Raw genomic sequence first — 71628 nt, 5'->3', positions numbered from 1 at the left:
GGCAACATTTCTTCAACTGTTTCATGCTCAAATAGTCCTCATGTGAGTGCTCTATCATTCTCTTTTCTTGCATACACACATACACACACACATTCACATAAGCGTGCACACGAATAAACAAAAATGCACACTAAACAATACAAACACACTATGTACGATGCACACACATTTTTCAATTCAAACCAATATTTTTTTTTTAAATATAACTTTTCTTATTTTATAAATTTTATTAATTAAAAATCATCATTTAATAAGAAAGATAACGGTAGAAATTAAGAAATTATGTTGTTTTTTAAAATTATGACTTGTCGTAGGTGTTGTAAATATAAATTAGAAACTTTATAGTGTTAAGTTCTAAGTACCTTTGATTAAATTTATTTGTTTTTCAAATCATCAATCAGTGTTGTTATGTCCATCACTTATGACAGAGGAACGTTATATTGTCTATTAAACGTAGTTGCTTGCTTTGGGCTTTTTGTATAATTAGGGCTAGCCCCTTAAAGCTAACCGTTTAGGTAATAAGTCGTTTCACTGCTAAAAACTGGTTCATATTTAGTTCGTTCAAGGCTATCTTCTTAGATATTCAGTTGCTTAGCCAAGCCCTCTTAGTCCTATCCGCGGCTCAGGTAGCTTTGTTATTTAGCCACTTAGCCACTTAGGGCTAGTGGTTTAGGTCAAATCGGTATTCAGATGGCTTATTAGGGCTTGCCACTTAAATCTAGCCACTTAGGTATTCAGTCACTTAGTTTCTCTTGACTAATCTGTATTTAGGCCGTTTAAGGCTAGACACTTAGGGCTAGCCGCTTAGTGTTAGCCGCCTCCAACCGTTTAGGGCGAGCCAATCGCTTAGGTATTCAATTGCTTAGCTGCATCGCTTAGTCCTACCTCCTTCTTTATTTAACCACTTAGGACTAGTCGCATAGGGCTACTTGGTATTCACACCGCTTATTTAGGGTTAGCCGCTTAGGGACAGCTGCTTAGGTATTTTGTCTCTTAACCGCCTCGCTTAGGTCCACCGGCTTTGTTATTTAGCCGTTTTGCCGCCTAACTAAGGCTAGTTGCTTAGGGGAAATCATTATTTAGATCGCTTAAGACTTATCGCTTACAGCTTGCCGCTTAGGTTAACGATCTCTTTGCCAAAATGTTTAGGCCTACCCTCTTTGTTACTTAGATAGGTCTAGTTGCTTATGTGTTTGGCCGTACAAAGACACTTAAGGTTTAGTTGCTAGGATACGGCTATGTTTTGACTGTTTAGGGTAAAAAAGATACAAACGGACTTCAAAAACAGCTTGCATACTTAAGAAAATGCAAATGGACTTCGACAAACAAAGTAAAATAATGCAAACAAACTTTAATAATGAAAATGCACTTCCAAAACAGCTTGTGTACTTCAAAAATGCAAATGTACTTTTAACAACAAAGTAAAATAATGTAAACAGACTTTAAAAACGCAAATGGATTCAAAAAATGCAAATGATGTTGCGGTATGTTAAGGATCGGTCCATTTAAGTAATCCATGATAGATGCACAGCTATGGCGGGTGGAGCCTTAGTATAGCCATGGAGAGAGAGGAGAGTTAACGAGAGCAAAGAGAGAGAGATGAACTCGACACTGTAATAAAAAGGCACAACACTATTGTATTGTTTGTAAAGCCTTACATATAAAGTTAAAAGTTTCCATGCACACTTCTAAAAGAAGTGTAGTTTATGTGCATGCTCTAAGGGGGTTTCCCATGGGTTGATACCAAAATTGAACGAGGGCTTGAAACCTAACAATCCCCCCCTCAAGCTCGAACTAGACAGACCCTCTCATGATACCTCGCGTTTTTGGTGTACTCGTCACCCATGAGTTTTAGGTTCTCTCATAACCAAAGACTTTTGGTGTATCCATAATGTAGTGATATAATAGTAAACCTCCCCTTGAACAGATAGAGTGTAGGGCAAAAAATTAGCTACCAATAAATGGAGTTTTTGGTTCACTGTCAAACTTTGGGTTTAAGGTGTACCCAGTAACCTCATGAGAAGCAAGACAAAAATGGGATGAGAACAAAAACTGGTATTTTTGGGAGGTCTAACTAGTTATAACCACTATACCCATCCATAAAGCTATACATCTCATATCTTGCAATTTCATCAAGTAACATATCTGTGAAGGGTAATGGAAATGGGTCCTTGATGGTTTGAGCATTCAATTTCCTATAATCTATACATACTCTCAGCTTCCCATTCTTCTTAGGCACAACCATAATAGGAAACAACCAATCACTACTGGCTACTTCAGTAATGAGCCCAGCTTTTTAGAAGGTTGTCAATCTCTTCCTTGATCTTTTTAGCATAATTCAGATTCATTCAATAGCGCTGCAGTTGTACTCGCCTGGCATCGGGTTTCAGTGGTATTCGATGTTGACAGACCTCTGGATCCACTCCTTTGAGATCAGTATGTTCCCATGCGAACACATCTTTATAGTGATGGAACATATATCATGCCTTCTTCTTCATCGTAGGATTCCAATGTTTATTAACCTTAATCAATCTAGGGTTTTCTTCAGATCCTAAATTCCATTCCTCTATCTCTTGATCATCTGGAAGCAACCAGCTAGGCCCTCCACCCTTTCTCTTGGTTGACTCCTTAGCATAATCCTAGGACGATTCTCTGAGCTCTGAATTACCATTTTGATTTCCAGTAGCTCCTCCAGAGTATGCCGGTTCTACTGGTTTGCTGAACTCCACTGGTTCTTTCGGCCTTCCAGTTAACCGAACTGGACGTTCTCCTAAATTCAGTCCAGTGAGCTGGTCTGGAAATTGTTTCTTTTGTTTTTCAGCTTTGTTTATTAAAACTGCATTGAGATCTATCTCTGTTAATAGAAAAATATTCATAGTTGCTAACATTCTCCAATCGTCTTCACCTTGTACTTCTGGCAAAGCTCTTTGGGTCTCAGTTCTTTTCTCCAAGTTCTGGTGTTATTCGTCTGAATTTGGATTCTGCTTCTACCGGTCCCTTGTATTGTCAAAGTCTGATTAGCATAGTCGTGAATAGCCTGTGCCGTTTGCAGCCATGGGCGTCCCAGTAGCATCCCATACGCTCCTTGCACATCCAGTACTAGGAAACTGGCTTTGAAATTTTCTTTGCCTACTCGTATCTGCATATTCTCTACCATTCCAATTGCCTGCACCACTCGATGATCTGCCATTCGTACTTTGAAACGTGCTGGTTTCAGATTAGTAATTCCCATCCTTTGCTGAAGATGTACTCCCAAAATGTTTACCCCTGCTCCTCCATCTAGTATGACGTTTGAGAGTGGTTCCCACTGTTTTCGAACTTTGTAGTCCACCTGAATCATCGGCACTTCATCATCTCTGACAGCTGTCAAGTCGACTTATCTAGCCTCCGCCTCAGCCTTCATTTGCTGCCTGAAGAATTTCGCTGCTTCAGGTAAAGTTCTTCTAATGTCCTCTAATTCCACAGTGAGTTTCTGAATTCTGTCACAAATGTTGACATGAATTTCCTCTTTCTCATGATCAGAGTTGTCGTCAGAACTTGAAGAACTGGTAGTCTCTTTACAATACCATTCCTTCAGTGCAGTGCTTTCAGCTCCTTTAGCAGTTCCGAACTTTTCCATCAACCCTTGTATTGCAACCAACATGGTCTCAGGCATCCCAGCCTTCGACTGATTTGGTTGTGCTGTCTCAGACAACTGGGTAGGTATCTTATGAATGACTCGGGCATCAGAACTCTCTGGCTGCTCTGGCAGCTTCTTGGCTAAATCCTTAGTGATTTTCGTCGCTAGTTCTCTTTGCTCCTGGCATTCATCAACCACCTTTTCTTTACCCTTGGCCTTCCATACCTCTCTCTGCTGAGCCCATTTGCTACTTTCAGGAATGACTGGTTTCGCTAGACTTTCTAGAACTTTCTCAATCACCACTCCTTTACTTCGTGTAACTGCTCATACAGGAACTGGTTCTGGAACCTTCACCTCTATATTCGCAACCCCAAGTATTTCTGGGCACTAATCCGCGAAATGCCCATACTTACCACATGTATATCAATTCAAGCTTCGATTTTGAAAATTACCACGACCTCGCCCCTGGCTGGTATCCGCTTGGTATCTACCGCGCCCTGCACCAGTACCACTTACACCTGGTTTCTCTTCTTGAGAAGCACTGGTAGTTTCCACTCTTACTGGTTCAGCATTGGTGAATGCCACCACTGACAAATCTTTTCCCTTCTTAAAATGATGAATTCTAATACCACAGTTGTTCCATAGATGTTCCATAGATGGCCATAAGCTTTGCAATAAGTGCACTGTGGGCATTCGTTTGAAACATGGTCTTTAGATTTACACTTTGAACACAAGGTTTCCATTCTTCTTACCAGCTGTCTAGTCTAGCTAATTTCAGCTATTTGTCGCGCCATCTCTTCAATATTCCTAGACCAAGATCCTTTCTTAATCTTGTCTTTGGTTCTTTCATCTAAGCTACTTCCAGAACTACTGGAGGCTCCACTGGACTCCGAATCTTCAGTATAAGTACTGCTACTATTGGACCTCCTCTTCTTATGACTCCTTTCCTTCGTAGCTTGCTATTCTAGCTTCAGGGCTCGCTTCACCAAATCATTGAATTTCTTGGTTGGTGCCGGCACCTCCTGTTCCCTAAGCTTCTTACTATGAAAACCATTCAAAAACCATGCTCCCAGCCGCTTTTCGGATGGTGGTTCCTGCAGTTGTCTAGTTAGTTCCTTGATTTTCTCATTATAGCTTCTAACTGACAATTTTCTCTGCCTTACTTTATCCATCTCACAGAGTATATCCTCATGCCCTCTGTTGTTTGAATATTCCAAGAAAAAAAAATCACTGAAGATGTGTAATCATGTCTATCAACCTTATTTCTTCCTCTTCTCACCTTGGGAGCCTGACTCCGTTTGAAAGCTTTCTTATAATGGTTTGTGTCTGCATCCCGATTAATTTTTGCTTCCATCTCAGTTGTTGTTTCCTCCCTGGCTTTTCTAATGGAACTATGATGACTTCCTTTACTTCCTTTGGCTTCTTTGTCTCCCTGTGTGGTCCGAGAACTTTTGGCCTTGCATTCCTCCCTTTCAGCCCTGCATCTTCTGGACTGACTAGAATGCTGAGAGTCCTGTGCCTCATCAGCATGATTGTGCTCTTCCTGAGCCTCAGTGTCAGTTACTTGTTCATCCTTGGGATCAGAGTCTCTTTCTGACTCCTCAGGGATAGGGTCAACGCGGTAGGATGGTTTCCGGCCACGACTGGGTTTGGGTGCCATTACTGCAGCTAAAAACTCAAACTGGGAGAGGAGTCTGCTGGTCAACGAGCGACAGCTCTAACCACCGTCGCCAAAATGGAATTGGAGCTGATCTCTTTAGATAGCTTATTCTAGTGTTAGAGTTTACAGCTACTGGTGATTCATTAGTTCAATCAGTAGAGCTAGATAAAAGGATAGAAACTGAACTAAAATAGTTACATGAACTGGAATACATCTGCTAAGAAAGAGACAAGCTGAATGACTGGTGTTAGTGTTTAGATTCAGTTCAGATTCAGATTTAGATTCAGAAGGAATGGATACAAAGTATATATGGCTGAAGTATACTCGACTACTATATTAGGAATTACAGAGTAAGGGTACAAGTGAGAATAATGTAGCTTGGGAACAGCTTCAGGACTACAATCACACACTAAGAGTAAGAAGTCAAAAGATAAAACAACCCAAAAGTACAGCCAGCCCGATTACAATGTAATGGGTCCTAATTACATCCTCTTGAGTTATTGTGGTAACTGTCATAGTAATTACTGACTGGTCCGCTGCCCGGCTTTCTAGGAGTTGGTTCCCACCTGGTGAAACTGCCTCCGTCATCTACACATATCATGCAATAAAAGAGATATACACGAACATTTACGAAGCATCCAAACACATCTACACACACATACATGTAGAAAACGATACAGAAAACAATGCAGATTTAAATATCATAAACCACCTTTCTCACAAACAACAATTCTAAAACCACTGGATGACAGAATCGACAATGACACTGCAAACACAACAAAAATCATTGAATACATACAAAAAATGACCTAGCTGAATATGACATGGAGTTCAGTACTTTTCTCCAAGAAATGAACATGACAGAAAAAACTTACAAGAGATCAATTTCTAGTACTTTGAAACGTCCTACAATTTTTCTCAAAAGACAAATCTCAGATATACGCACAAATGCATTTGCAAAAAACCTTGTCAACATTTGAGAAGCAAACATAGATTCACAATTTATACTTGAACCGTATGCAGCTGCAACATATTGCACATCTTATTTGACAAAAATGGACAATACAGTCACCAAGACATACCAACACTTACTTATGTAGCTTCTCGAATAAAACAACTAGGTCCCACATTGCTCAACACACAACAAATATCTGTACAACGGGAAATATATTTTATACTGTCACTTTCTCTCTTTCATTCATCAAGGCCATTCCAATTTGTGAACACGGCTCCTACACATGAACGTGCTATCATTCTCAAACTCCGACATCAACTGCAAGATCTGCTTGATGACTCCACAGATATCGCACAAGAATCAATCATAGACAAATATAAAGAGTGTCCAATAAGCTTAAAAATACAAACCTTAGCCGACATTGGAACAAAGTATAACTACAACAAAGACTTCACTCGAAGGAAAAAACCAAGAATCTTAAGAAGTATACGTTACAACAAACAAAAGGACAACGAGAATCATTATAGAGAAATGCTTCTGCTACATGCTTGTTTTCGGCAAGAAGAAACTGAATTCATTAAAGACCATGCAACCTGGAAGGAAGCATATTTGTCTAGGCAAGACTCCATACTTGAGAACTACGAAAAATATAATTATAGCAAACCAATAGCAAATAGAAAGGAATGACACGAATTAAAAAATATACCATTATAAGAATATGAAGAACACACATACGAACAAACCATGGACCACATCAATATTACCAACACACGAACATAGAGAGCTATGATCTCAACCTTGATTTTAAAAATCCACATAGAGAAACAAAGAACTTACAAAAAATTCAATTACTTTCTACACAAAAAATACAGCTCCACACACAAGATCATTTCAAAAACATTAGGAACTTCAATCCCAAACAGCGCTGCATATTTGATGACATCATGTTCAAAATCACATATATATGAAACCAAACAACAAATATGTGCTTTTATCACAGGAGGATCCAGCACCCAGAAAACAACACTATTGAAAACATTGGTCGATCACTTAACAAAACTCTACAATACAGTCCACAAAAGTGATCCACTTAAAATCAAAGTTCTCAAACTAACATTCACAAGAAAAGCGGCATACAACTTAGAAGGAACAATGATACACTCCAAATTACATATACCCATCGATCAAAACGTGCTCACCCAAGTGCCCGACGAACAATTGGATACTTTGACAAAAGATTATAGCGAGCTAAAAGTAGTCGTTATCAACGAGATCTCACTGGTAGATGCACAATGTTGACACATATCAATAAAAGGCTACAGACAATCCAACACACACATCATTTTCCGTTTGGAGAGCTACATGTCATATGTTTTGGTGCCTGATACCAACTTCCACCTATGAAAGACAAATGGATTTTCAAAGACATTACACCAATGCACACACATTTATAGCGAGAAAAAATCAAAAAGTACGAACTCACACAAGTCATGCGCCAAAGAGACCCCACTTTTGAAAACATTTTGAATAAAAACACTCATGATATCCAAGACATTGAGTACATGAACAACATTTGCCTTGCAAAAGAAACATACAATATTCACATGCCACACCTGTTTTACACGCAGCAAAAAACACAAGTACATAATAATTTAGTGTTCCAGGAAATTGAAGGCCAAACATATACCCTAATAGCAATAGACTCCCCTCCAACATTGCCTTCAGGAATTGCGCAAGATGTTAACAAAACAACAGGCCTTCAAAAGAGTCTCAAGCTTAAACCAACAATGCTCGTTGAGCTTTTCTCAGGAAATTATGACATAGCAGATGGCCTTGTCAATGGTGTCAATGGACATTTTCAAACAATATCAACCTACAAGAACCAAACAATTATCTAAATACAATTACTAAATACAAAGGTTGGCCATCAAACACGCCAAAAATACCACATCTTTATACTGATAACATAAAATCTACATGGACATGTATTTTCCCAATCACAAAAGAAAACAAACACAACCAAACTATTTAGAACACAATTTTCCATTCAACAAGCATCAGGAAGAACTATCTATCGATCCCAAGGGTTATCTCTAGATACCATGGCTTTCTCACCTGACAAAGCACACATACATGAGTTAGTCTACACAGCATTATCTAGAGTTAGAACCAAAGAACAACTATTTCTTTTACAACCGTTACAAGCTAGAAATTCTTCCCTGGATCAACATATACAAAATGAAGATCACAGACTGTCCACATAAGGGAAATGGTAATTCTCAATAGACCCGTTTCTCTTAAACAGAGATCAAACAACCATCATAAGTACTCTGAACAATGATCACTACCTAAGTATTTTGAGGACTTAAAGGCACACCCACTTTATAGATATAGTGACATCATTTGTCTCCAAGAAGCAAAAGACACCAACTCCATCATCAAATAAGTTAACATTATACAATGCAATTTCTCACCCTCTACTAAATAGCACAATCACAATGTACAATAAAAACTACACACTATCAACCTCATCAATACACAAGCATCCAAACCACGAAATCGTTGAAACATTGCTTTTGGCAGATACTAACCAAGCAATCAATATTGTTAACTTATATCGTTCACCGACCAACAAAGACACACACACATTCTTTGAAACTCTGAGCACCACCTTGTAACGCACAATCCAACCAATGAAAACTTTTGTGTTGGACGATTTCAACATTGACTACCTTCGACAATCGAAAGACCGAGATACTCTTATCACCATAAAGACCAACAACAGTCTACAAATCTCAACTAGATCATATATGGACAAACTTTATAGACTACCAAATCATATCAAAACATTACCCAGCATATTGGACAGACCACGATGTGATATACATATCCCTCAAAAACAACAACAACAACTACTACGTTCCTTGGACAACACCACTGACTACAGGTAAACCTCTTCTAATGCACTTTGCATACATGTGCCTTACTGGGATCAAATCCATACTTATGAAAGAATCTCCCATGCAGTACTATGACATTTTGAAAGCTGCTCGCCAGCACAACATAGTGGCGTCCACTGCAAAGCACCAGCTCATACACACAATCCCATTGTGAGCTTCTTATACGTTCGAATCAAGGACATATGTTATCGCATCAGGTAATCAACTACTCGATGCATGTCCCACAAACCTCGCCAGTCTTAAGTGCTTTAGACAAACATTTTCACCAATTTGTGTCTACAAATAATGACTATTTGATTTTGAGAGCCCACAATACGTTCATAAATCGTACTCCAAATATTATCTAACGATGGACAACCAATATTTCCATGACGAGTTGCATAATGTCTCGAGAGATGTTTACAGAATAAACGAGAAATCGCCTGGGAATTTTGATAAAATTAAAGGGCATTTTGGTAAGTTTTAGCCAAATAAGATAAGGGTATTTTAGGAAAGGGGTATTATGGGAATTTTGACAAATTTCAGGGGCATTTCGGTAATTTTCCCGACCATAAAATCTCTTTGATTGTCTATCCCTAGCCATGCCTTTACAGACGCTTACATTTTCATCAAAAGTAAGACAAATTCTGCCATGGAAAGGGGTTGGTGGACATGTGCCTGGATGTACATGCAAGGACGAAGCATTGACTAGAACTTTCAAAGGATCAAAGCTAAAGACAACACTCTGAGCAGAAAATTTATGGTTTAAGGAGCAATAGTTTCAAGAAAGCTTAAGCAAACAAAGAAGATGAGAAAGATATCTTACCTGCTGGCAACTCAACTGACAAGTAGGAACCAGAATCTGATTGCAGGGCACCAGAACTGAAGTCATCTTCAAAAGGAACCAGAGAGAAACCAGTCAGGGGGGAGAGGAGCTAGGTTGTCCTTTGCTATCTGTGCCGCATCCTCAGCACGCAGACCCACAGGGCTGGCAGGTACATCCATGACAGGGATTGCAAAGGATTCATCCCCCACAACAGACGTCAGCTGCTCATGCCCTAGTTTCTTTGGCTGATACAACATCACCACCGTTATTGTTAACAGGTGTGTTACAGATAAAGTTCAAAGTTTCAAAATCTGAATATTGCCGCACTTGTGCATCTGGAAGCGAACTAGAGAGGGCTAAGCTGCTGTCTGCAGACTCATGCCGTTGCACTGAATGGAGCTCCACTTTCAGGCCAGGCAAACTACTTTGCTAGTGTGTTGCTAGGGCTTTCGATTCCACAGCTAAGCTTACACTCTGGAAAGCTATCACAGACAGTGTTTGGACTTGAAAAGCACAAATCCAAAATAATCCCACCGTGAGGTTCTACACATCTACGCTTACACAATGGTTGCATCACTGTAACATCAGAGAAATCAATGGCAGAAGACTTCTTGCCTGAAGACTCGTTTCTTTTGCGCATTCCTGTATCATGGAGCGTGGAACCCACAGCCTTTTCCAAGCCAGAAAAATCTTCGCTTAGCACAGCAGGCAACACATGTGACTTCAGACTCATCATTTCTGCTACATTCACTACTGAGCAGCTCCAATTCAATAAATTAAACCCAATATTGTCGCTTGCTCACGCAGGCTTCCACCTTGTCGTCATCGTCAATGGTAACACCAATAGATGAAAGGGATTCACATGTGTCCTTGACCTTTAGAACATGATCATTCAATGACAGGCATTATTAGACAGTAACACCATACTACCATGATCTGAAGTATCCCCTAGACCGCTGTTAATTGGATCGCAAACCTCGATATAAGAGAACACTCTACTAGAGTAACCCATGCTTGTCGAACAAGTGATAAAATCACGAGGCCTGCCTATATTATGCAAAAACATATCTACTAACATGTTTAATTTTAGATATAAGCAAAAACAAATTCAACCAAAAAAAAAAAAAACGCATGATCTAAATTCATACAAGGGTAGGACAAAAGTTGCTATAGCAAATCATAAGCAATCATTTACATTGTGAGATTGTAAGGTCTAGCTTACACTTGGGGCTCTGCGCAATACGTTGTCAAGTGAATCTATATTATATTGTATGATGCCTTAACAAATAAGCTACAAAGTAAGTCTATCTTATATTGTGTGATGCCATGACAACAGTTTGAATGTTCTATCATACTTGAGCAAAAAAGAGATTGAGAATCCTATCAGCACAAAGAGCTCTAAGCTATGCATGTTTGAAGGGAGGCATGCACATTGTCCTTTTATCAATGTCTAAAAATCCTTCTATGAGTACAATTTTGCAAAAGAATTAGGACCTTTCCATTGCACAAAATTGAAGCGATGCTTGCAACAATCATGCTACATCAAGGAAAATAATCTCTCTTTTTGACATTGCAATGATCTCTTCTTGTGTTGAATTGATCTCCCTTGGAAACATGTTATAATCTTCATAAAATATGTATGGAGCTTCACTAGGTGGCATTGAGAGCAGTATGGACAACCTTGGATAGTGACCTATTGCACCAATATGGTTCCAAGAGGAACAAATATTCCAATATTAATTCATTGTATTATTTTTTTAATGTCGAATCCTACTAGATAAGCCACTAAAATGAATTGATCAAGAATATGCCTTATTTCATGCAAGCGCTCTCCTTTATATGAAAAAATAGCTTCATTGAATTGCTAAAACACTATTTTTTAGTAGCGGGGCTATGGTTACACTCTTTTGAAGTTGGAGATTCTCACCAATAGATATTTCATAGCTCAAACATCACAAGAGGCAGATCGTAAACAACATAACAAGAGTGACTGACTGATAGGTGTGGATCTATCCCAAAGGTGTTATCGGTAGCTTTATCACAGTAGCCAAGTGAAGACGAAGTGCAATCAAGAGAATCTGGATTCTACCTTCGGTTAAATGTATACCACTCAAAAATACTTGAAAAATACACCATGCTTTATACTCCCTCAGAGGATGTATGATGAGATGAGTGCGTTGATGATTAGTCTCGGTGCATTAACTTTCTATATCAGATTGGTGATTTTGCGCATCGATTTTTACCCTCACTAGAGGCTACTTAGAGCGCACATGCCAAAGCACCCTTAAGTCGAGGCACTAAATTGTGTGTGTGTGTGTGTGTGTGTGTGTGAGTGAGAGAGAAGCTGCTCTTGAAGCACCAAATAAACAACAAACACAGAGACAGAGAGAGAGAGAGAGAGAGAGAATCTATTATACCTACGTCACAGAATGACTAAATCTTCATTATTATGTGCTTGACCTCTCGATCAGCTTAATACTCTCTCTCTCTCTCTCTCTCTCCCTCTCTCTCTCTCTCTCACACACACACACATGCACGCACACACTCATAAGCCTATGCAAGCAAGCATCCATGCTAACCTGTCCACTTCATAACTCTCTCGATCTCTTGATCTCTCTCTACATAGACGAGGATTTCACTGCAATACCCAGATCCATCTTGATACAAAGACCGTCAATGACCAGCCTTTACAACAAAGTCATCACATCAGCAAATGCAAGGCATTGATGATCATGCGCAATAGCAGCAACAGCAAGGCCGCTTGATCAGCCAATAGCAGCAAGACGCATATTTAACTCATCAAGCTAGCGGCACATTCAAGTTTAGCAAATATGGCGAAGATCCTCTCTAATTCCTCCCCATGAGCTATTTGTGAAGGCGTAGAATTAGTACTTGAGAAGAAGTAGCAGGGTGCCCTACATCAGTTATGTTCAACTTCTAGAATTAGTACTTGTGCAATAGCAGTAGTAAGGTGTTGCATCTTACACGAACCCCCATAGTAGCTATTATGTTCAGCTACAATCTCAAAGCTCCCATGTTGATGAGCATGAGATGGTACAGATGCATGAGCATATGGGAATCAAACCTAGCCCCAATCTTGGTGGATACACAAAATAGTAACAACAACAGCAGCTTGTGAGCATAGGGAATGCTACTAGCTATTAATTTGTTGAGCGGAATATGGAGGCAAAGTCTAAATAGTACAATGATATTGAACCAAGGAAAATGTAAGAATATGAGGGGAGCATGCAGAGAACCTAAAACAAGAGATGGGCGATCAGCAGGATGGATCATTGTAAGAGGAGCGTGAAGCAGTGGGTGAGGTCCATGCAAGCTGTCTGTCCACCAAGCTACATTGAAGGGACAATCCAAAACTAAGCTCGTCTGGGGGCAATGCAAGTCAATGCAAGTCAGAAGGACCCTGCTCCCAACATCATAGCCGCTCCTCCTTCTACCTCCCTTGCAACATTTCGTGTTGCTTGCATACAATCATAGCCTAGAGTTGTTGGCACATTTCTTGTGATTGTTGTGGGCTCCGATTACCATACATATGTCGAAGAGCTTGAGGGTTTTGACAGCAAGCCTCAAAAGCTCGCAGTTGAAAGAGTAGAGTGGGTCGAATCGGCTCCAGAAGCAAATGCACCAACGTGTTGATAATGTTAGTGGCTATAGCAGGATCATTGACGAGAAATGGGTACGGCTGCACCCCTGACAAATCTGCCCTCACATGGCCTAGCCATGATATGCTATTTAGAGTAGATTCTACTTCCTTACTTGCCCCATACGCGCATCCGTGCAGAGCCCAAAACAGATGAGCCTGCAGCTCTATTCTTGGTTCCTGAGCCTAGAACCCTGGCAAACTTACAGCCACTACCTGCTTCGGCCAGACATCCTGTGACTTAAGATACCCACATGTCAAGGATATCCCTTGTTGATTATGATACATATAGCTGATTGGATCCTTGTTCTATCCCTCAATGAATGGTGGCCAAATGTTGCGCTTGTAATCTCCAAAGAGTTTTGTGTATGCAAAATCCAGAATGTCAAGCTGATCTGCCTCAAAATAGCCCACATTCATTGCTACCCTAAACACTTCCTCATGCAAGCACCTGAGCACGTTCTCTTGAACAGCGGCCTTGCCAGATGGTCTGCTCTCACTCTGTGAAGGACGGGGTGGAGGAAGGCAGACAGAATGACGATGCAAGAATCCAACAAGATGAGCCCGTAGAAAACACAAAGTGCATAGGAAAGAATTTAATGGTATTCTCTCTAGATCCGTTGACAGAGAGGGCTTGGCTGGGGGGGAGGATAAAGCGGGCAATTGAGGAGATGAGGCCAGCAGAGGCCAAGATTGAAGTCAGGGCTTGGCCTAAGGCGTTTGGCCGAAGGCGTCCAAACGTTTGGCTTTGATGTAATGTGTGTCCTTGAAGGCAAGCCCTTCAGGGTGAGGGCTCTCACAAAACAGAGTAACAGCTTGAAGTAATAGGATAGGGCCAAGCTTGAAGTAATGGCTTCCTAATTTTCTTGGGAATATACTCTTTTGAAGGAGAACACCTTACAAGGATTTTTTTTTTTTTTTTGAGAAAACATGAAATTGGATTAAAAAAGGGGTGGAGCTTTAAAACAGTGCCTCACAGGAGGGAAGAAAGGCATCCCGACTTCTTTACAAAGATAAGGCCAAACAAATCATCCTAAGTCTATCTGAGGAGTAATATGAGAGCAATACATCCCGCCAACACTGCCACCTTAGGCACTTTTGAAGAGAGTTAAGAGGCTGACTGTACACTTTTATCATCTGTTTGGAGGATTTAACAGTTATTCTTTTAAGCTCCATGGAGAAAACACAAGAGTTGTCTTTGAACTGAGATTGGAATAATGCTTCATTCCTTTGGGTCCAGCAGGCCCATAAATACTCCATTCTCCATAGATTCCACAGGGGGATGTCGAGTCTATTACATTCTCCAAGGAGGATTTCATTAATTGTAAGAGGTTGAGGGTGTAGGGTCGAGCAACAGTAATGAATCATCTGCAGCTTTCTCTTGTTATCTTTGCAGCCAAAAAAGATGTGTGATAAGTCTTCTTCTGCCTGACATCTTTTGCATTTTCCATCTCCAAATTTAGCTTTAAGTGCTCTGGCTCCAGTCCATACACCTTGATGCATAATGGACCAGGCAAGATAGCTATGCTTAATGGGGTAAGCAAAACTCCAAATACATTTAAATCTGTAGCTCCATTGCCTTGAGTTCCATTGCAAGTTCCATTTCTTATTCAGATTCTTCCTTAGTGTTTCATCAAAATTTGGAACCATGTTGTAGCTAGAGATGGTTTTCCAGGCCCATTCTTTGACATTTCCATGCTTAGTCCTAGCTGTCTCTTCAGTTTGGAGCAGGTCTTTAAGCTCAGTAATCCTGTTCAAGAGTTCAGAACAACAGCCAGGAGATAGATTAGTGTTAGAAAGCATTTCAGGTGAGACCCAATCACCATTTCTATACAGGTCTGCCCATTTGTGGAAGCCTGCTTTGAAGCATTTATGAGCCTTGATATTAAGTTTTCTTCCTGTTTTCTGAGGGATGAAACCAATACATATAGAGTCCTGCATCAGAAAGTCATGAGACAAGGCCTTTTTCAAGGAGATATGCATGCTTTTCCTAATCTCAAACCAAGACTTCCAAAGAGCAACAGTTAGGGTGTTGCCTGCAGGTGTCAGCTTGACAGTGGAAGTGATAGTATCCCACAAGGAGAGATTTTTCCAAGCTTTATAAGACTGTACTGAGAATTTGCTAATATTTCTTTTGATGAGACAAGCCCATAAATCATCAGAAGACACAGATCTAGCTATCCACTTACCTGCCATCTTGTGGGCTAGCTTTTCTAAATTCAGAATGCCCAGACCTCCTCTTATTTTGGGCATACAACAAGTGTTCCAAGAAACTTTTGCAACCTTATGAATTTCATCTGTGCCCCCCCACAGAAATCTTCTGGCAAGGGTTATGACCTGGTTCAGCTGTTGGTGGGTTTCCAGCAAGATAGGTAATAAATTATGGATGGCAAGATATAGTGATTGAGCACAAAGGATCTGGGAGCCAGATTAGGCTGCATGTTTTGCCACATCAAAACCTTCTTCCTGAATCTGTCCATGACCCAGTCCCACCTTTGGGCCATTGTCACCTTAAAGCCCATAAGTATGCCAAGTAATCTGAAAATGTGTCCATCACAGGAAGAATCTGGCAACCAGCATCAATCATTGATTGTGGGACTGAACCTTTTGAAGCTTTAACTCCTGTTTTCTGATGGTTAATCTGAGAGCTACTGGCTATATAGAAAGTGTTTAAACAGTTCAAAAATGCATTAGCAAACCCCTGATCAAGTTTACACAGCGCATTAGTGTCATTTGCCAACATCTGAAGGCATAAATCAACATCTGAGCCTGCAATTTGAATACCCTTGAGAAAGCCTTTTTGCATCTGATCCTTTACCAACCATCCCAATGCATTTGAAACTATAGCAAAAAGAAGAGGTGCTATGGGACACCCTTTCCTTATGGATCTTTTGAGATTAATGAGGTCAGTTAAATCACCATTTATGGCTACTTTAGCATAAGCATTTCCAAGAAGAACATGCACAAACTTTATGAACCTTTTACCAAAACCAATATCATGCAGAGCTTGCAGAATGAAGTCCCACTCAATTCTATCATAGGCTTTATCAAAGTCAACTTTGAAGAACAGAAAGTCTTGTTCAATTTTATAGACATATTCCATGCCCTCCCAAAGAGAAATAATTGCATCCAGAATGAATCTTCCTTTAATAAACCCTTTTTGCTCTTTGAGGATGATTGTGTCCATCAAGGGGCTAAGTCTTCTGGCCAGGGCTAGAGCAAAAATTTTGTAGATAGAAGTCAGACAGGTGATCATGGGTCTCCAGTTATTCAACTCCTCCTTGCTACCTTGTTTATGAAGGAGTCTGACCACCCCAGTATTTATACAGGCTGGAAGAGATCCTTTTTTAACAGCTTCTTGCCACACTAGAATCAGGTAAGGGGTCACAAAGTCTTTGTACATTTTAAAAAATTCATTTGGTACTCCATCCAGCCCTCGAGATTTACCAGCTTTCAATTTATCAATGCATTCTCTGAGCTCCCCTTCAAAGATAGGTGCTTCCAGGGGGCTGGCCATTGAACTAGGCACAGTCTTCCCTCTAAGAAAGGCAATTTTTGCCCTTTCTTCTTGAGTCTTTTGGTCTCTTATGGGAGCTTCAGAGAATACTTTGGTAAAGTGTTCATAAGCAATGGTTAAATTCTCCTTTTGGGTCTGGGCCAAGAGACCTCCCTGTCCCCTGAGAGGGGGTATGAAATCCTTCGCCTTTTTCTTTTTAAGAAGTTGAAACATGTTTTTGGTAGGCCTGTCAATCTTGCCAGCCCAGTATTCCCTAGTGAAAGCAAGGGCATTGTTGGCTTCAAGGATCTCTTCCAGCCTGAGTTCATTTCTAAGCTCAGTGAGTCTCTTAGAGGGGTGGTCAGAACTGGCTGAGCTTTTCTCCAGCATGGAGAGCTCCCCATGTATCATCACTCTTCTTTTTTCTCTAAGGTCTTTGGCCATTTTTTCATATAAAGTCAGAGAATGCTGTATATGGTGCAGGGCTACTTCCCAAGCTTTGCCTGGGGAATTATTAGAACAGAATGCACAGTGAAAAATGCTTTTAATCTTTTCTTTTATGAAGTTTATACCAAGAAAATATTGATCTAAGTGAGGCCAAACAGCCTTATAATCAGTATCAGATCTCAACAGATCAATGAAGACAGGATTATGGTCAGATAAGGTCAAAGAAGCATCAGATTTACACTTAACCAACCAATGTTTCTGCAGCACATTAACCGACATATCGACTCTGTCCAATCTAGCAGCCCTGAAGCATTCACCAACTTGGTTGTTGCTCCAAGTAAATCCATAGTCTTCTGATACATCTATAATATTCAAGGCATCCAACAAGTCTAACCAGCATACTTTTTCTGTCCCTGCTAGAGTTTGACCAAGTGACCTTGACCTATCAGAGATATGTTTTACCATATTGAAATCACGTGCAATCAAGATTTTTTTGGGCAACCCAGCCAACTCTTTCCAGCATAGAGACCTTTCAGAAATAGCATTGGGGGCATAGACACTTACTATAGTGTAGTTGATTGGATCAGATAAAGTGACTGCAGTCCAAGTGCCTCTAGTGGACGACTTGGAGCTAGCAATTACCTTGGACCATTTGGAAGCAATTCCTACTGCACAGCCTCCTTTTCCACCACTGTGGTTAGTGAAAAACCAATTATACCTTGAGCTGATTCTATTAAGATTCATTTCCAGATTCTTTCCTGTTGTTTTGAGTTCCTACAAGCATAAAAAGTTAGGTTGCATAGACAAATCAGCAAGCCACTTTTTGATTACCATTGGCCTGGCTGCATCTGTAAGCCCTTTACAATTCAGGGTAAGGCCTTTGAGGTTAGGGCTTTTCATTTTTTAGAGTTTTGGTTTGGTTTAATCAATGATACAGAAGCCCTGTTAGGGTCAGTAGACTTCTCGACTTTTCTCTTGTGCTTAGGACCCTTGATGTTAGGTAAACTCTCTTTCTCTGCCTGGGACATCAAGATGTCTACAGAAGGTATGGGAGAGTTGTCTAGTTCCATCTTTTTTTTTTTATCTTCTAAGTCGAGTTCCCTGGTAAATTTGAGCATTTTTGCTGAAGCATCTTGCTGTATGCCTTGAGTACTCTGGACATACTCACTTTCACTTTCTGCTTCGGATGAGCCACCTGAGTTGGTATGCGGGCTAGAGAGGGGAATTTGCTTCTCATTAGCTGGGCCAGTGGGGAATTGATTGTCAGGGTCCAGGGGAAATTTAGGTGCCCCATTGGTCTCATTTGGAGGTTCAGCCCGAGGACGGACTGAGGGACCAGCAAATGATTCAAATACCTCCTCCAGGAGGACGTCAAAATAATTACTGTTAGCAGTAGACAGGGATTTTTTTCTTTGCCATTCTAGGCACAGGATTTTTGAAAGCTTGTTGGTTGACCTTGGGCAATTGAACTTTAGGGTCTTTATCCGATTGATGAGCGGCTTTTTCTTTGATTAGGGAAGGGCATTCCCTTATAAGATGACCTTGTTGAAAGAAGTGGAAGCACGAGTTAGGTAGGTTGTGGTTCAGAATTTTCTGCTCATGCAACAGAGTCCCAGTACAGTCCCTGATTGGGATTTTGGATTGAGGGATTTTACTAATGTCAACTTCAATGAGAAGTTGTGGATCCCATTTAGGGTTTATTCCACCCCTAGCCTTTTGCCCCAATACCTTTCCAATAGAATTACCCAAATTTCTCAGTCAAGGATAATATTCAACTGGAAAATCTGGGAAATCGACCCAGACAGGTACCTTTGTTGGCTTCTCTCCTTTAGGGTTGAAGCCCTTGTACCATTTGTAGAAAGAGATAGGGGTGTTTTTGATAAGCCATTGCCCTTCAGAGATTACTTGTAAGGCGCTGGTAGCATCTTCAAAAAAGAAGAGATAGTAGTTGTTCGGTAGATACTGAATATGCTAAGGGTAGAGGTTTCTGCTTTCCCAGTTGGAGGCTACCCATGTTTTCAGAGTATCCAAAGAAGGTCTTGGTCCATGACAGAGCCCTATAACTACTCTGTCAGGCAGTTGGGAGAACCAAGCTTGAAGGTCTTATTTTTTAATAACAATGCCCTCTAATGATTCAGAGGAGGTACCTGATTCTGTATTACCTTGAGGACTACCAGGAGGGGCATTTATGTTCTGAGTGTCTAAATTAACACCATCTGAGTCTGTACCTTTGCTTTGGCCCTGCCACTGAAGCCCATGTGGCAATAGAGGAACAAAAGGGATATTATGTGCATTGAGAGAATCAATGTCATCCATAGGGAAACCTTCATGTATATTCCAAGTAGGGCTATGGAACTTAGAAGGGTTAGGTAACATACCTGCTATCCCATGTTGAAGCACATTTGTAAAAGTTCTATCTTGCTGTCCTCTGATAGCCTCAGCATACATTTGAACAGGAGACCTTTTTAGCGCTTGAACAGGAGTCCTTTGTATTGGTTGAAGGTTGCTTGTACCCGCTGCGGGTTTGAAGCTACCCGGCATACCACCAGGGGTATCTCCTAGTTGAGTGAGTTGGGGTTGGCCCTTTGGGCTTCCGACCCTCTGAGTGTTTGAAAGGGGGCGATTGAGGCGAACATGGGAGGAAGGGCTGGTAAGATCCATGAAGTTTGAGGGGAGATGGGGCGTGAGCCCGTTTAACAGGGCGTCATGAAGAGCCATGCTTCAACCCCCCTTCGGGGGGAGAGTGTGTGCCAGGCAGGTGCAGCGCGATGGAGCTGGGGAGGAAGATGGTAAGGGAAGCAGGGGTAAGAAACGTGCGGTAGTACGGAAACATGCAAGCTTGACAAAACTCTCTCTCAGAATCTCAAGCATGTATCAGCAGTCTCCTTACAAAGATCTTAGAAGACACCTTTGCATTGAGAAAGTGATCCAAATCAGGACTGTTGGAACTTGGGCCTAACCTGTGTCCTATACTTTAATGTCTCTTGAGACGAGCATTGAGCATGGTGGCAAGTACCCAAAACACTCTTTTCAATATTAACTTGGAATCGTGCAACATTTGATGGATGGAGAGAGAGAGAGAGAGAGAGAGAGAGAGAGTGAGTGAGTGAGAGCAAGTCACATCAACCAAATGTATTGCATCCACTCATAACACAAATAGGAGAGTTTCTTCAAAGAGAATAAACCATTTATTTATTTTTATGTGAACTCTCTCTACTTAGACATCAATATTACCATTGAGAAAAAGGTAAAAGCTTAGTTAGAACTCCAACATTTCACACTTTGAGAGGCACCCAAAATCTTTTTCATCATTGCTTTTACACGCTCTTCATTTCATGAATGTCCGCTATCATATTCAACCAATCAAATTTTTTCTTTACAAAAATTAAAAACCGAAATTGTCTTTAATTTTTTTTGTATTTTCCAACAGCAAAAAGGAAACCCATCTCTATAGCCTTTGCCTTTGGCAGGCCAAAAAGAGAGTGTTTTAAGTTTAGTGACTTCAATCTGATACTATGACATTCTTGGGCTAGAATAATGCTCGAAACAAGGCTGGCACTAATTTGCCAACGACGGCACTGCCTGAGAGAGAGAGAGAGAGAGAGAGAGAGAGAGAGAGAGAGAGAGAGAGAGAGAGAGAGAGGGAGATTTGGTTACACTAAGTCATAGAAACATAGGGAAATGGTCTCACTTGTTGCACTGGAGTGTAGAGAGATACGGGGACACAGAAGATGGAAAGAGAGGGAGTGAGAGAGAGCTAGAGGGAGGCAATGTCAAAATTGAAATGTTAATATGAAAGCATGCAGTGTTGATATTTTAACATACACTAGTATGGCCGGTAGCCTTCGGCTCTCTTTCTCTCTCCCTCTTTATTGCGTGCATAGGGGCTTCTTTCAGTTTTGGAGTTTAGCCTTCATGTCGTAGATTTTGACACGTGTAAAGGACACGTGATAGATGTATTGCACAAGGCCCCTTTGCTATGGGTCAAGGGAAGTAGGCCAATTAAAGATTTCACAGAGCTGATATTTGCCACTTGGACTCCCTCCACGTTGTTGCTTGGACGCTTGGAGTGCTAATATTGCAAATGTGGATGGCAGGAGGCCAACAACAGAGCTACTGCACCATACACATTTGCTATGGGTCAAGGGAAGTAGGTCATAAGTAGGCCAATCAAAGATTGCATCAAGATAATATCTGCCACTTGGACTCCCTCCACGTTGCTGCTTGGACACTTGGGTTGTTCACAATTCATCTTCGTTGACTATAGTTCAGATCTCGACCAATCGTTCAACTCAAGGTTCTAACGTTCTGGAGCTTTCGACTCTTCAATTACTTGCTCGGGCTTGAAAGTGAGCACTTGAGGAGCAGGATTCAAAGCTCGTGATGGGAAGTAAAAAAGACGGAGCATATTGGAAGCTTTGAGATCTAGCGTGCTCTATCTGCAGGTCAAGTGGCGAGCCACATGAGACTCTGCATAGCATTCGTAGCTCTAATTGGGCATATGAGTAGGCCATGCTTTTTTACATGGGAAGCAATGCTCATGTATCCCACTTTGAAGTGTACATTTCCAGGTTGCAAATAAAATGTCCCGATTGCAATTTCATTGGACCTCATTTTAAAGGTCAAAACTTTTTAAGCATTTTTATTGTAGTCAATAATTTTTGGAGATTTTTTTATATGTTGAAGTTTACCTATAATAAACACGGCCAACAAAATGGTGCTTTTAGAGCACTGACATTAAGAAGGAATAATGAGAAGCCCCCCCCCCCTTTTTAGTGTTGGGGGAAAATGTGTCTCAGTTTTTTTTTTTTTTTTTTGGCAAAACCCACAATTGTGAGTGAATTATATTGATCATCTCAACAAATTACAAGAACTTGTTATGCTCATGTCGAGCTATCTGGGGAGCCACCCCTAACGACCTGCCCCCATGCTCTTGATACACCAGGTTCATTAACATGTTCTTCACTAATCTTCTGGTTTCATGATTTTGCCCTTACCTAAGCATTCCGCCGACAACAAGGCACAAGTAACCCTAGACCAATCATCCGAGTTTTGCTTGCAGCCGAGTGTCCATATTAGCACTCTGCTTTCTTGCATAATTTCTGTGAAGCTTGCCACCTCAGGAACTCCAACCCACGGCGGTTCCTTGTTTGCCATACATTATGTAAAAAGCAAAACCTGATAATTTGAGTGTAGATGAGGATGGCATGGCTACCCAAGTTCTTACCTCCAAGGAGTAAATCAGTCTTGAAAAAATCAAATTTTCATGTTCTTTGGACCCACTTGCAAATTTTTCCCGTTTCAGCCTATTATCGTGCCCTTTTCCAATTTCAAAATTGTCCAATTTCAAAAATGCCAATCGAGAGCAACGGGAAAAGGAGAAATGACACCCCAAAATAGAGAAAAACAATGCAAAAATTCAAAAAAACTTATTATCTAACATTTCCTATTTCAAGGAAATGATTTTTCCTGAACACTATGAGTCACCCCAATAAAAAGGCATGTGTTGAGGCATTCTCAATAATTTGAGATATACTATACTTTGAGCAATGACGACTGGGTAGACCCTGTTTTCTAAGGGTGAAAGACTCAAGCAAAGCTGCACCTGGCATTTGGGGTTCAGAGCGAGCGGGGAGGAAACCTTTTTTTGGGCCACCGACCACAACTCAATCGGCCCCTTCAGAAGGGTCCGTTGTGTGTGTGTGTGTGTGTGTGTGTGTGTGTGTGTGTGTGTGTGTGTGTGTGTGTGAGAGAGAGAGAGAGAGAGAGAGAGAGAGAGGGCATGAGAGGAAGGGCTTTTGTCACCACCTAGAGCAACTGAAGGGTGAGAGAGAGAGAGAGAGAGAGAGGGAGGGGGGGCGGACATACATGATTGTTGTCGACTTGGCTAAGCAGCACCACCACTGTCCGCAATGTTGAAAGGGAGCTTGTCAAGGCATAGGCGGAACTGAAGGCATGGGAGGCTGCCGATTATAGAGCAGAGATCTCAATCGGACCCACCTAGAGCTTTTCAAGCTTGCTCGTCCTTTCAAGAAAGCTTTTCAAGCTTGCCATGTGACGGAGTGGGAGAGATGGTCGACGTCCTAGCGACAGAGTTGCCAACAGCGATCACCAGAGGAGGACAGAGCAGCGAATAACGTATGGAGAAGAGGGCATGGGGCTACTTTAAATCAGTCCTAGCCCGCAGTTTGAGGGAACTACATTGCGAAGCTGAGAGGAGAGAGAAAGTGCGTGCCCACAACCCAAGGGTGTTGCCAAGCTAGAGAGAGAGAGAGAGAGAGGGGGGCTGCAGCTCGAGGCTGCTGTAAATTGACGCCACAATATTGAGCGCCGCAATGGTTCCGCAGCTTGAGGTTACTGTATTGCTAGCGCCACTTTCTTGGCACTCCTCCATGACCCTTGCATAGATGTTGAGGTGTCGACTGAGCTCCCATTTGACCTACTCCCACGAAACCACGTTGCCAGCTAGCATGGAGATGATGGAGATAAAAAGGAGTGAGCCCTTGGCTGCATGGATTTGCAACCACGTGGAGCTCACTCCTCTCTTTTTAATATACATATAGATATAGACTAGCTTAATGTCAATGAGTTGTTTTGGTAATGAATTTTCTGTATTCTGAAAGTTTGAAGTCTCTGGAGATTTTTGGTTTGGTTGTTGAAAACAATGGAGCGATGATGTTTGATTTGATGTAGTGTGCTCTATGTAAGAGGAAATATGGAGTGTCCTCGACGTCCGCACAAGCCTTAGCGTTGTAGAGTCGAAATGCAGCATCTACGTTGCAGTGCAAGTGTGTACGTCCTTGCTCTAGTCGAATTTTATTTGTGGGGAGGACATTTGCAGAGCCTTCGCAACGTCCATGTGAATACTAAACTTTAAAGTAATCCATCATAAAAGTGCAAACAACTCTTGGGCATTGATCAAGTGAGTAGCTATTGGTCTCTCAAACCAATAGGCTTTGTCTTCTGGTACACCCACTTTTGTTTATAGGCTTTGTCTTCTGGTACACCCACTTTTGTTTCTTTGGGGGAGGTGAGTGAAAGGGAAGGGGCATTTTGTTACTTTTGTTTGAACTTAAGGAACATTCTGAGCAGTTGATAATGTTCCATTCTATCTTTTTTATGCATATGCCCTATCAACTGCCTTATTATTGTGTTAACTTTTCCTGTTTAATGCTTCACTAGTATAGCCTATGGCTTCGCCATCTCTCTCTCTCTCTCTCTCTCTCTCTCTCTCTCTCTCTCTCTCTCTCTCTCTGTCATTGTGCTTCCGGACACTGCAGGCCACACTCGCCGGTTGAAGGAGGATCTGACGCGTGGCAGGGGGGCAACCGGAATTCCCTCCCCCTTTATCTATTAGTATAGATTGTGGATGACTCTGCCATGCATCTAGAGTTATGACAAAATCTCAGTACGCAGATCTGTGTGTTGATGTGTGCATGTGCGCGCTTGTGTGTTGTGATCATACATTGGTACATAGTTCTACATCCACTATTGGGCGTTGACGACGTTAGTGGGGGATGCCACAGTTTTAGTCAATACACGAGGAGTCTATACCTTGCACTTTCCTCTAAAGGTGATTTTGAGCTTAACCGGGATGCATCTAGGTGTATATAAATGGAGTGACCCATTGGTTTTGATTGTAGGTGATTGTGATGAAAGTTTTCCTTAGTACCTACTTATGGCTAGCCGGCTTGACTATTTCAGATTTGTGTGAGAATAGTGCTTGGACAATGCCCTTGCTCTACCAAGAGGACGTAATTGCAACATAGTTACAGGAATGGCCATTTTGAGGTGTCCGTTCCCATTCCTAGTTGCCGTTCCGAATCCCCATTCCGTGTTTCAAACGTGAGTATCCGTAACAAGGAATGGCATTTCATGTCCATTGTCGTTCCCCATTTCCTGTTCCGATTTCCAGTTCCGGGTAACTATGAATTGCGAGCACAAGAGCATCCAATGTGGACGGTGGAGGGTACAGTGGCAATGGGGACAACCTTTGGGATCTTAGCTCTTGTGTGTGGAGCAACATGGCTGGTATCTCAAAAGTTAGAACTCAGGTTTTGAAAAAGATAGTTGAAATTATTTTGTTCTTATTTTGTGGCTTGAAGTTCTTTTTAGGAAAAATCACAAAAATATGTCCGAAATTTGTGGAAATTCCAAAATAGCCCTCAATTTCAAAAATTCTCAAAATACCACTCATATTTTACACAAAATTTCCAAAATTCTTTAAGTTTTTCCAAAATTTTAAAAGTACTTTAGTTAATCTCTCAAACATCTCAAAAGACTCTTTTCTTTGCAACTCTTCATAGGAACTAGGATTCTCTTTCAAATGAAGATAATAGAAGTAGGATTACACAAGGCATTTTGGGACCGAAATGGTTCAGTATTGGTGGACACAAATGCCTCCATTTGTGATTTAGTGTGGCGAAGATTTTTGTATAGGACAATGAAAGATAGATCTCTAGTAACAGACTTGGACACCCCAAGTCGAGAATTTGGTATGACACACAAGAGAATCACTTAAAATACTTCACAACCTTTAAAATTTAAGTCGACTTGGTCCGACGTAGTTCCGTGCCCACAGGTGTTGGCCCCAGAACTTGGCGCCCCTTTCGGTATTTCTTTATTATATTAATTCTTGAGCAAAGTACAATAGTCGAGGGGTCTTCTGCTCTCAGACTCTGCGTCTAGATGCTTTCAAGAGTGAGGCCCCAAAGGGTCTATTTATTCTTACAAGGGTTGCTCCAAAAGCTTCTAACTTAAAAGCAATTATAGTCCCAAAAGGATCTGTTAAAAAACCTGCCCATAAAGCAAGCAGCGCAATTTGCAAAATTTTGCACAATAGCCACGTCAACATGTCAATGAGATATGTGAAAATCTGTACTGCTGTCATGTGGCATCTGTTTGTGTGAAATCTGGGCCTAGTATGATAGTTTTCCACCACATCATCCTACTCTGTCCGCGGGTGGTCATGCCACGTCATCATTTTGTGACATACCCCCCTCTTGAAAGAATTGTAATTGCCCTCGATTACACTTGCAAAAACACACATAAGCCATAAACAAGTTTAGTAGACACTGACTCTAAGTATCGACGCACTAAACAACACAAATTCAACACTTGTACAAAGATGACAGTCACATCACAATGAGATCATATCACATAAAGTCTAGGACCGTGATTCCTGGCAACGTATTTAGCAATTGCATCTATATCCATGTCTTATTTCATTCATAAAATAATGCTAGTTCATCCATAATTTACTATCTAATATCTGAGTATCTCCTCGCCCTTTTGAATTTTAAATCTGTTTATCATCCTTATTCTTGTGCCTTTTTGGGGCACCGTGCAGAGATATGTCCTTTGATGGCGGGAAAAAAGAGCAGTGCAATCGGGTGTCCTCTGTACTCGTGCACACTCCACAAACCACGCCTCATGCAAACAAACGAAGAACAAAACAAAGGGGGCACCACCCTTAATTAAGAGGTTTAGGGACCTCACACATAGTGCACATAGGCAAGTGAGACTTCTGGCATTATGATGGCATCAAAACATATGGCAAAACACATAGAAACGAAGCTTAGGGACCTTATGTAGCATATATATACACAAGACATCAGCTTAACAATACAACGGCATCTGATCATACATAACAAGGATATAGAGAAGCAAGCCAAGGATGGCATAACCCCTTGTCAAAAACAATCAACCCAGCAAGTAGGTATGATCCTACTAGCAACACATCAATACCTTAGAGAATGATAGCGAGGATGGTGGCCATGGAGCATGAGAGAAGACTCCTTATTTAGGTTTTAGGGCTAGTAATGTAGCATACTAGAGGGAGAGAGAGAGAGGGAGAGAGAGTAGAGCTCCATCCATAGCTCCTCGTTGTGAGCAATGTCGTCATAGCTTCATTGCTTGGTGAAGTGGGTGAAGTGTTGTGTTTTGAGTGAGAGAAGGCCTCCTTATATAGGTTTCTGAGAGGGTTTAGGATTAGGGATAAACATGCTTAAATCCGCTGATTGGGGTCACTTTTTGCTTAGGGTGGTCAACAGATTGAGGTCACCTGATATGTCACCATCAAGATATTCTCTAGAGTGATGTGAGAGGGGAGGGTAAATGCTGATTTTTCTGATTGTGACACATGGGGATAAGGCCTTGACCAGCATTTAAGAGCAGGTAGGTGGCTGTTGAAACTGGAGGTTCTGCACATGTCAGGGGGGGGACCTGCTGGGTCCTCCTGAATATCAAATTCTCAAAAAATCCTCAACCATGGCTTCTTTTGACACGTGTTCTTTGAAAAAATCAGCATGTCTCTTTTCAACTCAAAAGTCTTTATCCCTGTTGACTCACCTTTACCATAAGATTTTCCCCTTTTCTCCTCCTGTAACTGCATTGTTGATGCCCAATCACTGCTTCTAGTAACAGTGAATTGTTGCCTACCAAATACTTATGGTGCAGTAAAAAATATTTACCATGGGTAAAAAAAGTTACTGTAGGTAAAAAGTGATTTGTATTTACCATGTAGGTGAAAAATATTTATTGTAGGTAAAAAATATTTACTGTCGGTAAAAAAGTGAAAACGGAGTATGCTGTGCTGTGAGTCCACACGAACATCCTCGTGTAAATTTCACTAGAAATTCACACCTAGAATGGGCTATTCTGTAAGATATAGGTTGTAGGCATGCATAAGAGCTCGTTCCCACGTATCTTCTGTCCATGGCACTTTTTACTCTTTGGTGCTTGTGAAGTAGATTTTTCTTCTCTTTCGAGATCCCTTGGACTAGAGTATCCTCATCTCCCCAACAACTGACTGTGCTTTTATTGCATCTTCAGAAGGGGTCCTAAAAACCATGCATCATATAGCCCTCCCCCTTAAGCTAGAGGTATTTGATGCCTCTAGTTGTAGGTTGTGCTACAATAGGGTTCTCTTGAATACTTACCTACCTGGTACCAATTGAATTTGCCATGTTACTACTTTCTTGGCTGATGCACCCTGTTTAGTCCTTTCTGATGAATAATAGTATCCATCCATGACTAACAACTAGTCTCCTAGACCCTTGAAAGCCATACCCCATCCATTGTCAATATCCGCTTTCACTGGTAGCATTCTCTTTTTTTCTTTTTTTTCCTCTTTTTTCCTTTTTTTTTTTTCCCCAAACCCCTCGTTGAGCATTCATGCTCAACCATAGTATTATTTAGGTAAAAGATGACTGTATAGAGAGAATTATATAACATAGAGCTATAGACTGTATAAGAAAAATGATAGTATAGTGGCTATATAGATAGGATAGAGATAGAGAAAAAAGCATCTGCTACTGCATCACCCTCCAGGGTCAAATGGAAAGCTCAAAGCTCCCCCACGCATGGTGTAGAATCCACCTGGATCAAAAGTAAAGCATTGCTCATTGCCATCAACCTGTAAAACATGTATATCCAAGCCTTCCTTTGCACTTGTAGGCCAATAGACAGGCCACCCTTCCAGCTCTTTATAGCATGGAGCTTCGTCACCCTGCATCCATAATCCTTCGTGTCCACTATAAGCATACTTGCCATCACTTGAGAAACCTGAATCATAAGCAGCTATCCTACCATCTGCTACAGAACCCTCCATGGTATAGTCCACTTCAAAAAAACCTCGCCATTGACACAAAAATATATGTAAAGCAACCTCCAATAACACATGTATCCATAGCATCACATAACATAGCAAGACCCTGCCATTTACCTCCACTTGCTGCATAGCCAAGCAAACCTGATCACTTTTCAAACCTGTATCCAAACCCTCTGTAAACGTCTCCACAACCATCTCTTTATACTTAGAAACATGACCTACTAGAGCTTCAACCTGTGCAAATACCTCATCACCAACAAGGGTGACGGCACCTTCCTTTAATTGGATATGGTGTTGGGTTACCGTCACTCCTTTAATGTGCTCGTAATCAGTTATAAAGAGGCCAGCATGCTTCTTTAGTACCTGCAAATAGGGTTCTCTCTCTTCTTCTAGTAGGTCCTTAGCTAGCATCTCCTCTAAGCCTGTGGCTTCTTCCTTGTTTAGAGAGTCTTGACCACCTTCTCCTTCTAGGTTTCACAGTATTATACCCATGAATTCCAAAGAGCTAGCATCCTCCTCAGATGACTCATCCTCAGATGAAGAGCAGCTGCTTGTGCTCCATTCATCCATAGAAGTCTCCATCTCTAGGTCTTGTTGTCTACCCTGCTTCATGTCATACACAACTTTTTGTTGCTTGCCACCTACCTTATGATTTGGTCACAACTCAAGGGAACCTGTCTCCCAATCTTGCCTAGCTTTCATAGCCATAAGCCAAGGTCTTCCAAGGATTAGCGGATAGCCCTCCCCCTTAGTTGGGATCACATAAGCATCAATTGAGATTGCCACACCAAAAGCTGAAACCTTCACTCCATTAACCTTTCCCACACAAGCCACCCTTACATTGTTTGCCATCTTAGCTTGTAAGGAAGTTTGCTCGTTTACTTCCAAACCCAACCTGTGCATTAATTTCTCTGTCATAACACAAATCTCGGCTCCACCATCTACGTACACATTGGAGACTCGCTGACTCTTAATCTCTGCATCAATGACTGGCACGATATCCTTCATGCCTCTTGCACTAATAGACCCAACTGACTTTGCCTTAGCCCTCCTGGTGCTGACCATCTTAGACCAGGTTCTACGCATCTTTGGGGAAAGGTGGAGGAGTTTCTGCCATGAAATCTTTGGTCCTTGCTTACTCACATCTGCTACCAGGTCGTAAGGTATGGATCCTACCCCAAGTGGAAAGTCTTCTACTCCTATGTGCCTCCTTGACCTACTCTTCCTTTTCTTGTCTCCTATCACTTGGGAGGAACCCTCATTCCCTTTATCCGGCTCTGAAGCTTCCATTTCATCAGTTCTTTGTCTCCTAACTCTCTTTATTGGCATGGCAACAGCTTCCTCCATTTTTTCTTTCCCTTTATCCTTACCATTGTCAAGACTTATGACAGAGACAGCCCTATCCTCCCCTCCCGATGGTAGTGGAGGGATCTCTGTTGGTGCTTGCGGTGATGAAGGAGGGGGTCTCAATATTTGGATTGGTGGAGCCACGTGTGCATTTTGTCCATTTAGTGGCCTAGCTCGAGGAGGAGTGACTTGCTGGCGAGGAGGCCGTCTTTGATTACCATTTCCTTGATAGCGTCGTGGATGGGGGCAATAATACATGCCGTGACCTACCTCTCCACAGTTGTAGCAAATGTACTCACGTGCTTGCCTTTGTCCTTCTTGTCTATTTCGTTCATTTCCTGGCTGGGGAGCCCTTACACCTTGAACCAGATTGATGGACAGGCTCTCTAGTTGATTGGTGATTTGTTGAAGTAATTCTTGTTGAGAGGACTCTTGGTCTGTTGCTCCTGTCCCTGTTACTACCCTTGCCGTAGGTTGAGCTAGCGGTGGAAGCTCCATTCCCCCTTGTAGTTGAGCTTGGAATTTTAACTTCCTATCCTTCTCCCTTGCATAAGTCATAGCTTTATCAAAGGTATCTGGGAATTTACCTTTCACCTTTTCTCGAAGGATGGGGTAAAGCCCTGCCAGGAAACAGTCCTTCTTTAGGCATTCTGGCGCCCTTTCTCCTTCACCTAGTGATGCACACCATTTCTCCCACAGGTTGGAAAACTTTCCTTCATAGCTTCTATAGTCATTGGGTGATGTTTGGCGTAGCTCTAAGAGCTGTCTCCATATCTCCTCTGGAGGCTCATGGTGGCAAAATTCTTCGATGAAGGCCATCTTTAAGGACTCCCAGTCTCTTCTTTCTTCAAGTGCCAAAGTTTGATACCATAATTTTGCACCTTCCCTCAAGACCAAAGGAAAGGCCCTTAACTTAGTAGCTTCGTCATCCCTTCCCGATACCAGAAAGGCCATTTCCAAATTATCCAAAAAGTCTGGAGCAACCTCCCCAGGCTTACCATAAAAATTAGGGAAGGCCATAAGTGAGAGAGTAAATAATTACACAAACAGCTCCAATTTATTTTAAAATAGAGTATGGTAATTACAATTTGGAGCTTTAGCACAACTTAGCTCAAAATAGGATGAAGATCGACACATCAAAGGAATGGTAATAGTCTAGTAAGGGTAGACTGACAGGATGAGGAGAGCGCAAGATTTCCCCAAGTCTCTCGGCTCCAAACAACAGGGCTATTCTTTGCTGATAAAAGATTTTTCTATCAATACAAATATTCACACGGATATGATGCACAAAATGGAAAGGAAACATGCGGGGATCATCATTCTCATTATTGGCATCCATACTTACACACAAGAGCCTAGCTTAGTTGCACCACCTTGGGACCAATGAGCCTGATCAACCACAGAAGGTCAGCACCTCGGATCACTTCGACTCTTCCTGATGCATCTATGAAGACGTAAGGCGTGATGGCAACACTTTGTACAATGCTGAGCCTTTTAGCAAGCAACAATTGGATGCTATTACCATAATCAGCATGACGAATGAAAGTGACACCATTAATGTGCGGCACATCATCAACTAAGATAGTTTCCTTAGATTGAGATAACTTCTTGAAAATTAGCAGCAAAGGTAGGGCAGGGACGCTTTTCACCCAGTCTCCAAAGCACTTTGGACAATATCCAAAGTGATCTTCACGCGGACAGGAGGTTGGCTTGGGATTGGTGGTGTCTGGATTCACAAAGTGCACTGGGAGCACTCGCAGACGGGCGGCAATCTTGTAGGCAAGCCTTCGCCTCTTTGCTTTAGGAGGATTTAGGGGTGAGAGTCGTGGTTGCAAGTTGGAGGTTGAAGTTGGTTGCTCACTAGCCTTTTTCTTGCCTGTAGTGGTCATGTAATCCCTTATTAATGAGATTAATCCAAATGTTACCTTACGCTTGAGCATGCGCTGCGGCCTTGGGCCACTTAGGTGTAGAGGTGATCTTCCTCCTCTTAGTCGGCTCCTCAGGAAAGAGAGGTCTGGTGATGCTTTCTCTTCCCTTAATGTGTGTCACAGTACCTTCGTGTATGTTGATGTAGAATATTTCAAGCTCGTGTGCGTTGGAGGTTTCTGGAGCACTCATAGGTTGAGAGGAGAGGTATATCAAGCTCTTCTTCTTACTCTCCTTCGTTGGCGACGATCACGAACAAGGCATGTAGAAGAACTTACTTCTTGAATTTCAATGACACTGCAACCTGGTAACAAGACCTTGATGAAAGCTTTTAAGGCCTCTAAAGCCTCCTCCTCTTCTGTTCTCCAATTTGCAAACTCCTCATGCCATTCGTCCATGTTGTAGATTGCACATCTTCATTGCTTGTGGACTGAAGGTCTGTGTAGCCCTCCTCCGTGGGGGCACCAAAATGATGGCAGGAAAAAGAGCAGTGCAATCGGGTGGCCTCTGTACTCGTGCACACTCCACAAACCACGCCTCATGCAAACAAACGAAGAACAAAACAAAGGGGGCACCACCCTAAATTAAGAGGTTTAGGGACCTCACACATAGTGCACATAGGCAAGTGAGACTTCTGGCATTATGATGGCATCAAAACATATGGCAAAACACATAGAAACGAAACTTAGGGACCTTATGTAGCATATATATACACAAGACATCAGCTTAACAATACAATGGCATCTGATCATACATAACAAGGATATAGAGAAGCAAGCCAAGGATGGCATAACCCCTTGTCAAAAACAATCAACCCAGCAAGTAGGATGATCCTACTAGCAACACATCAATACCTTAGAGAATGATAGCGAGGATGGTGGCCATGGAGCATGAGAGAAGACTTCTTATTTAGGTTTTAGGGCTAGTAATGTAGCATACTAGAGGGAGAGAGAGAGAGGGAGAGAGAGTAGAGCTCCATCCATAGCTCCTCGTTGGTAGCAATGTCGTCATAGCTTCATTGCTTGGTGAAGTGGGTGAAGTGTTGTGTTTTGAGTGAGAGAAGGCCTCCTTATATAGGTTTCTGAGAGGGTTTAGGATTAGGGATAAACATGCTTAAATCCGCTGATTGGGGTCACTTTTTGCTTAGGATGGTCAACAGATTGAGGTCACCTGATATGTCATCATCAATATATTCTCTAGAGTGATGTGAGAGGGGAGGATAAATGCTGATTTTTCTAATTGTGACACATGGGGATAAGGCCTTGACCAGCATTTAAGAGCAGGTAGGTAGCTGTTGAAACTGGAGGTTCTGCACATGTCAGGGGGGGGACCTGCTGGGTCCTCCTGAATATCAAATTCTCAAAAAATCCTCAACCATGGCTTCTTTTGACACGTGTTCTTTGAAAAAATCAGCATGTCTCTTTTCAACTCAAAAGTCTTTATCCCTGTTGACTCACCTTTACCATAAGATTTTCCCCTTTTCTCCTCATGTAACTGCATTGTTGATGCCCAATCACTGCTTCTAGTAATAGTGAATTGTTGCCTACCAAATACTTATGGTGCAGTAAAAAATATTTACCATGGGTAAAAAAAGTTACTGTAGGTAAAAAGTGATTTGTATTTACCATGTAGGTGAAAAATATTTACTGTAGGTAAAAATATTTACTGTCGGTAAAAAAGTGAAAACGGAGTATGCTGTGCTGTGAGTCCACACGAACATCCTCGTGTAAATTTCACTAGAAATTCACACCTAGAATGGGCTATTCTGTAAGATATAGGTTGTAGGCATGCATAAGAGCTCGTTCCCACGTATCTTCTGTCCATGGCACTTTTTACTCTTTGGTGCTTGTGAAGTAGATTTTTCTTCTCTTTCGAGATCCCTTTGACTAGAGTATCCTCATCTCCCCAACAACTGACTGTGCTTCTATTGCATCTTCAGAAGGGGTCCTAAAAACCATGCATCATCCTTGTTCTCCACATTCAAAACACTTTCCCGCTTTGAAATATTCATCTCTTTGTTCTTCTGTCAGTTGAGATCGTGTATCTCTCTGTCATCTACTTTTATTTTGACTTGTCGAAGGTTATGTGGTGGGTACGTCAAGCTACGCGAATGCATAGCGAATTCCCGCTTAGCATGTCCCATCACTTGTTGTATGGACTCGAACTTCTGCTCAAGACAAGTAGTCTCGGATCTCTTTGGGAAGTCCACAGCAAGACCGCTCGATTTGTTGTTTGAAATTGATCTTCTTAAAGGATGATGCAGTTAAGAAAACATCCCAAAATATCTCACAATAAGTATCCAAAGGTTCTGCCTTGACCATCCGAAGATGATTCCAGTCAGTAATCATGCCCCATTCGTATTCGTGACTGAGCCACGAAGAGACAAAGAGTATCTTAAACTTTAGCTACTTTTGTTTGTGATTCTTTTCTTAACAAAAGAGTGGACCACCATGCTCGTGCATTGGCTTAAAAAAAAGATGCTACCCGTAGTAATCTCTATATAGTGGCCTCCAGAAAATGCTATACCAAATTGTTGAATAAAGCTTAAAGACTTAGGAGCATCTCAATACCTTGAAAATACTCAAACTTTACTACCTGTCCACCCTCTTCCTTGGTCTTTTTGCCTTTGTCGTCAAGAAAATCATACTGATTGGCTCTGCAAAAGTGCTTCCTTTTTTAATAAAATGTATGGTCCTTTTGTTGTTTCTTGCCCTTTTTGTCCTCATCACTCGAGTCAGAAGAGGATGAGTTGTACGAGTTGTCAGAAGAAGATGAGGACGAATTGGAAAATCCTTTGTAACGTAATCACTTCTTCTGATTTCTTGCATTCTTAAAAGAGGATTTTTGGCCCAAGTAACCAGGGAAGTCAGTTCCCTTGTTGCATTTATGTAGTTTCTTCTTCTTTACCCCCAATAGATGCTTGACTCGTCTTTCAACCACGTCCTCAAGTTCATCTTCAGTACATTCGTGGGATAGGAGGTTTCTTGAGGGGCTGAATTTATCGAGGAATTGATGGCATTCTACCAATGGGTATGCACCTCGTCAATCGGGTGTCGGGTCAAAAATTTGGCATACCTGGAATCCTTTGAAAATTGAAGCATTTCCTTTGTACAATCATCAATCTATTGTTGATGTTGCATCTCCATCAATTGATATCCCGTAGGCCGAGGTGGCCCGTACTCTAGATCCGCGATCCGTTTGGATTTTCCCGTGCTCTCCTATTTCTGAAGTGTCATGAGGGTTTGTTTGATTCTTGTGGGATTCTTCGTTTGATTTCATGTGTGTCACGGTAAGAGGATAGGATTTCTTAGTAGAAGAGAAATCGGGCGCCATCTAATACCATTGTAAGAGACTTGGACACCCTAAGTCAAGAATCCCGCACGACACACGAGAGAATCATTTAAAATACTTCACAAGTTTAAAATTTAAGTTGACATGGCTCGGCATAGTTACATGCCTAGAGGTGTTGGCCCCAAAACCTAGCACCCCTTTCAGTATTTCTTTATTATATTAATGCTTGAGCAAAGCACAACACTCGAAGGGTCCTCTGCTCTCAGACTCTGCGTCCAGATGCTCTAAAGAGTGAGGCCCAAAGGGTCTATTTATTCTTACGAGGGTTGCCCCAAAAGCTTCTAACTCAAAAGCAAAATAGTCCCAAAAGCATTTGGTAAAAAAATTTCCCAAAAAGCAAGCAACGCAATTTGCAGAATTCCATACAGCAGCCACAGCAGCATGTCAGCGCGATATGCGAAAATCCGTACTGCTGCCACGTGGCATCTGTTAGTGTGAAATCCAAGACTTGCCTGTTCGTACAGTTTTTTGCCACATCATCTTACTCTGTCTGCAGATGATCATGCCACATCATTATTTTGTGACATCTCTATTGTCAAAAAGAATAAACTATGCAAAAAATGGAACAAATTGGTACAAAGTTGGTACAAGGGTATTTTGGTAATATTTGAGATTTGAGGGGTATTTTGGGAGCTTCCAGGGGTATGTTGGTAATTTCCCTTGTTTATAAAGTAAGGTGAATTGTATTGTCAAAAAAGAATAAACTATGCAAAAAATGGAGCAAATTGGTACAAAGGGTATCTTTGGAATATACTTGAAATTTGAGGGGTATTTTTGGAGTTTCTACAAATTTCAAGGGTATTTTGGCAAATTTTTTCTTCTTTTCAAATAAGGTTAGAGTCTTGTTTGACAATGGTTGAAAAATGTTATGTAGGCTTACCCAGCTCCAGCAAGTGAGGATCACCGATGAGGCTTGACATGAGAATTCTGCATCCTCTCAGGGGAGACATTTTGTGCGCCTTGACTTCATTTGATTAGCTGTGTCTTTCTAAGGATCCTTGTCCTAGCGGCTTTTGGAGGTCCTTACCATTTCCCAGGATTGTAGGATTTCATTTCATTGTACCTTTGTTACAAGTCTGTCACTCACTCTTTAGATTGTGTGTAAGGTCAAGTGTGTTTTGAGTGAAAATTATGCTTTTGGATTGTATTATTTTGGATTATAGTAAAGCTAGCTTTTGCAAGGGTGATATTTTTGGTACCATATGTTTCAGCAGGCACGCATGCGTGCGTGCACACACGTAGAGAAAGGAAAAACAAAGAATGACTTTCTTATTGTCTCTGAACGGTTGAGCTCGGTCTATGAGACAAATCAATGTACATGTAATGTATTTCTGTCATCCCAAAAAAAAGGCAAAGCTGCATTGAAAAGGTATTGAGAGAGAGAGAGAGAGAGAGAGAGAGAGAGAGAGAGAGAGAGAGAGGCCCATTTCCTTGATTTTTGACCCATCCTTCAGAAGAAGGTGTCTGCCTTTATTATCTTGCTAAAAGGTGACAAGGCTCTTTTTATGAATACGATAACAGATTCAGTTTTTGTAAATGCCTTAAAACACTACTAGTATGTGACCCACGTGTTGCTACGACCAAAGAAACATGGCCACTATTCTCATAGGGCTATCTTTGAAGGGTATCAGAGAGTACCACAGACGGAGAGTCAGAGAGAGAAGGAGACACACGACACACAGATATGGGTGGGGAGACTCAAAAGAGTGAGAAGCCCCCTATACACTTATGCTATGTATAAGGTATACAAGTCAGTGGACGCCCAGACTCTGGGCGGTCGGGCAAGGCATAGGCGCCTATACCCCAACAACATTGAAGGGGATGAGAGCACCACAAACGGAGAGTGAGAGAGAGAAGGAGACACACGACACACAGATATGAGTGGGGAGACTCAAAAGAGTTAGCAGCCCCCTACACACTTATGCTATGTATAAGGTATACAAGTCAGTGGGTGCCCAGACTCTGGGCGGTCGGGCAAGGCACAGGCGCCTATACCCCAACAACCTCCCACTTAAAGGTGATTGTGCCTTTAAGCAAGGGAAGCTAGTCTAAAGACTACAAAAGGCGAGAGAAAATCACTCTCAACCGATGCCCACTGGCTGGCTGTGATCGTGTGCATCCAGTTGTCCTGCTCCCATGTAAGTCCATACACCACCAAACGTACCGCACACGTACTGCAAGTATGTACACAATACCTGTATATCTCCCTCATGCACTATGCCATCATCAGTCAACAAACGACTGACAACCCCAACTGCAAATGCTCCCACTGCAGCTGCAATATCCGGTCTCAATATCAGCATCTCATACATGAGACCATCGAATGCCAATGCAATGCTAGCGGGCCCTGCTAGCTCTATGGAGCATGCATCAACATATATATCCCTGGCAATAGGCATCTCTAACTGACAAGGCGTGTCAGCCACATGCATCTCCTGACTGTCTACAAAATACGCATCAACCTATCTGCAAACCTCAAAGCAAACCAGCTGCTCTAGGTGTCTGTTGGAAGACATATCCTGTACAACTATATCCCCATGCTCACTGTCGAGCATAGAAAGGAATGACTGCATAATCGATGAAATCTCATCCTCCTCTGCAATCATCCATTGCAAACATGACCACTCAATCTGTTGTGACTCACTAGAGCTCCCATGCTCTAACTCCTTATGCATAGACTCTTGCACAACTTCCTCCTGTCGTGACTCACTAGAGCAAGACTGCTCTACCTGTCTTTCCTGCATAGAAGTATCTCACACAACTGACTCTCTGCTTTGCTCAGTCACTAGCAAAGCATGCATGTCTGACTCTGTCACCTCTCTGTGTGACTGCTCAAGTCGTGCCCCAACTGTGTGCACAACGAGCTCACTACTCTACACTCCATGCAAAGCACCCTGCAACCCATGAGCAAAAGAGACTGTCCGGGTCTCTCGCTCTCTGCATGGCTATATAACAAGATTGAGACTCGACCATCTCGCACCAGTACTACGTGCAATGGGTACCATGTTCCAGCTCTAGCACCTCTCGCAATCACTAGCGAACCCAAATGCAACGCAAAAGATCGCTCAAGCAGCGATACCCGACATCCACTATCCCTGAGCTGACCAACAGAGATCAAACTCATCGTCAAATCTAGCACATGATGCACATCTCTGAGCACGTACGATGCACCACTCGGTAATGACAGTCTCACATCTCCTGAACCAGCAATCTCATGCAGTGACCCATCTGTCAAACGCACACTACCATGCACTCTGCTAGAATAGCTACTGAACCAGTCACGATACGTAGTGACATGAAAAGTAGCGTCCCTATCTAGCACCCATTGCAAAAGAAGTGCACTATCCTCAGACGTCAAAAAATCAGGAGTAATACAGGAAGCAAATGTGATCTCACTGTCACTAGGGTACTCAGACATTGTATCTGATCCTACAACTGTCACATCAATGGAGCCTATAACATCTACTGCATCCTTGAGACTAGTCTATCTCTTGTGCTGTCTCATACGATGAAAGCATCGCCGTCTAATGTGTCCTATGTGACCACAATGCCAACATCTCAAGTGTCGACACGAACGAGAACGCCGTCTCTCATGAGTCATTGTCCTAGACTCGAAAGTCTCACACATATTGATTACTATAAGTGAATGTCAAAAATAACCAAGAGCTGTAACTCTACTCTAGGTACGGTAGCAATGAAATGCACTCAACTAATCCAAAAGAAGCAACCTGCAACGAGAAAATGCTCTCCGAAAAAGAGCTCACCAGCACCTACAATGCTCATGCGAATCCACGCATAAAATCTTTCGCAGTAGTGTAGCCACACTGTGCTCCACAAATGGCAATGATGCAAATCCCAAATGCCAAGTGTACGAGGCTCCTGTAGAGTAAACTAAGATTATGTATGGCTGTAAAATATGGCTGCAAATCAGCCCCAAAACAGCCCCAAAATTCAGCTTTTAAACAGCTGCATAAGCAAGTCACAAACGTGTCCCAGATCAGTCTACAACGGAGCCATACATGGACACGTGCAAAGAGGAAACAATGGCTGAAAATTCAGCGCCCAAATAAGCCCTCAAACCTGCCTGTAAACTTGTAAACCTGTATAGTTGAAACCTCCTGAAAAACCTCAAGCCATTAGTGCTCGAATCCGGCTACCTAGCTCGTAGCCACACAAGCATACATCACAATATTCACTCTTGTGAGTGTTCCAAGATAACTGTACGCCCGTCAAACCGTGAGCTAATCACCAAGCCCACATTGTGCGGTATCGATGCATACACACACACAAATCTCCCACCTGCAGAGAACACCGTACGTAATCACTAAGTGCAATCACAATCACAACCTGGATCGCATCAACTTATGCGCATAAAACTCCTGGGAATATTTCACCAGAGTTTCGACGCACAATGGCTATCAACACAAAATAACCATTGTCCTGCAAGCTCAATACAATGAGCAATCAATGCGCATCAAACTACACTCAACATACATGCATAAGCTTTGCAAATCTATGTCCAGCAAATGCTCACAAAGAGTACCACAGGTGACCATACATATCATCCACAACCAACCTCTACACTTGCTCACAAGATCTACTGCTCACCACATAAGCTTACATAGAGCATTACCCACTCAAAGACCATGTATGCAAGCCACAACACTGCAGAAGAACCACTCAACTGTAATTGGCAACACCTGTGGGAGTACTAGACTAAACCTGTACCTGGGAGTCAAACCCGATCTTGTAACACCTCATATGTGCCTACTACCTGCAGTGTGCACGGGTAAGCTGTCTGCAGCAAAGAAAACAATAGAGCCCAAAACTATCCTGAAAAACACTCTCTGTGTTTTTAATTTCAGACCCACTTACACTCCAAATCAGAAAAACATTCCTTCTACAAAGTCGTAGAGCTTGAAGCCAGCTCTGTTTTGAACCATAAAGTTATGGAATTGGAGCTTTGTAGCTCAAGTTATGAGCAAAACAGTAGACTGCTGTCAAACTGACAAAAACTGAACGACTTTCTTTTGTGCTTCTTTGAGCTCATAGAAAGGCTCAAACTCACTTCCCACCTCGATGCGTGAGCTGAATGTATCAATCTCACAATGCTTCCATGTCTATGGAAGCTCCAAAATCCAATCTGTCGTCGATGTAGCCGTTGCAAAGCTTGCCGAGAAGAGGGAAAATGTTGTACACAGTGGGCTGATATGTGAGCACTAGGAAGCTCCTGAGAGCTCTCTTGCAAGCCTCTGTATGGCTGCCCACAAGCCTCCTTTATTTCTTTGCTCAGATCTGCGACCTCTCCGCCTTAGCCGACGAGTTCATCACGAAGCCGTCCATCTACGCTCTCACACCTGTCTCTCTGATACCAATTGAAGGGGATCGGAGAGCACCACAAACAGAGAGTGAGAGAGAGAAGGAGACACATGACACACAGATATGGGTGGGGAGACTCAAAAGAGTGAGCAGGCCCCTATACACTTATGCTATGTCAGTGGGCCCAGAGTCTGGGCGGTCGGGCAAGGCACAGGCACCCCCTATAAGGTATACAAGTCAGTGGGCGCCCAGACTCTGAGCGGTCGGGCAAAGCACAGGCGCCTATACCCCAACAATCTTTTCTTCCCAGTGGAACACCATCAATACTCACTTTCTACATGTATAGTCTGTTGTATTTTTAAAAGTGATGCATGATACAACCTCTTGACGGATTCTAACAAATATGAATATATGCAAGTAGTTGCAAATCACTTTTTAATACCAAGCTTGGGAACTAGGCTCAGAGAAATTATTTTTTGTGAGTTGTCAGCCCTTGTTCAATAAACTTCTATTAGGTTGTATAGAGAGAGAGAGAGAGAGAGAGAGAGAGAGAGAGAGAGAGAGAGAGAGAGAGAGAGAGTCCTCCTTTTTGTGTGTCTAGGTCTAGCAATGCTACCAAGCTTGATTATATAGCTTAGATAAGTTAGCATGGTGTGAAATATTTGAAAGTTAAGAGAATTCAATGTGATCATAAAAGTTTTTTTGAAAATGGAGTGGGTTCTATAGAATTGGTTTCAACAGTGGAAACAAAATTGGTTCAACAATGGAGTGGGTTCAATAGAATTGGTTTCAACAATGGGAACACAATTGGATTCAATGTCTTGACTCCACTCTCTTACTTGCTTCTAGCCTTGCTTCTTTTCTTGTGAGAGCAAGGCATGGCAATAGTGCACATCATAACCTACTATATAGTAGGAAGGACGTTTTTCCCTTGGTCTACCTAGGGTTGATAGAATTGCTACCAAGTGCAAAAGTACAAATTGGGTAAGTAAGCATGTTTTTAAATATGAGTTCCCATAACTGGTACATTGTGTAATCATAAAACTTTTCATGTCTAAGAGTGGAATCTTAAAGTGGGGAGAAGAAGTCAGATACTTCAAGAACTCCATTTTGCATTGGTCCCCCTGGTTGTCCAAAGTTGTAGATCCGCCACAAACTCCCGATTGGATTGAGACAGCCAGGAAACTGAATAATAAGGGTCTGAAGCAACTTGTGCACTCCTCGGATAGTGGCAACAAGAGTTGGAAAACCATTGACCTTCTGGTTACCTAGTACCAACTCAATAGCTTGGAGGTCTTGCTTGTCCACAAAGTGATGAAAGAGCTTGACAATTTAGTGATGCCAATCTGCGATTCGGAGTTTGACTGGAATGTCTGGAAATGGCCCGAAAGCAGTCTCTTATGGAAACCTCATCCTAAAAGCATTTATCAGAAAATGATGCATAAGAAGAATTGGTCTAGCCCCCTTAACAAGCTATGGAAAAAGCAATGGCCGGAGGAAAGGTGGGAGCAAGCAATGGAGAACATATGGAAGCCAAAGATTCCGTAGCACATGAAGGTTTTTCTATGGAAGGTAATTTGGGGTGCTCTACCGATGGCGGTGAAGATTTAGGAGAGAAGGATTGGGTCAGATCGATGCTTGGGGTGCAGGATGGCTAGTGAAGATCTGGCCCACCTATTCATGGACTGCCCAACTATTAAAGGCCTTGCAGGGAAAATATGCAAGTGGGTCCAAAGAACATGGAAAATTAGTTTTTTCAAGAATGACCTATTCCTTGGAGGTAAGAATTCAGGAAGTCTTGCCCTCCTCGTCACCACTCAAATCATCGGATACTTCTTCATACATAACGTATGGCAGACAAGGAACCGCTGTGTGTTTGAAGGAGGTTTTGAGGTGGCAAGCTTCGTAGAAATTACTCAAGAAAGCAAAGTGCTAATATGGACGCTCGGGTGCAAGCAACACTCAGAGGATTGGTATAGGACTACTTGTGCCTTGTTGTCAATAGATGGAATGACTAGGATGGAGGAAATCTTGGCCATCGGTAAATAAAAGATCTCATAAGGACAAGTTTATGGACCTTGTCTATCGAGGAGGAGGGGGTGGGTTGGTGGGGGTGGCCGCCCTGATAGCCGATGTAATTATAGTCCTTGGATGATGTCATGGCTCAACATGAGCATGACAAGACCTTGTTATTTTTTGGGTTGTTCAATATAATTCACTCACAATTGTGAGTTTTGCTATTAAAAAAAAAAAGAGTGGAGCTGTGAAAAAATTATTAGGGCTCATAGTTTCCAATGTAGCAAGAGAGCTTCAAGTTTCAAAGAGATGAGTTAACTTTCTTTTAATATCAAGAATGTGATTGGCCCTACCGTCTATGTTTGTCTATGTTTCTCTACAGATGCCACACTTGCTTGCATCTCTATCTATGTTTTGTGCACAAGTTTGGTAATAGTGTTCACCAAATCATAACGATGCATAAGTAGGTTAGTACGTGTACACTATTTGTTCGTGTACGCTTATGCACCATTGGCACCTTCAAATGTTATAGAAATGAAAGCAAAATAAGGTCACCTAATAGTTTATGTGGATGCTCTGGGCCTTCCTCAAAAATTTTAAGCTCCACTACATATAGTATAGAAGCTGTATGTGAATGCTCAAAGAAAATCTAGATTTAGTGTAATCCTATGTACAAATTTTGAGCTTTACCTCTAAATGCTAATTAAAGGCGAGAAGAAACCCTGATTTTACCAAAATTCCACATACAAATTTTGAGATTCACATCTAAATCTACCCTCTCACCTCAGATTTCTCATGCTGCTTTGGAATCGGTCACGCCGCCTTGGGTTCACTCACCTTCTGCCTCGGTTTTGCTTGTGTTCAACGTTAACCTCGGACTTTTTTTCAAATACAAAGCTTCTAATGCTCATATAGTAGAAGTAGATTGTGTTTAAAATTTTTCATATGCATGTTTTCCAAGTGTCTCAGCAGAAGCATTGTGTATATGAGTGGCTATCCAATTGCTTGAAAAAAAAACACAAGTTTTGTGTATTCTCACATATGAAAATTTGAAATCCACCTCTAAATTCTAGTTCTAAAGATGAGAAAACCTACAAATTTTAGGAAAAAATCATTGATGAAACATAGCAAAATTGCCTTTAATTTTTCAATAAGTCGCTTTTTAAACTTTTTTGAAAAAAAGCATTGTATTGTGTGCGAATGCTCAAAGTAAACTTAGGTTTACCTATGAATTTTGAGATTTAACCATAAATTCTCTTTTTTTTGCTATACTCACAATTGTGAGTGAGAGAATTTATATTAATTTGACGGGATTGTATTCTTTTGAAGCTAATATAGATTTAGCAACAAAATTCTAACTTGAAGGCAAGGAAAAAAACCAAGTTTAACACAAAGCCTAGAGAAACTTAGTGTTAATTTTCTCTGCCTCTTGCCTTTGCCACCTCGGTTTTGCTCATGCCACTTCAGATTCGTGCATGCTGCCTTGGGTTCGCTCCCCCTTTTTGCCATCTCAAATTTTCTCATCACGTCGGATTCGTGCATGCCGCCTTGGGTTCCCTAGCAAAAACACTTGTCTTCCACATTGATTTTGCTCGCCTGATTTGCTGCAAATTTTCTTATATGTCGGTTTTTAAACTTTTGTGTAAAAAGCATTGTATTGTATGTGAATGCTCAAAGTAAACTTAGGTTGGTGTAATCCTACCTATCAATTTTGAAAGTTAGCCATTTATTATAACTTGAAGGCGAGAAAAAAACCCAAGCTTAGCACAAATCCTAGAGAAATTCATGGTAAAAACCTTCAAATATCATCAAGAATTTCTTTTTGTTGTTCTACCTATCAATTTTGAAACTTAGCCATATATTATAACTTGAAGGCGAGAAAAAAACCCAAGCTTAGCACAAATCCTAGAGAAATTCAGGGTAAAAACCTTCAAATATCATCAAGAATTTTCTCCTCGTTCCACCTTGCCACCTTGGATTTGCTTGTTCCACTTCGGATTTGTGCACATCAATGTGGTTTTGCTGGCCTTTTTCCCACCTATTCCATCGCTTTGGATTCTTCGGATTGGCACACACCACCTTGGGTTCGCTTGTCTTCCGCTTCAATTTTTCTTGCCTTCAACGCTTTCCTCCACCCCTCGTCTTGGAATCAACCTCTTATTCTCTCTCTCTCTCTCTCTCTCTCTCTCTCTCTCTCTCTCTCTCTCTCTTAAACACCACTGCTGGCTCGAAGGATGAAAACACACCCACACACGATCCTTCCTGTGTCAATTTTTGTGAAGCTCTCTCTCTCTCTCTCTCTCTCTCTCTCTCTCTCTCTCTCTCTCTCTCTCACACACACACACACACACACACACACACAATAACTCAGAACTTTAGAAGTTGGTGCCGGGTAGTGAGGCTCTCTCTCTCTCTCTCTCTCTCTCTCTCTCTCTCTCTCTCTCTCATATATATATATATATATATATATATATATATAGATAGATAGATAGATATATAGATATATATATATACTTAGGCTCGTCATAATTGAGAGAATTTATGAATTTTAAAGGGTGGCACATAGTTTAACTCCTAAAAATAGAAGGGGATAAAATATATTAGAATAGGTACAAGGCCTGTCAGCTGGGCAATCTCTCTTCTCATTTGGGATGTAAGTGTCAGGGCTGATTTTTTCCGTATACTTTACCCATTTTAAGGTATTTTTTTGTTTTCTATGGGAGAAAATGTTAGCCACTCTCTCAAAAATACACTATAATTCCAAGAAAATAATAATTTCTTGGAAATTGGCAAGGGTGCCCTTGGTGAGTAGCACTCCCCATGAGCTTGATGGTACAATCTCTCTCTCTCTCTCTCTCTCTCTCTCTCTCTCTCTGCCAATGGCATGTATAGCAACCCCATCATTTGTATGCATGTCCCAAAGCGATACAGAATGAAGTGGACTCACAAACAGACCAACCTTCTCCTTTTTTTTCTAGGGATAGATGTTTGACATTAGTTAGTGTATATGTGTGTGTGTGTGTGTGTGTGCATAGTGTTTGTGTGTGTGTGCGTGTCCATCATAATTTAGAAAGTTTATAGATTTTTTAGGGTGGCACATGGTTTAACTCTCAAAAATAAAAAGGATCAAATAACTCTCAACTGTTAAAAGGCTCGTCAATTAGGAATCTCTCTCCCCATTTGAGATTCCAATGTTAGGGTTGGTTTTTTGTTAAACATTTTACCCATTTTAAGGCATTTTTCTTGTTTTGTGTAGGAAAAAATGTTAGCTACTCTTTTCAAAATACATGATAATATTAAGAGAATAACAATGTCTTGGAAATTTGAAAGGCAAGGGTGTCCCTGGTGAGTAGGAGTCCCCATGAGCTCAATTGTAAAATCTCTCTCTCTCTCTTACTCTCTCTCTCTCTCTCTCTCTCTCTCTCTCTCATGGCCAATGACATGTAAAACAACCCCATCATTTGCATGCATGTCCCCAAAGCGATACAGAATGAAGGCGACTCACAGACAGACAAACCTTCTCCTTTTTTTCTAGGGATAGATGTTTGACATTAGTTAGTGTGTGTGTGTATATATACATATGTGTGTGTGTGTGTGTATGTGTACATCATAATATAGAAAAATTATAGATTTTTTAGGGTGGCACATGGTTTAACTCTCAAAAATAAAAAGAATCTAATAACTCTGACTTGATAAAAGGCCCGCCAATTGGGAAATCTCTCTCCCCATTTGAGATGCCAATGTTAGGGGTGTTTTTTTTTCAAAAATTTTACCCATTTCAAGGCATTTTTCTTGTTTTATATGGAAATAATATTAGCTACTCTTTTGAAAATACATAATAATATTAAGAAAATAACAATTTCTTGGAAATTTGAAGGGCAAGGGTGTCCCTAGTGAGTAGGAGTCCCCATGAGCTCAATCGTAAAATCAATCTCTCTCTCTCTCTCTCTCTCTCTCTCTCAAAATAATGTAGATAACAACCCCTTCATTTGAATGCATGCCCTCAAAGCGAGACCGACCTAAATTGATGTGCGGACATGCGAACCTTCTCCTTTTTCTCAACCGCTTTTAAAAATAAAAACTTACACAAATTTATAAAAGGTATCAATATTGGTCTTGAAAAAAGCCCCTTGATAAAACGAAGCGAAATATATCATTAAAAATCAAAGTTTTATTAAATAACAAAATCTCCACCAAAATTATCTTTACTTGCCTAGGTGGAGTGAAACTAAATTTATACATTTATTCTATGTACAGTTGAAAGTCTTTGGTCTTTACTCTGTACATTTTGAAAGGCTTTTCATTTCCCTCTACATGTCAAATCTGACCCTTCACTTTTGCATTTTACATTAGATGTTTGGTCTAGACTTTTGTGAAGTGAACCAATGCATGACACGTGGATGCCTTCTTCTTGCTTGAAATTATTAAGCTGCATTATGTATAGTATAGATAGATACTAGTATGTGACCCACGCGTTGCTGCGGTCAAGGAAACATTGCATGTATTCTCATAGGGCTATCTTATGTTCCAATTAGAACACTATCAATACTCTCTTTCTAAATGTATAGTCTATTGTATTTCTAAAAATGATGCATGACACAACCTCTTGATAGATTTTAACAGAACATGAATATATGTAAGTTTTTAAAACCAAGCTTGGGAGCTTCTCATAAACATTATCTTTCATGAGGTGCTAGCCTTTGTTCAACAAACTTATGCGTGCTCTCCTTCTATTGGGGTGGGTAGAGAGAGAGAGAGAGAGAGAGAGAGAGAGAGTCCTTCTTTTGGTCTATATATAAGATGATGCAAAGCATACTATTAAACCAAGCTTGGGAGCTTCTCATAAACGTTATCTTTCATGAGGTGCTAGCGTTTTCTCAATAAACATAGGAGTGCACTCCTTCTGTTGGGGTACGTAGAGAGAGAGAGAGAGAGAGTCCTCCTTTTGGTCTATCTTGATCTAGCAATGCTTCCAAACTTGATGATAGAGATTAGATAAGTTAGCACGGTATGAAGAGATGAATTCTAAGAGAAGTCAATGTGAGTAACATTTTTTGAAAACCACGTGGGTTCTAGAATTGGTTTCAATGATAGGAACACGATTGGATTCAATATCTCTACTCCACTCTCTTACTTGCTTCTATCCTTGCTTCTTTCTTATGAGCAAGGCATGGTAGTAGTGCACATCATAACTGCCTATATAATAAGAAGGATGTCTTTTCCTTGGTCTACCTAGGGTTGACAAAAGTGCTACCAAGTCAAGAAGTACAAATTGGGTAAGCTAGCAAGTTGTTAAAGATGAGGACCAATGACTGCTACATTGTGTAAGAAAAAGATTAGGGCTCATAGTTTCAAAATGTAGCAAGAAAGTGTCAAGTTTCAAAGAGATGAGTTTGCTTTCTATTAATATTAAGAACATGATTGACCCTTCCATATATGTTTCTGTCGAGATGACTCGCTTGCATCTCTATCTACGTTTTCTCCACAAGCATACTAATGGTTTAAATCATCGCCTAATCACAATAATGCATAAGTAGCTTAACACAATAAGGTTCACACTATTTGTTTATTTACATTTTCATGTTATTTGTATCTTTAAATGTGATAGAACTGAAAGTAAAATAAGTTTGCTTAGCTGCTTATTTTTGTAAGAGTTTCGACCATTATGTTAAATTGAAGGATGTGGTGCAAAATGAAGTCGATGACCTGAAATCATGCATGCCATTGATATTTCTCTACCTCTCTCTCCAAATTACAAAATCATGTTCCTCTTTGTGAGAGCATATTGTATTCAACCATTTACATGCTTGACACTATTCCCTTATCACTAGAATGGTAACCCAACAGGACATAAAAGTGTCCTTTCAGGGTTTTGGGAAAAAATTCCAAAACCATAGTAGATCCACTCATTTTGCAAAATCCTTTCATGAGCTTATAGTTCAATAACTACTACATATGGAAAAAATGAGAAACTTGTAATTTTTCTCATCCCTTGGTCACTACAAGCCTCCAAAGTTGATAGACCAGTGCATTTTTCCCAAAACAGCAATTTCTTACGGTTGATTGCATATAAATAAGAGTGGAGATTTTTGTAGGAAATGAGATAAAATGCCCCGTTAACTTCAATGGGTTGGTGACCAAAACATATGGTTGCTTTTACCTCACTAATTTATTTTTGGGCAAAAAAAATAGGTACAAAAAAGTTGCATTTTTGCCATTCTGCGGACCTATCATCAAGGTTGCTATAGTCACGCTCAATACAGATACTATATACATGTTTTCTTAGTTCCCTTTGGGCCTCTGGATTCAAAAGGAGCCATGGAGCATGTCAAAAGGATAATGGATCTCTTACAATTGGAACCTTGGGGGCAATGATAAAGTGCTAAACACAGCAAACATGAAAAAATTGGGTTTAGCAATATGACCTCTAGAAACCCATAGAAACTACTCAATATCTAGCCAAGTTTGTAGTCTATGATTAGATATGGTTACTACCTACAAAATACACACAATTGGCCTAAGAAACTAGCAATATTGAGAAAGTTATACTTGCTACTCTAAAATGTATCGTATTCTTCAGCAAAATAAAAAAACTCAACCATCATCATATACTATGCTATATAGCATATTAGGTCCCCCAAAACTCAAGGGATTAGATTTATGTTATACATTACACTTACACAATCAAAATTTAATTTGGATATCAAGAAAGCCACCAAAAAAATCATAAAAGTGCTAATTTTGGCCAAAAAAACAGGATTATGCAATTCTTGTAAATTGGTCATAACTTTCAATTTTAACACTTATCTCTCCCTACAAGCATCAAAACATGTTGAGAACTATGAAGACCTAACCTCTAGCCATCTAAACCTCACAAACATGAAGTTTAGAGTGGTATAGTTGCCAAAAATTGAAAAAAAGCCAAAAACAGGACCCGTTCTTTCACACAGTTTAGGTTCAAAAATGTTGTGCAAGAGTAAGGTTAATGGTGAGATCGATACTCAAAAAAAAATGCTAAGTTTTTTTCAGCTCATAAGGCAACTTTGTGGATATATAGCACCTAAAAATTCATTTTCATACTCTTCAAATAATTCAAGCAAAATGGTCACTTAACAGGACACAAAAGTGTCCAAGGACATAAAAGTGTCATGTTACCATTCTAGTGTTATGCACAATCTATATCATACCAACCATTTGGCTCAGCTCCTTAGCTCTTGCTCCCTTACATGTGAGACCGAACATTGAGGCAATGTAGGAGAGAGTCTTTTTGTATGCACATTATATCCTTGAAAATTTGAGAGTACAAATATCATACTCTACTTTAGTGTTGAGCTTTTGATCACATCAAATTTATTTTCTTACATTTTAGCCTGGCTACATTTCTTTCTCTCCTAGAAACTTCATGGACTCAATTTGTTAGTTGCAACCATTATATCCATAGTAGGGGAGCATCTTCTTTATGGAAACTTTAAAGATGCCTCACTAATAAAGAAGATGCCACCATTGACATCAATAAAGAAGTTATAGAATATTCTAGCATCATAGAAAAAACCTCATTGAATTATTTCAAGATTTGAATCATCTAATAAAATTGGAATGATATAGAAATGATACACATAAGTCTCTCTCTCTCTCTCTCTCTCTCTCTCTCTCTCTCTCTCTCTCTCTCTCTCTCTCTCTAACACACACACACACACACAAACAAACACACAAGACGACTAAATATTTACAATCTTCACGTGCCTTTGCAATGACCCAAGGGAATTCACGTGCAATGCGGAGAATTGGTGTCCAACCAGGCAATATGAGTGGGTTGCGAAGATGACGGTGGTCATACCTTTGTTTTTGCCCTATGCTGGGGTTGGTGAAATGAATCCAGAGTCTTGTTGTGTCGAAGAACGTAGTGCAGAGATTGTAGACGCCTTCTGCACCATTGACAAGGCCTTCGAGAATATCTAAGTTTCCAACGTATAGCTCGACCACTAGCCCTTGCTTCAGACACAATGTTGCTTGGAGACCCGCAGTTTGCCTAGCATCCAATGGAATTGCTATTGTTTTGCTGCAAGAAGCGGCACGCTTATCAATCACTTTGAATATGTGTGGCTCACCGGGCAATTGTGCGAAGACCTTTTCATTGTGTTCATCCTTTGCCTTGTTAGAGTAGAATAGGTGTGATATGGTTATGTCAACAGGAAACTCTCTGTGGAAGGAGTTGTTAATGTATGCAAGGTCGCTGCAGGTGTGCGAGCCAATTCTCATTCGGTTGAGCACCTCTATAAACTGTGCATCGGTTTGTCTCATTATGATCATTAGTTTGTAGCACTTAGGGAATTCATGCCAGTACGAAGGTGTGACCGCCTCGAGAAGAGCCTGCTTGCTTGTGAATATCCAAGAGACTTTGACTGGGCTAGCTTGGCAGAGGTCACCACAAAGTATGAAATCAAGGCCACCAAAAGGTTGGTCGTGTTTTCTCTTGATGGCACAAAGACGTGAGTCAGCCAATGAGAAGACACTTGATCCTATCAAGGAGACTTCATCAAACACTAGAAGCTCTAAATCTTGATAAAGTAAGCATAATGCATCTAGATTTTCTACTCTGAGGCTTGTGTGTGTCGTAGTTATCAAAGTCGAATGTAAAGCTGAGTGTATAGTTGTACCACCAATGGTGAATGTTGCCTTGCCTGTATATGCCATCAAGAGTGCCTTAGGAAAGTCAGCATTCTGGCCCGACTTATGCGTGTAGAAACGAATGAGGGCTTCGACTAGCAAGAGCAGTGTGAATGTTTTTCCAGTGCCCGCTCCACCTGTGAGGAAGAGGTGTATCTTTTCTAATGGCGCTATGCGTTTTTTGAGCATGACATCATCGAGGATGAGTCGCTGTTGTGGGTTTAGCTTCTTTATTGATGCGTGGAAATCCTCATTGGTCATGCCAATATGTTTGGAAAAATGCAAAGCAAATGGTTTCTTCATTGGTTGCTTTGATGGGGTGTTGATCATCACGTTGGCATTGTCGGAATCGTTCAAGGAACTTACACTTCTCGTGTTGCGTGAGTATGTGACAGCTGTTGCGAATCTGTCGAGTGGAGCTGGTACGACAACGAACTGTGATTCATTGTTTTTCATTGTCTCAATGTTTGAAGTGTAGACATCGATCCAAGACAAACCTTCGGGTAGGTGCTCATTCTCATGGCTTGACCACGGCAAGAAGAGAAGGCATTGTTCTATATAGTGGTTGTCAGGGTCTTTATTGTATCTAACGTACCGTACAATGCGTGCCCTCCGCAACAATGTGTTAGGCTTGGAGGGATTTTTTGTTGTGGAAGCGAACTGGGCCAGGCACATGGCAAAGAACGAGTGTGGTCTAGAGGCATATTTGTCAATGATGGAGGCAGAGAAGATTTCTATCGTGTCAGGGTGCATTTTTTGCAAGGCATTCTCTTTTTTCAGGACTAGAGCTCGCTCTTCACATGGATTAGCATTTATATATATGATTTCTCTAGACGAGCTATGCAATGGAAGTAGAGGCATATGTAATCAGCTTGCTGTGAACTAATTTGTTGTGTGTTAAGGATTGTGCTACCAACTTTTCGTAGTCTCTTCAACATTGTTGCATTGTTTGCGACACAGTGATCAACCTGTGCCTTGATTGCTCCTATTAATGTATTGTCCATTTTTATCATGTATGAGGTGCAATAGCTCGTAGCTCCATGTGCGTTTAGCACAAACTGTATATCTGTGTTTGCATTCCAAAGTGAAGCTATTGACTTGTTGAAGTTGTTTGTGAATATATTGCTTGGTTTGCGCTTGAGGAAAATAGTGGGTCCTGAGATAGTTGCTTGCAATGCAAGCAAGTACTATTCCATGGAGAATTGTACTTGTTCTAGCCATTCTTCAAATGTAGGGGCATTTTGTAAATCAATTTGACTGAGTTGTCTTTCGATTTGTTGCAAGTAAAGCTTACCTTGTCTAGCTATGTTCGCCTCAAGTATTCCTAGCTGGATAATAGTTGTGAATGGCATGGGGAAACGTGGAAATCCGAAACGGAAACTTTTGCTCTTCTTTTGGCAAGTCTTATGGTGCTTGTGCTTGTAAGCTTCAGAAAGGTCATTGGGCAAGATGGATCCATCTATGCTAATGTGGGTATCTACAAACATTACAATATCTTGATCTTAGTGCGTTGTGAGTGATGGATCATTTTCTAGCCACAACAAACCATGATCATGTTGGCTACCGCGACTTTGGAACTCTGTGATGAAAAATAAGTCTCGTGTTTTGCCACATATGGAGGAATCGGTCCGCAACAACCGTTTCATTGCGTTGAACCTGTTGACGTAGAAATGAGCAGTTGTAATGGGATCGGCATGAATGAGGCGACGCTGATACGAGCTCAAGCTCTCCTCGGGCTCTTGGCTCAGCGGGACTAACTTCTCTAGTGCAGCAAGAATCTCTTTCCATCTTCGCTTTGCGGAGGAGAACGTGACAAAAAATGTAGGTGGTCCAAGTTGTCGGATCATTGCGAAGAAATTTTTTTTCATCTTTTTCTTATAGTTGGGGGATGTACGTAGTGCCTCAAAGTCTCTAAAGCCTAACCTTGAGTTGAGAAGCCTCTCTATGTTTGTGTCTTCTACAACTTGCCTTGCAGTCAGCACTGCACCTCCTAGATTTCCCTTGTGCATTCGCACCCAAATAGAGGAAGCAACTTGTCCCGACATGATTTTGATAGACTTGAGAAATAAATTATCGATGTCCAGGGTGAATCTTTGTCGATGTTCAGGAGCTCCCACTTTGCAATCGTTTGATAATCTTTGGTTGCGGCTTCTCTATATCTTCTAGGGGACCCGAAGAAAAGAATTGGGAAGCTCAACTCCTCGCAATACTCGTCCATGAAGATGCTCAACGGCGAGTTTCCCTCGCAAGGTGCAACATGAAGAATCTTGCCACTATAATCGACAACCTCTGTCGCACTTGTGACCCCATGAAGCATGACATCAGTCTGATCATCCTCAAGCTCAACATCGTGCGCAGTGTCGTTAAGGGTATGTGCAGGAGCCATACTTAGACTAGAAAGGTGTGCAAGCCACTTGTTGTTGATGGTGACACCTTCTCTCATGTAGAGTTGTGTGGATAGCAGCGTAGTGGTTGCACGCATTGTGAGCAGGGGTCGCACAACACCGCTTAGGTAACATCTATCGTATTCAAGTTTCCGTTTGATTCCCATAAGGACAGAGGCCTCATCCTCAACGAAGCAAGGTAGCACAGCCTGGCTCTTCTCCAAGTTGGCAAGCACATTGACAATGCTACCTCTAAGCCCATACTGACCATCATATGTCAGTTTGTGTATCTTGGCGAAGGGGATACGAATGGATACCAAGCGTGCCTCTACGGGGTTTAGATCTGACACAAAGGGAAGTGCTGGATTGAACCCTATCTCTTGCAAGCTCCATAGGTGATTGCTATCGCTTGTCAAGTGTTTCTTCCACTGGCTGCACACGTACACATCCCCATAGCGTCTTCGCTTCCTCGAAGTGGATTCTGCAAATAAAGGCAGAAGCTGACGTGTTATCTGGCGTCAGAATAGCAAGCGTCCACATTTTTCACAGGGTGTAATGGGCTTGTCCTTGATGCTTTTGTTGTATCTCTTAATCGGCTTGCTCAACCTGGCATGGGTGCATCGTATCTGAGCACCAGTGACCAGGCCCTTCTCTTTCTTTAGGCGTGAAATCTTGCATTTCACGGCCTGGGTTGTGTGCAGCGTGTGTGGGTGCTTGGCCTGGAACATGCGGACCACCTCAACATCAGGAAAAGCCTTATGCAACAAGGATAGTCGATGCAAAGTGGCCACCTCATCTTCTTTCCATCCAACACATGCACGGCTTGAGCACGTTGTGAAGGTGGGAAGGTATGCGATGCCATTGCTTGTTTTGGAGAGCAGAATGCCCTTTGCAAGAAATGGTTTCGATATTGTTCTCATGCTTCCATTTCTTTTCAAATACACTTTTAACCTACAGCTGGCAAAGCAAGCAAAGGCCATTAACACATAGACGCTAAGATCAAGTGAATTGGTGCATGTTGAATACAAAGACGAGAATTATGTGGCCATCATTGCGCTAGTGGCCCTATCAGCAGGGAAGAAGAGGCATGCACCCGGGACAGCATGTCTTTCAAGCAAGAAGCTCTCAAACAAGTCGCTGAGCAAATTTGATCTAAGGTCATGCGATGCACCTGTTGAGTTTTGGAGATGGTGTAGCGCGAGAAAGATGTCTGAATTGTTCGGAAACTGTGCTGTAAAAACAGTATCGACATCACGTTCGGGCAAGTGAGTCATTGCAAAGGCACGCGAAGATTGTAAATATTCAGCCGTCTTGTGTGTTTGTTTGTGTGTGCGTGTGTGTTAGAGAGAGAGAGAGAGAGAGAGAGAGAGAGAGAGAGAGAGAGAGAGAGAGAGAGAGAGAGAGAGAGAGAGAGAGAGAGAGAGAGAGAGTCTGTGCTTTGGAAGGTTGAAAAGATGAGAGGAGGAAGAGTAGAAAGCGAGTTATGGAGAGACACCACGGCAACAAGGCTCAAAAGCAAGATACCATTTTCTTATGAAACTCGATATACAATGGACAAGCCAAAATTTAGTTCATCGATTGTAGAGGGGTCTAGGTAAGGAAGCATAGTTATTCGTGGTGAAAGGCCAAAAGCTATGGAAATCCATGCTCTCAAAGCATCTAGGTTTCCAACAGAGAAGTGAAAGATATCATAGACCCATTTGTGCCAATTTTGAACACACCCTCGACAACAGATGTCGATAAAATATCCCTCGCCTCTGGAATGCTCTCCATGTAGACCTCCTTAAAACTCCTTGGAAAGGCCAGAGGTGATCCACCATAGACCCTGACACTTGAACCACCACAACACGTTTGTCAATGCTGCTTCGGATCTGTGCCTCCAGTCTGAGAGTCGTGTTGACGACGTGATCTTTATCGCAAAGAGAACAACGCAGTCGGCCTTCAACCTTCTTCACCTTCGGTGAGTCACAAACTGAGCACTGGGAATGCAAGAGAGCTCTATTGAAGTTCACAAAGCGCAAAGTCCCCACAACCTACAAAAAAAACAAACATGTAAAGACCACTAAAGATGTCTTTATCTAGTTGACTACAAAGCATGCAAAGTCACCTCTCTATTGTAGCTGAGAATCTCACAGTGTCTATGAAATGTTGTGGTCAATTCTTGTTTTAAGCGTGATCCTCGCAGGGGGACCAAAGTTGTGATGTTTAGAACAGACAATGTGCACACCTTGCCAACAAAGAGGCCAATGTTCCTAGCCACAAACATAACAGTGTCCTCCCTAGCCATCTGGGCCATGACTCGATCGTAGTCATGCTTTCGAGAGTTGACAAAGCTCACCTACATATAACAAAAGGTTTGTCAACATCGAAATAAAGGAACATTGAAGCCAATGCTTCTGATACGTACAACTGCTTTGTCGTCTGTGGTCGGTCGTCTGGGGTCGGGCCATCGGCAACAACCAAATCCCCGAATGTAGTGCCAATTCTCTCATGGAAATTATGACTTTGCAAAACAACAAACGCCAGTGTCGTCAAGGGCGGACATGGGCTAGTAGTCTCAGAAATTGCAGCGTCAGCAAGAAATGTGCTTATCTTCGTCTAAGGATAGAAAGCTAAAGAAATAGGGAATGGCTCACAAGGCCGAATGGTTGTCAATGCATCGACATGCAAGGAGAACAAAGCTGAGCCAGCATCATTATGGTTTTTAGCCCTCACAAGAGGACAGACAATCCTGATGAACAAGCCGATCTTGAGCTCCTTGGTGTAGCTCTCAATGAAGGGATCCACAACAATGACCGTGATTGTGTCGGTGCAATCGGCATCGACGATGTCGAACTTGAAGTAACGTGCATTTTTCTTTTGCCCAGGGAAGATGGAACGGCATGTGCCATACCAATTCAACATTTTCCCCTCTATTGAGAAAGGTTTACTACCCTCATCTATATCTCTAATCACGAATAGCGGCAAGGTTTCCTTGACTATCAGTCTTTTCCCTTTGTCCAGTAGCTTGCCACTATCCAAGATATTGTGAGCAGCTACAGATTGGCCAGCTTCAGAAAATGAGGCTGCAGCTTTTCTTAATTCGTGAGCTAGACAAGGAAGTTGTTGTTGAGACGAAGACGGTGCTTGTGCACACTCCTCCCCTAGTGGAGAGTATCCTTTGCCTACAAAAAAAAGCAGAGCACCATCTTAATGCAGCTCAACACTCAAGAGTGCATTGCAGCAGAGAACATCGCAGACACGTCAAGCTTGTTCCACAAAGAATGAATGTGCACGCTGGCCATACCTGCACTACTAGCGGGATGGCTAGCAGGGATTCCTTGAAGCAAGGCACGCCTACACCTCTTCCCAGTTGTGGTTTCCTCGAAGCTTGGATTTGGGGGCGACCCAGCAGAGCTCGTCAACACCAACTATGATGAACGTTTGCTTGCAGGACATGGAAGAGACTCAACGAACCTGCGCAGCTCTGCAAGAGGACAAGAAAAGGAAGCATCCAATTAAGCGTAGCATTGACTAGTTGAGCAGAGCAAAGAGGACGTTAAAAACGTCCAACATGCAACACACTCGTAAAAGCCAAGGAAGAATGAGCCGCAGAAACGAAGCTCTTGAAAGGATCCAGAGAAGCTTGCACCGGCACGCCGGGATGCCAGGCGGAGAATCCCAAGTGACAAAAACCAAGGGCACTAGCTGACTGCCTGCTGCAAAGTACAAAATAGTCAGAGCACAATCAAAACCTGGGAGTGAGCATGGGCAATCCCGCACAACAGACCTTGTGCAAACAACCCCAAGTAGGAACCGTAACAAAAAACGCAGACTAATGCTCCAGATGTGGCACATGGATAATATTCCTTGAAAGGACTTGCTTACACATAAGGTAGATGATGGTCAATGAGTTGAAGCAGCTTGCGATAGCCATGCTACCCGCTGGATGTGGGACCAGAGTACTGACTGTCATGCAAGCTTGGAACAAGGATACTTGACGCCGACAAACAGGCTCATCCATTCGGAAGACGCCACTCCACAATGGTAAGCAAAGCAAGCTGGCTCCTACATGCATCACCATAATGCAGCAGACCAGCAAGCTTCCTCACCATGCACGACAAGCATTGGATACACCCATCAATCAAAGATAACAACATGCACGCTTCAGCTCAAGAACAAAACCTGCAAAAGAATGTTGTGCAGCAGCAAGTTTGCGAAGCAGAAAAAGCATTCCTCGAGTGTGAATTTCAACTAAAACACAACGTCACTACATGCCAAAGTTGGTTGCAGAGAGGGGGAAAAACAACCCAGTCAATGGTGCTACTAATGTGACAGAAGCAAGCGGAACAACACTCAAGCATGGCAAGCAGGACCACCTCACAAAAAACAGGGAATGATATCACAACCAACATCTCGATTCCATCACCTGCCAGTAGCAGCAGCAGGGAAAAAACCAGCATGAGGAGCTAGAACGACAATACCAGCATAAGGCAATGTTCTTGAGTACATCGCACGGAAGTAGAAAGAAACCAGGACCAGCAATCAAAAAACAACAGTCACAGCCAACATCTCGATTGCATCACCTACAGAGCAAGGAAAAAACTAGCACAAGGAGCTAGGATGACTATACCAGCATAAGGCAATGTTCTCGAGTGTGTCGCAAGCAAGTAGAAAGAAACCAGGACTAGCAATCAAAAACCAACAATAGCATCACTTGCAAGCAGGGAAAAAACCAGCACCAGGAGCTAGGACGACAATACCAACATAAGTCAGTGTTCTCGAGTGCATCTCACGGAAGCAAAAAGAAACCAGGACCAACAATCAAAAAATAACAGTCACAACCAACATCTCAATTGCATCACCTACAACAGCAAGGAAAAAACCAGCACCACAGAGCTAGGATGATAATACTAGCATAAGGCAATGTTCTCGAGTGCGTTGCACGCAAGAAACCAGGACCAGCAATAAAAAAACAACAATAGTATAGAGCAAGTAATTCAATTACCACCACAGGCAAGCATTGTAAGAGACCATCGACGAGGCAATGACCGAACACGCATTTAAGCTCAAAAACAGGGTCAACACATGCCAAACCTAGCCGCCGCCAAGGGAGAAAACAACCAGCTCAATCAGTGGTTCTCCTAATGCAACAGAAGCAAATGGAGCAACACTAGGCCACTGTGGGTAGGACCAGCTCAAAAAAGCAGGGAATGAAATGATGTCACTGCAACCATCTTGAGTACATCACTTGCAATCAGAACAGAAACCAAGAACCAGGAGCGGGAGAACAACACCAGCACAGGAAACGTTTTCGAGTGCGTCGCTCGCAAGCAAGAAGAAACCAGGACCGACAATCAAAACCAACACCAGCATAGAGCAAGTAAATCAATTGTCGCCATACATAAGCATACAAGAAACTATCGACGAGCCAGAGAAACAAACCTCTAGAGAAGTCCATGCTCTCACCGTCATTGGGTGAGGCATTGCTTGCACTTCCTTCACCACCACCAGCAATGTCACCATCAGATGCCATGATAAAGAGGACCTCCAAACAAAGGTTGATGCAGCTACTTTAAGGCACAACACACAAACCCTCAAACTAATCCACAACAGACGCTCAACAAATTTCAACTCCTCACAAGCGATAACAACTTCCTCAACATCATTTAGTAGAAGAAAACATTGGTTTGCATATGGTGACTCGACTGATTTAAATTTGGAATTGCAGCATATCAGCACAGAGAAATTGAATAGCAAAGAGAGAATCTTCCACCAAATAATGATAGGTCAAAGCTCAAACATCAAAATAAAGATCGAGACTTGTTGGCACATGTACAAAAGCAGGACAGAGAGAGAATCTTCCACTAGATAATGTAGCTCAAAAGCTCAAACATTAAAACAAATCTTGAGACTTTCTGCCACATCTATAAAAGCATGACAGAGTATAATCACAACCAGCTGAGACAAGGGCTTGTTACACTGCATTTTTCTGGCCTCGTATATAAGCTACAATAAGCATGTGGATTGTTCTAAGCATTACATTCTCGGGTGCCTTTCAACACGTGCACTCAAGCATAAAGAACAACACGAGCAGTGCTCGCCACCTGAGCCTGCACACCGATGCCATTGAATGCAGTCCCCTTCAACAATCTTGAAAACCCCGCCTTCGGCATTAAACAAGTAGGACTGCGTATCAAACACCTCTTGGTGCCACATCCTCGCCACCTGAGCGTGCACAACAGCGCCATTGAATGCAGTCGCCTTCAACAATCTTGAAAACCCTGCCATTGAATGCAGTCGCCTTCAACAATTTTGAAAACCCCGCTTTCCGCATTAAACAAGCAGGACTGCGTATCAAACACCTCTTGGTGATCTGGCAGGAGCAGTATGAAAATACGCATACCTGCTGTGCGCCACCTTCTCGGAAGGACGAGACCCGCTGCACGCGCCACCTTCTCTGCTAGGAGCAAGGCAAAAAGGGACGAGCCCTGCTAGGATCAACACAAAAAGGGTTTGCAAAGTGTGTCAAATGAACCTTTAGTAAACCTAACACGTGGCAGTCATCCAGCAACAATATCGAACGGCCTGAGGTTTGCAACAATTTTGCACTTAAAACCCTATGGCCTTCTGCAGGCCACAAAGCAAAAAGAAGGGGAGAGGGCAACATGAGTGCCTTTACTACTCCACTTACACACTCACTTTAATAATACCCATAATTGACCATTACCCTTCCACATGGGAAAAGAAATATCCCACTTCCCCCCTTCGTCTCTTTCTCTTGGAGGGAAACAAAACGAGAGAGCATATATATAAGGTGTCCTTTTCCCAAGACATTTGCACCTAGGGAAACATTACCACTTGCTGCAAAATTATCACACCCCTCACTCAACCCCCAAAAGGCCTCTTCTAATCAGGTTTTGTGAGTCTATTGTTTTCTTGCTTTATGCATTAGATAGACATCCATAACATGTAGGAGCATCTCATGACACCTGTCTTCCACCTTATGGACTAACAATCTCTTGTTTTTTGTGTGGGTGATGGTGGCATGTAACATGATAATCCTTTGTCTAATACACATGCATGGCAACCATACGTCCTCCATGTAGCAAGAGTGCATATTGAAAACCCTCTTTTTTTTCTCACTATCACGGCATTTATTGTACTCAAAATGCTGGAATTAATCTCAAATGGGTGGTTACAAATATTGGTTGTCTTTTTCCATAGTTATGACTTTTTAAAGGATAAAATTGTCTGAATACTGACTCTCTCTCTCTCTCTCTCTCTCTCTCTCTCTCTCTCTCACTCACACACACACACACACACACACACACACAATGTTTGCTTGAGTTCAAGACTATGAATAGATATTTCATTGAAATTATGGTTGTTTTTAAGATGTAAAGCTCTCTCTCTCTCTCTCTCTCTCTCTCTCTCTCTCTCTCTCTCTTTGTATATGTGTGTGTGTGTGTGTGTGTGTATACATACTACATGTGTATACATGTATATATGCATACATATACATATTAAGTCCAAAAATAATGAAGCATTTCATCTCCAAAGCCTACATAACAAACTCAAATTCTAGTTTTAGCTTCTTGTATTCAAAGATAATTGGTCTTCTTATGAAAAGCTACAAAGTTTTTTTATCGTTGAAGAAATTTAATCTCACAACCAAGGGTATTTTGGGAATTTTGGAAAATTTGAAGGGAAATTTGGAAATTTATGACAAAATATTAGTGGTTATTTTGGAAATTTCCACAAATTAGAGGGGTAATTTGGTAGTTTTTCCTATACACACACACACACACACACACACATAGTTTTCCCTACATACACACACACATACACACATACATATATACATATACATGTGTCTATGTGTGTATATATATAAGTAAATAGATAAGTATATACACACACAGAGACACATGCATATGTATATATGTATATGTGTGTGTATATATATAAGTAAATAAATAAGTATATACACACACAGAGACACATGCATATGTATATATGTATATGTGTGTGTATATATATAAGTAAATAAATAAGTATATACACACACAGAGACACATGCATATGTATATATGTATATGTGTGTGTATGTGTGTGTGTACGTATGAATGTATGTATCTGTGTGTGTAAAAAAATAAATAAATAAATTTTGCTATTGTTCTAGTACAGTAATTATGACGTTCAAATTTTCTATGATCCCCCTTTCCCTCGCAGCAAACCTCTCTCTCTCTCTCTCTCTCTCTCTCTCTCTCTCTCTCTCTCTCTCTCTCTCAGATATTCACTTTTGTTGAAGACTCGTGCAACTTTTAGTGTCTTTTTAAATTGGTCCTACACCCTTGAACATTTTGCTATGTCTTTCTCCCTCCCTACTTCTTCTTACCGTATTATTCGTTGGGCGCTCAAAAAATTATCCTCTCTCTCTCTCTCTCTCTCTCTCTCTCTCTCTCTCTCTCTCTCTCTGTGGGGTTAATTTTTAATAGGCACCCTTGCATGTCAAAATTCAGATAATTTGAAGGTTTTTAAGCATGGCTCACATTTTAACTCTTAAAAACAAAAGGAAATTATATTAGATAACTGGTAAAGGTTCGTTAACTGGGCAATCTCTCCCCTCATTTGGGGTGCCAATGTGAGGGTTGGTTTTTATTAGGCATTTCATCCATTTGTTACCGGTGAAAAACGTTAGTAGCTATCATTTTAAATTACACTGTAATGCAAAGAAAACCATAATATCTTGGAAATTGGAAGGGCTTAAAAAATGTCCTTGGTGAGATATAGTGCCTATGAGCTCACCGATAAAATCTTTTCTCTCTCTCTCTCTCTCTCTCTCTCTCACACACACACACACACACACACACACACTCTCACACACACACACACAGCCAATAACGTGGATCGACCTCTTTATTTGCATGATTGTCCTCAAAGCAAAACATCACCAAATCGGCATGAGGCTAGCTTTTTTTTTTCTCGATCTCTTAAAAAAAGACAAACTTTTAGAAATCTCTAAAAAATATCAATATTGGTCTTCATAAAAACCCCTTGAATAGATACACCCAAATATCCCAAATATGTATATTCAAAAATTATCTTCTTATTAAATAATAAGATTTCACTAAAATTATCATAAAATGAAACATTTATCCTATGCAAAGTAGAAAGTCTATTGACTTTTTATTATGAAAAGCTTGTCACTTCTTACAATGTTACCCTTTACTTTTGCATTTTAAATCTAACCCTTCACTTTTGTTTTGCAAGGTTTTCTTTAAAATGAAGCAGAATGTGACACATGGGCATTTTAAATCTAACCCTCCACTTTTGTTTTGGAAGGTTTTCTTTGAAATGAAGCAGAATGTGACACATGGAGGGTCTCTCCTTCATTGGAAATTTTAAGCTGCTTCATATATAGTATAGATGTATTGGGTCCATGTACACCATGATTGAAATCGTTCCTTCAACTGAAAAAAAAATAATTTCTCTCAACAGACTTGTCATTTATGTGAGCTTCTCAACGAGCTTAAATATGAATGCCATATTTTATTTTAAAATTAAAGTTTGTGATAAATTCATTATTATTTCTTGAGCTTGCAATCTTACAGCATTCTCTCAAAGTCAACAAATTGTCAAGGTCAAGCCCTCCAAAAGAAAAGGCAACCATCAATGGCTATGCTAGCTTCAATTTTGAATGCCTTTGTGCATTGTGTGATTGCACTCAAAGCAGCACATGCAAGTAAGGGATGGTTCGAGGCTAGAGAAGACGACACCTTGAAGGGGGAAGGTTTCAATGAGAAGTTTTCGAATGGGTTCTCAGAAATGGAAATTTTGGATAGAAGCTTGGAGACGGTACATGTTTAAATTGTAGGATGTTGCCTCTAGATAAATTATTCACTTCGCAGAAGACATGAAAGTTTGCAACAATGATATTATGGCTTGGGACTTGAAGCATAATTGTTTAGATTGCTCGAAAGGTTTGGTGCTTTTGAATGAGTCATTCAAACTTGGCTTGCAAGAAAAACCACAAATCACCAACAAAGAACCCCAAAAATTCAAAACAAACCAAGAAAACACATGGATGTGTGGCTGTGGGTGTGTGTCTTCCTTATTTTTTAAATATTATAGAATCTAAGAAATGTTTTCTGTGAACTAGTAAATACCAAAAAATGCGATAAGAACTTCAAACAATTTCTTAAAAATTCAAAAATCTTAAAGAAGCAAGGGCAATCCTCCAAATTAAAAATCGAGCATCTAAATATACTAATCAAGTATAGAATTGATCAAATTGATTCTATTGCATCTTTTGATCACTATTTTTGAAAAATTAATACAATTTTGCATTACTTTATTTATGCTTACATAATGGTAGCTTTGATATTAACTTGCCTCTAAATCTACACAGATTCTCTACATTAGGCTCAGTTTATTGATGTAAACGCGCCAAGCATGAGCAGGTTTCGTACCTTCACCCTCGTGAGAACAACCTGCATGTCTTACACTAGTCAACTAGCACATGAGCAAATCATGCTTTCAAATGTAATCTTTAATTTCAAAAAAAGGTTCAGTTGCTAACGACAGTTGCCAGTTCTCGCCTCCTCGCCTTTGCCTTTCTTGGCAGCTTACAAACCTGCGGGCATGCCCCCCTCCGTTGCATGTTTACCCTTGCTTGCATGTGCGGCTCTGTTTTCCCTTCATTATCTTTTGTTATTGAGGCAAAATCTTGGTTGATCCCGTTTATTAATGATTTTCCTAAAATGGTTGGCACATACTTTATTTATGCTAAAAATAGTTAATTAAGCCACTCAATGTGCTACAATTTCCACCAAATCAGGAACATTAGATACTAACAAGACATCACCTAAATAGCAAATTAGTGTGTGTAAACAAAAGTTGGTGTCGCCTCAGGTGATGTTAATGAACCAATGACTTTATCTATAAATTCATTTATGTCACCTCCACTTCAAAAACCTAAGACTACTTCATCTTCAACCCTTGCTAAAGGGTATGCTTGTAGAAAACCCAAAATACTACACATAATTCTTCTCAACAAGCACACCTGTGCAGGAGGTAGAAAAGAAAAATGTGCACCAACTTGCACCCACACTCACCAAATCCACTCAACAAGAACACATAAGCTTGCAGATTGAGTGGTGGGCATGCATAACAAGCTCGCTAGAATGTCCAAATACAACTATGAAAGCACACACATGAAGTGCTCAAACATAATCATGCAAACTACACGCACACACAAAAACTAATAACGAGGGAAAGCATTAGAGAAGGGGAAATAAGACATTGTTTCCTCTCCTTGAAGCTCATAACTTGTGCAGGCATTTACCCCCATGGCATTGCAACATTGGTGGTAGTCATCAAACTTGTTGCTCTTGGGTGAGGGAAAGCATTAGAGAAGGGGAAATAAGACATTGTTTCCTCTCCTTGAAGCTCATAACTTGTGCAGGTATTTACCGCCATGGCATTGCAACATTGGTGGTAGTCATTAAACTTGTTGCTCTTGGGTGATTTTCTTATTGTGAGCTTTATTTTTTGTGCTTTTGCAATAGTGACCACATTTTTTGAGCTTTTAGTATGTATACCAATGCAATTTCAATACTCTCTTCAATGTCATGGTTCTTGATTTAAGGTTTAAAACGTGCAAATAGATTTATTATACAAGGACACACACACACACACACACACACACACATCACTTTCATATGTGGCTTACTGTTCTGATAATGGATATCTGCTGATATTTAATATTACATGGATGGTAGGTATAAGTTAAAAAGGTTTTAAGTAGGACATGGAGAATAACTGATAGGTTTGTTGACACCTATAATACAAAATCAAAGCTAACAAGTCTGTTGTCTTGTTTATATGGATGCAAGTGATGACTCTATCTCTACTTAGGATCTTTTTGGCTAAGCTGTTGTCCAGCACTATCGAACATGGCCTCTTTCACTTCAGAATAAGTGGTTCTTGACTATCTTATGTCCAAAATATTAGAATAATACCTCACTCTTACTATGATGTACAAAAATGAATCAAAGACTGAATTGTTTTTGTGCTAATCATTGTTCTTTGCTTAAAGTCATCTGTCCTTTGAATTGTTATGTTCTTTTGTGTATAAGTCTAAAAACAACACACACACACACACACATTATTAATGTAATAGCTCCTACTATTACATTTAGCTTTGAACTTTAAAAGTGGGAGCACATGCACACATGGTCTTTTGACAAAATATTTAATCCCTTATAACTCTTAAACTGAGACTTATTAAAAATAGGGAATTTCCCATTTTTTTAGAAATCTCTCTTTACCTACATTTTTTAAGCCAAAGAGACGGAATAGAATGCTCACAACAACAGGCTCAGAGGAAACTTTGTTTAGCTCCTATTGCCTCACATTATGAGTGGACATTGTAAGGAGTTAAAACTCACAAACTTACCAACGTGGTTAAACTTATCTTCACTAACGACGCCTTGGCACTATTTTTTCTTGTCAAATCTCTTTGGTCTCAAAAAACCTATTATATTAGCTCCTATTACCATGCATCTTTATGGACTCTGAGCTTGGAAATTTTCTTAAACAGGCACACTTATCCTCTAGATCACATTCAAAACTTTGCCATACACATATACACACACATACACAATCATAAATTGTTTTCTCTCGGCTACCATTTCTGGCAAAAAATTCGGAAAGGGTTGTGCCTTTTTTTACCTCGATAGATTTTTAGTGGATTATTTTTCACTGAATACGTACTCTTTCACCTTCAAAAATCATCCACTTTTGTAAGGAACAGTGGATTATTATAAATTTTTTTGCATCCTATACTAATGATATGGCGTGTCTGCAATCTATGCTCACTAATGTGGTTTTACAGGATGGGATTATCATATGCGATGCCCCGGCTTGCCCACACACATGCACGTGCACACACACACACACACACACACACACTACTATATTTTGCCACGGCCCACCACACGGTGGTTTTTAATTTCATCATGCTGTACGGCTGATTATGTCCCCCACAAAAAAATCCTAATTTTTGCTTAAGTGCCTTTATCAACAGTAAAAGAAAAGTGAATATCGGGTATGGAAACCCCTTTCTCCATTTGCTAAGTCCATGCATTTTTATGAAACAACGCTTTACCATTTAATCAAAAAATGACAGTAACGAGATTATTGATGTTAAGCTTAGTGACCAACCTGTGTTGGTTGAGTTGTAAGCTCATGTGCATATTGATGCGTCAAACTTTGCTATTGGGTGTGTTCTAGCTCAACCAAGTGAACATAAATTGAACTACCCCATTAGCTTTGCAAGTCATCAATTGAATGATGTTAAGAGAAACTACACCACTCTAGAACGAGAAGGTTTAGGTATGATTTATGCAGTGAAGAAATTTTGTTACTACCTTCTAACCAACAAGTTTGTTTTCTATGTTGATCATCAAGCCTTGTTGTATCTAGTAAATAAACCTTGTTCCACGAGAAGAATTACACGATGGTTGTTAATTCTCTTTGAGTTTGATTTTACCGTTGTGGTGAGACCTAGTAGAAGACATGTCATGGCGGATCATTTGTCTCGCATACCCAATGGTGAAGCCCCTACTGGAGTCGATGATGAGTTTCCCGATACTTCTCTATTCCTAGTCGAAGCCATATTTGAATGGAGTGAGAAGATTGTGAACTTTCTAGTTAAAAGAATGTGAACCTTACTCTCTCATTGCAGGAACTCTCTACAGGCTAGGAAAGGATGATATTATTAGACGTTGTGCCCGTGAGGATGAGTATTTATACATACTGCAAGAAGCCCACATGGGTATAGCCAGAGGACATTTCTCAGGGGAACTAACAGCTAGAAAGGTGTTGCAATCAGGCTATTGGTAGCCTACCTTATTCAAGGATGTATCACTTTTTGCAAAAGGATGTGATGAATGTCAACATTATAAGATCACGCAACAAAAGGATACGATGCCCTTACATCCTGTTAAAGTGACTCAACCATTTTAAAAATGGGGTTTGGATTTTGTAGTCCCAATTAGTCCGGCAGCTTGTAGCACTCAATCTTGATATATTATCGTTGCCACTGACTATGTAACAAAGTGGGCGAAAGTCAGGGCGACACGCAAAATTACATTCCAATCGGGCACTCGCAGAATAGGGACGCTAGTCAAGGTTTTTTCAATGACTCATAAGCATGGTCACAATCCGCGGTCCAGTTGAACTCAATAAGAAGCTTGTACAAAGGACGAGCTATCTCGGCAAAGTTTAAAATAAACCGTCGGTAATAACCAACATGGCCCATGAACCTTTGAACTCCTTTATAGTTTGTAGGTGGTGGCAATTCAGTAATGGCTTTAATTTTTCTCTCATCTGTGGAAATCCCATTTTTGGACACTATATGCCCTAAAATGACTCCATGTTTAAACCAAAATTGGCATTTGAAGGGGTTTAAGGAGACGCTGTTGGGAAACAAGCAAACTAAAACACCTCTATAGCGATGTCACCCAAGAGCGTTGAAAGAGAACTACAAGACACCAAAATCTTTGAAAAATCCCATTGAAACACCACAAGCCAATTAGGAGTAGACCCTTGGGAATTTACTAGCCGTCGCCCACCCAAGAGACTATGTCACATAGGAGCAAAACACTACCAAAGCATGGATTTACAGCACGCGCCGACCAATGCATATGAAGACAAGAGCCTCTCCTTTCACAATTAAACATCACAAACCCACAACTTCAATATCAATTCCACAATTTATACATACATGCCCTCCAATTCTGTCAGCACACAATTTGCCACTAGGCTGCCATAGCCATAACCCTGCAGAGAACTAGTCGTAACCTGATGAGCACAACTCCAATTGGGGCACTTTAAAGCTTGAGAGAAAGCTTGAAAAATGATTGGCAAGAAATCTGAAGATGACCAAATTTGATTCCATACGCCGCCATGAGCAAAATTGACGCGAACAGAAAGCTGTCCCAGCACGACTACACGTAGAGAAGACTAGTCGGGGCAAAAAACTGCATCCAAGAGAACCAAGGAGACACAACGAGCTAAAACCTGCAAATTTCTGTTGTTTGGCTGAACTTTTTTAAGTTTATACATGATTTTTAGTTATATACAAAGCTCACTTCAAAAAACTCACTCACGGGCACTTACAGTAGCCCGACAGCTGTCACTAGACTAGCGACTTGCAGTGCATGTACATATGCTTGCTAAAGCAAGCTAAAAAAACCACAAAAAGAAAGCCCACACGCCCTTTTGACATCGGGCGTCATGTCCGTATGTACAAATTTACAAAAAACGGGGTGTCAGAAATGCACCCAACATAGTTTGCCACACCCCAGCCTGCTAGATCATTCATGATCAGCAGCACAAAAGAGATCATGTAAACCACATGAGGGAGTCTTCACTTCATCTTCATCATTAACCACATGATCAGAAAATTCTTCAAAAGAAGGCTCATCCTCAATCACAGTCATCAACCTTGCAATATACTTCTTCAACCTGTAGCCATTTACACGTGCTTTATGTGGGGTATCATCCAAGTCAGCAAGCTGATATGTGCCATTTGGAAACCTGTTTAAGACCAAGAAAGGACCTTGCCACTTGATTTGAAATTTCTTTTGAAAAGTGCTATCAAGCTTACTATTGTAACGAAGCACCATGTTACCCTTCTTGATGTCCTTGTTCTTTCCCTTCTCATTTGCCTTTGCTTGATTCTTCTTCAAGACCTGCTCATAATGCTCAAAAGCTAACACCCTATCCAATTGTACACATTGCAAATATAAAAGTCTTTCCTTGAATGCATCATTGGGATCTTCTTCAAGCTTTAGCATCATCTTCAAGGCTAGTATCTCCACCTCAATAGGAAGTAAAGCCTCTTTGCCAAAAACTAGATGGAAGGGAGAAAAACCAGTACCTGATTTGATGGCAGTCCTATAAGCCCATAGAGCACAAGGTAGCTCTAAATCCCAATTCTTCACATTGTTTCTTGTCATCTTTGTAAGCATCCTTATGAGCTCTCCATTAAATCTTTCATTCATGCCATTGCATTGGGGATAATATGGAGTAGTAAACCTGCGATGCACATGAAGCTTCTCACATAGATAATCCACCAACTCTCCCCTGAAACCTGGACCCTTGTCAGAAAGTAATTCCAATGGCATGCCAAATTTGCATAAAATATCTTCATGTATGAATAAGGAAACATCTTTACTCGTGATGTTCTTAACAGCTTTGGCTTCGGCCCACCTGGATAGATAGTCAATAGTAGTATGTAACATTTGCCTCTAGCTGTCATAGGTAGAGGACCTATTGCATCAATACCCCACTTCTCAAACACATATCATAAGCCACAATGGTGCCTCTAATTTCTGATTTGAGAACCCAATTTGCCATTCTTTGACACTCTTAACAAGACTTTCACCAATGATGAACATCACGTTGAACACTTGGCCACACATAACCCTCCTGCAAGACTTTATGCAAAGTGATCTTTGAAGCAAAGTGACCACCACAAGAACCCTCATGATTCTCCTCTAAAATTTTGTAAATTTCCTCTTTCCAAGGCACTTTTCTCATCACAAGATCAGTCCCCTTCATATACAAGGCATCACCAAGTAGCACATACCTTTTGGCATGACGTAGGAAGGCGTACTTTTTTGGCTTCTCCAACTCTGATGGAAGCATACCTATTTGTAGAAACTCTTCCTCCCCCTCTAAAGTTTCCCTTCCCCAATAAAGAGGAGAAGCAGCCCTTATCACATACAATTGCCCAATTGAAGCTTGCACTGCACCATGTGCTTCTTCATTTTGAGACCTGTCCACATGCCTTAAACTCCAAGCTTCAAAATGCTTAAGCAGATTCTTCACTTGAAAACACATATTTTTCAGCCTTGGATTCTTACTTTGCCACACCCCAAGTACTTGCTTAACCACCAAAAGAGCATCACCTCTTACCCTCACACGACGGATACCAAACTCAAGACAAAGGTTGAGACCTTTCTCCAAAGTAGCATACTCAGCTTCATTGTTGCTTTGTGCGGTAAGCTTCAAACTCCTTTTAGTTACCAAAGCACCTTGAGGATCATACATTACCACACCTCCTGAAGCTTCACCATGCGCTTTCCTGTAAGAGCCATCAAAAAACAATAAATAGGCATTGTCTATGTCAGGAGCTTCCATGTGTTGCTTCTTCACTGCATCCTCCTTAAGAAGAAGAGGGCTTTCCTTATAGATAAGCAAATCAGCCAATGTAGCCCTTGTACTCTCCTCAACAAGAAAAGAGAATTGGAATTCCTGTAGCTCCACAATCCACTTCATGAGCCTCTTTGACAAAGTAGGGCTATTCACCAATTGAGGTAGAAGAGTGTAGCTAGTGAGGAATGTGAATGGT

General features: G+C 41.2%; 2 protein-coding genes and 1 pseudogene across 2 annotated transcripts; 1 reads left to right on the top strand and 2 right to left on the bottom strand.

Moving 5' to 3' along the window:
- Positions 1 to 11200: 11200 nt before the first annotated feature.
- Positions 11201 to 15910, bottom strand: LOC147440906 (uncharacterized). The gene has a single exon (XM_086482711.1). The coding sequence runs from the start codon at positions 15908 to 15910 to the stop codon at positions 14663 to 14665; it is 1248 nt and encodes a 415-aa protein (XP_086338837.1). The 3' UTR covers positions 11201 to 14662.
- Positions 15911 to 50748: 34838 nt separating this feature from the next.
- LOC147440905 (uncharacterized) lies at positions 50749 to 52293 on the bottom strand. Its single transcript, XM_086483353.1, has 2 exons — positions 51008 to 52293; positions 50749 to 50752 (listed from the first exon to the last, which is right to left on the bottom strand). Exons 1-2 carry the CDS (start codon positions 52291 to 52293, stop codon positions 50749 to 50751), a joined length of 1290 nt encoding a protein of 429 aa, XP_086339479.1.
- Positions 52294 to 57280: 4987 nt separating this feature from the next.
- Positions 57281 to 57722, top strand: LOC147440904 (uncharacterized; annotated as a pseudogene).
- Positions 57723 to 71628: the final 13906 nt, after the last annotated feature.

Source organism: Adiantum capillus-veneris, chromosome 15, assembly GCF_014529385.1.
Source record: "Adiantum capillus-veneris isolate H3 chromosome 15, ASM1452938v2, whole genome shotgun sequence".
Lineage (NCBI taxonomy): Eukaryota > Viridiplantae > Streptophyta > Polypodiopsida > Polypodiales > Pteridaceae > Adiantum > Adiantum capillus-veneris.
The sequence above is the reverse complement of the archived record's forward strand: the minus strand, read 5'-3'. Positions and strand labels throughout refer to the sequence as shown.

Bases quoted from the DNA above. Each gene is read 5' to 3' on its own strand.
- LOC147440906 (XM_086482711.1), bottom strand. From the start codon at position 15,910: ATGCCCAAAATAAGAGGAGGTCTGGGCATTCTGAATTTAGAAAAGCTA.
- LOC147440905 (XM_086483353.1), bottom strand. From the start codon at position 52,293: ATGAAAAACAATGAATCACAGTTCGTTGTCGTACCAGCTCCACTCGAC.